Here is a 72,089-nt window from a genome sequence, read left to right as displayed (position 1 = left end):
AGGCTGAAATGGATAAGATTCCATATGCGTCTGCAGTGGGTAGTTTGATGTATGCAATGATTGCTACTCGCCCAGACATTGCATTTGCAGTGGGAGTAGTAAGTCGATACATGTCAAACCCAGGCAAGAAACATTGGGAGGCAATGAAAGGAATATTGAGATACCTGAAAGCTACAAAGAGTATGCGTATATGCTATGGGAGTCAGGAGCTAAGTGTAAAGGGTTTTACAGACTCAGATTATGCAGGTGACTTAGACAACCGAAGGTCTACGTCAGGGTATGTCTTTACATTGGCTGGTGGAGCAGTATCATGGCGTTCTAGATTACAAGATTGTGTTACTCAGTCTACTACAGAGGCTGAATATGTTGCAGCATCAGAGGCATGCAAAGAATCAATTTGGCTTAAACTCGACTAGTAACAGATTTGGGAATCAAAGAAGAGATGCCTGTGTTATATTGTGATAGTCAAAGTGCTATACAATTGGCTCACAATCCAGTTTATCACTCAAAGACAAAGCATGTGGATGTGAAGTATCATTTCATCAGGGAAATGATCGAGGATAAGCAACTTCAGCTTGTCAAAGTTCACACCACAGAAAATCCTGTTGATCTACTTACAAAAGGACTTCCCTCAGAGAGCTTTGCGTATTTTCGCAAGCAGTTAGGTGTAGGGTAGTACATCACTTCTCTACATCTCTTGTATATTAGCTTGTATAGTAGCTTCTCTCACACTTAAAGTACCACATTGGACTTTAAGTGGGAGGTTGTTGGGGTATAAAGCCCAATGTGGTCGCCCAGGTAAGTGGGCAGGCCGCCAGGTATGTACACATATTCTTTTGTAAAAACCTAATAAGAACTCACTATGCTCTACACATTACAGTAGAGCGAGTTCACCATATCGTCGTGCTCTTCTTCTCGCACTCTCTCTCGCATCGCACTTCCGCTCGTACTCCTTCATCTACCCCTCTCTATCTTCCCCTATTTCTCTCCCTCTCTTTATGTATCCCTCTTTTTGTCTCTCTCTCTCTCTCTCTCCCTCTCTTTTTCTCTCCCTCTCCCTCTCCTCTCTTTCCCTCTTTCCCTACCTCTCTCCCTCTTTCTATCTCTCTCTTTCTCTATTTCCTTCCCTCCCTCTCCTCTCTTTTTCTCTCCCTCTCCCTCTCCTCTCTTTCCCTCTCTCTCTCTCTCTCTCTCTCTCTCTCTCTATTTTTCTACCCCTCTCTATCTCTCCCTATTTCTCTCTCTTACTCTTTCTCTTTCTATCCCTATCTCTCTCTTCTTCTACCCCTCTCTATCTCTCCCTATTTCTCTCTCTCCCTCTTTCTCTTTCTATCCCTCTTTCCCTATCTCTCTCTCTCTCTCTCTCTCTCTCTCTCTCTCTCTCTCTCTCTCTCTCTCTCTCTCTCTCAGAGCTATGAAAGGCGTTTCTGTAACAGCATTTCCAAAGTGAACAGGTTCAAAAAAATTGACTCTCATCTCTTATTTTACATACAATGTCTTCCGGCACTTGAAAGGGTTCTTCTTCTTCAACAAGGTCCACAACCATTGTGGAAAATGATCCAAGATCTCTTAAGTGTGGAGATAGCAACACAACCACCCAACCAACGACATCGGAAAGCATGATCATGGCATACTTGGTATCATTGCAAGAGACCGTAAACAAACAAGGCGAAGACTTACGAGCACTTGCAATGGAGAATGGTACACTAAGGGTACTTGTGGTTGAGAATGAGAATCTCAAGAGGACACTTGAGATGTAAACAACAGGTTTGATGCAACTTGAAGAGGAATTCAAGGAATATAGACTCTCTTTTGTGGACTTGAACGCTTTGAAGGAGTGGATAAGCAAAGTAGAGCATGACCATGTATTGAAAGAGGAAAAATTTGACACCATGAGCCGGGATGTATGCGACATGAAAAATGTTTGCACAAACAAGTCTTGGGTTGATGTATGTGGTAGCAATGTGGTTTCTAATTCCTCACTCATGCAAGATATGGCTCAAACAAAGAATGTTAAGAATGTGGATGGGAGGTGTTGAAGGAATGAGAGCGACGTTCCAAGAACATTGTTATTCATGGAATTCCCAAGAGAAGCTAGAGACACCTCCTTCTCTTGCCATTGTTATTGAAGATTTCATCAAAACCCACTTTGGCATGTCCGGAGTTATGGTCTATGGAGCACATAGAGTGGGAAAGCAAGGAGCTCCTCACTCCGGAGAACGGCCAATTGTATACACCATGCCGGATGAGTCCAAGAGAAAGATTATCCTTGATAATAGTTGGATCTATTTGAGGGATACAAAATGTTTTGTATGTGAAGATCGCACTATTAAGCAACAAAATATGCGTCAGAAGGCATATGAGGAAAAGAATTAAAAAAACAAGGATATCTCTCATGGAGAAAATGTGCCCAAGGAGGAGGCAAGTCTCTCGAGCAAATAGGGATGTGTGACCTATGAGACCGAGTTACAATTGAAAATATGATTTTGGAATTGTAATGGATATCCATGGAATGCGGGCATTGGCATTGATGAACTAACAAGCAAAGCCGATGTTGTACTTCTTGTTGAAACTTGGGAGCATGATACACAAAGGATTAACGGCTTGGAGAATTACAATGTATATTCATTGATGTGGTCAAAGAATCTTAAGCAACAAAGAGGACAAGGAGGGGTAGCATGTATGGTTAAGAAAGGATTGGAAGATTTTGTATTAATTGTGAAAGATGACAAGTACAAACGTTCTGTATGGCTGAAAATTATGACACCAAAAAGAGCACCCATTTTTGTAGCCGGTTGCTACATTCCTCATCATGATTCTCCCTTTTATGCTTGCATGGATAGAGATCAACCATTTATTGATTTAGAAGAGGACATTGCTTATTTCAAAGGTGAAGGTGATGTTATTGTATTTGGGGATATGAATGCTCGCACAAAAAAGTTGCAACGTGATACTCAACAATTTGATATGCCATACATTTCAAGGGAGTTGGAGGAAGTTCACTTGTATGATTGTTCATCAGTGGATGAGAAAGAGCCAGATCACTATGGAAAGTTACTTTTACACATGTGTAATAGCACGGGTATGCTCATCGCGAATGGTGTATCTTTGTGGAATGGAACCAATGGATTTACATGTATGAGACATAATGGGGATAGTTTGATTGACTATATACTACTCTCCAAAGCCATCATGTATCACATAAAGAGTTTTATGTTTGGACAATGGACCCCGGAATCCGACCATCGCACCTTATGTATTGACCTTTCCTGTGGAGAAGCAACTAAGCATGATAATCTCAGCCAAAGGAAAGAGAAATTATCACTATATATGAATTTCAAACAGGCACCAATGTACATTGAAATGGTTGAAAAAAAATTATGGATGAAGAAGCTCCAATATGATGCACCATTGAAAACCAAATGGGAAGCTTTTAAGAAAGTTATTTGTTCTTGTACCGAAGAATGATTTGCTATAAAACATCTCCATGGTAATCAACAAAGATAGATCACGCAAAAGGTGGTTTGATAAAGAATGTCAAGATGCTCGAAAGTCCTTGATAAAGCTTGATGCAACTATGGACAAAGACAACTATCGAAGTCATTTGCATACATACAAGGCATTGATTCAAAAGAAGACAAGAAGATGGGAAGTAAAGCAACAACTTTTTCAAGTCCAAGAAAAGGTACATGAATGTGAAAGATTTTGGAGAAACTTGAGGGGCAAGCGGGTTGAGAATTTTGGTAACTTGAGTCTTGTGGATATGTACACACATAGTAGGCAATTATATGAGCAAGCAAATACTGAAAAAATATCATTTTATGGTTCACTCTCATGTATGCCTTCTTTTTCTACTATTGAGGATGTATGTGGTGGGCTTGAAAAGTTGGCCACTCGCAAAGCAGGAGATCTTCAAGGTATCAAGCCGGAGATGATCAAATGGACGGGAGATTTTACCCATGAGTGGATGTGTGATATGTTCAACCTTTGCCCCTCAACATGGTATGCCTTATGATTGGAGTACTAATTGGGTTAAGCCTTTTCACAAAGGAGGGGATGTAAAGAATGTAAAAAACTACCGGACTATAATGATTGGGTCTCTTATGGCAAAGTTGTTTGGGTGCATAATGGAGATGAAATTGAGTGATTGGACTGAAGATAATGACAAGCGTGCAAAGGGGCAAGCGGGTTTTCATCGATGCCATAGCACCATTGATCATCTTGTCACTCTTCGTGTTCTCATGGAGGAAAGCTGGTTGAAAGGCAAGCAATTGTATTGTTGTTTTGTGGACTTTAAGAAAGCCTTTGATATGATTCTACGTAGCAATTTGTGGAGAAGAATGGAAGAACTCCAAGTGCCAAGTGAGTTTATGCTTGCGGTTTCTCATATCTATGAGAAGGTGATTTGTCAATTGCGCATGGGAAGAGAAATTTCAAAAAAATTTGTAAGCACTATTGGTGTTAAACAAGGATGTCCATTGTCACCAACTCTCTTTGGTCTATGCATCGATTAATTGGAACAAATGGTACTTTACTTTATGCAAGAAGAAGGCATTGAAGAGGTCACTATTTGCAATGCAGTAATCATGCTTTTGTATGCGAATGATGTAGTGCTTCTAGCACACACTTTAGAATATGCACAAAAGCTTATGGTTGTCCTTGAGAACGTTTGCTTGCACAGTGGGCTGATTGTGAACGAATCCAAGACAAAGGTTATTCTTGTGAAAACCAACCATAAGGAGAATCCATGCATTGTGTACAACAATGAGACACTTGAAGTTGTTGAGAGATTTAAGTACCTTGGCCTTGAGGTTCCTCCCAATCACAAGTGGCATGAATGTGCTATGCATTGTTTGGAAGCAGGAAAGAGAGCATTTTATGCATTTGAAAACATGTGTAATGCGGAAAACATCAAGTGTTGGGTTCTCAAGAAGTATCTTTTTGATGCATTGGTGACACCCGTTCTTCTTTATGGAGTTGAAGTGTGGGGTGGGAGCATCTCAAAGTCTACTTGGAAAGATTTTGAGAATGTCCAAAAGTGTTTTCTTACAAACTTTCTCCAAGTGAAGACACAAACACCATATATGCTCCTACTTCTTGAGTCGGGATATCGTCCAATTGAGGTTATGGGCATGAAAAGGGTTGTGGAGTACATGATAAAGATGCGTCAAAACCCCTCACATCGATTTCCTACAATTGCATGGGAAGCAAGCAAAAAAGTTCCAAAGACGCATAAAAGCAAGATCTTGAGCACGGGATGGATGCAAGACATAAAGAAGTGGTTTGGGAGATGGGATGCATTACACTTGCTACATGATGCTTCAATTGACTCCCAAGTGAATGAAGCTTTTCTACAACGCCAATGTATTACGGCTTGGGAGAAATCCAGTGGGTCACGCTTCATACATTACACCACCCATATTGCCCCCAACTACAAAACCATGCTCTTCACTAAAAGAGGAAACCGTACTCACACTTACATGCTTGATCCTATCCCCTTTTAGGCTGTTCTTGTACAGGTTTGGTTTCCATTGACAAAGAAACTTGCTGCACCATTGGATCCATAACTCCTTCTAAGAGGATGGGTTTCATCGGGGAGCCAGAAGTTTGTATCCACATTGCATCGTTTCCCCAATCATGAAGTGCTTTAGTGTGTCGCAGCCATGATCTTCCAAAGAGTAAGGGAAATCCGCCCTCGACCTGGGGAAGACGAACTACAACAAAATCCAACTTAAAAGTAAAGTCTTGTACCTGCAGAGGCACATTGTCCACTATGCCCACTGGGTAGACTATCCGTTGGTCGGCCAATGTAACTGTGAAGGGGGCAGGGCGAGTAGGCTGTAGACCTAGAGCTAACATAGTGAACTCGGGCATCAGGTTGATGCCAGATCCACCATCCACTATCACTCTTGAGAATTGTCGACCCAAAACGGACACTGTAAGGCAAGGGCTTCTGTAATCATTGAGTGGAGCAGTGGGATTGGATATCATATAGGACTCTGATGGTCGCACTGGGAGGTGCCCGCCACTAGGACCTATTCCAGGATAAAGTGATTGAATAACAGCAAGGGTGTCACTTCTAAACTTTGCATCTAGTCGCAGCATGTCATGGAGGGACACTTGTTGGAAAGTGTTCTTCAAGAGTGTCTCTGCTGTAAGCTTCTCTTTTTCTACCTGTTTTTCCTCTGGTACCTTGATCTTTTGTAGATCGGAAACTGCTTCCAAGAAAGCTTCATCAATATCGGAGAGCAAAGATTTGGATTCTTTGATGGCATTGGGGGATGGCTTGTTAACAGCTGCAGGCAGGGTATCCACTGGTGTGAGATTGTGTGGGGAAGTTGAACTTGATGGAATGCTAAGACCGAGAGCGGCTCTTTGGGCCTGGGTGAGGACGCCCGATGGCTCCTCTGCCAACTACGGCTGCTTATTTTCAGGGGTAACCATGTGGGTAAAAGGGGGCGGCTGAGAAACAGTGCTAACTGCTATCAAATTGAGCTTGGGAAAGGCAAACTCAGTCTGGCTTTGACTTGGGTTCAAATCCATGGATGCACGAATTTTAGGGCAATCCTTACTGTAGTGATCCTTCATACTAGGGCAATGACGGCAGGGAGGGGGACCCTTCTGGCAGGGGGCATTTGCTTTGGTAATGCCCATATTCCCCGCATCTGTAGCACAAAATGGGCCAATTCAAAGGGCGAGTCGAAGTGCAAGGTGGTCCTTGCTCCTGGTGCATTGAGTCGGAGGTGGAGGCATAGAAGCTTTGAGGAGATGAGGGAGCATGGGTATTATAAAAGCTCTGAGAGGGAAAAGTGCTTTGCATACCTTGCATAGGAGGGGCTATCAGCAAAGGTGGCATATGGTGTGGATGGCCACAGGGAGAAACCATGTTGGATGCAGGTGCTGGCCCTTGTTGAAGAGAAGGACCAAGACTTTGATGTATTTGTCGCAATCCCTTGAGGTAGTAGCAATCCTTGTCCTCATGTCCAGATTTTTCACAGAAGTGGCAGTAAACCCAAAGGGGGCATTCTTGTGGAGGGTGCCCTGGAGAGCGGCATGAGCTACACCAAACCGTAGCCTTAGTCTCTTGCTGACACTTAAGCTCTTCTAGCTCGCGCTTAATCTGTTCCAATGCCTCGTGATGTGGAGGCTTCTCTTGTCTAAGAGAGAAGGACCTCTCCTCTTGAAGAGCTCGCTGTAACTTTAGGGCTTCCGGTTCCCTGCGTAAAGAAGTTAAAGGATCAGAAGGACTTTCCAAAAACACAGAGGGGGTCTCTATGTGAGGGGGGTTGGTGAACAGCTTCCTAGCCCCCTCTATCCTCGTAGCAGCTGCGATAAACTCTTTGAGAGTGGCGTCGTGTCAGAGACTTTCTCGTAGTTTTTGCTGAGAAATTTTGGGAAGCGCCTTCTCTACCCACTTCTTAACCATAAATTCACATGGTTGTTGGGGAAGCTTGGCAACGAGAGACTTGGTTTTTGTCATAAGTTCTGCAAAAGTCTCCTCTGGCTGGAGCACCATGTTGGCCAACTCATCCAACACCTTCTCTTGGTAGTCACCTGGCCTGAAAGCTACACAGGACTGTTGTCTTAAGGCTGCCCAAGTTGCAAAATGGTTCTCTGCAAACTGGTTGTACCATTTGTCTACTAAGCCATCCAAGGTGGATGGAAAGAGTACCAAATAAGCATCTTCCCTGTTAAGACCACGACCCCTACAAAGAGATACAAACCTCCTTGCATGGTCGTCAGCATCTTCTGAAGAGAGACCTTTAAATGTAGGGAACTTGATGTTTACCTTAGCCAAAACGCTAGCCAATGGCTCCATGGCCCCTTGGTGAGCATGTTGCTCAGTAGCCTGTTGTAGCAAAATAGGAGAGAGCTTCATTGGATACAGCAAAATAGGAGAGAGCTTCACTTGAGAAGGTGATCTGGAAGATGCGGAACCGGAAGGAGGAATGGGTGATGCCGTATGTGGAGGTATGGGTGATGAGGTTGATGGACTTCTAACAAGTTCCAAGGGTCGTTTTCTGCTGTAGTACTTTAGAGGACTCAGGAGTGCGCTTTGATGCTCGACTCACCGCCTTGTATGGGTCATGCAGCGACCACCAAACCAACCAAGCTTTGGGCAAGAAAACCTTGAACTGGCTGAAGACTGGTCTAGACTCTACTAGACCAGGAAAGTGACTAGACCATGCTAGACCAGGGACGAGGAGGACTAGACCAGACAAGTGACTAGACCAGGCTGGACCAGGGACAAGGAGGACTAGACCAAGGTCGAGGAGGTCTAGACCAGAGACGAGGGCAGGTTGGACCAGGGCGAGAGATAACTAGGGCGAGAGAGGACTAGACCAGTTGGACCAGGCAAGAGGAGAACAGTGCAAGGCAAGGTCGGCGAAGCTGGATAGACCCAACTAGCTTCAAGATTTGCACCTCACAGAGTAGGATTTCGGTTGAGGTCCCACCGTGATCGCCAAAATGAGAGCACCTGTAGCGCGGATAATGTGTCGTGCTCTCTACAGTGGGTGGTCCTCAGTGCAATGTGCGTGACAATCTCACTCAAACAGACTGAACAGAAAGGAAACAATAGACATCAACAGAGCTCACAAAGACACAACAGCAGACCAGAACACATGACTCGACTATCTCAAAGACTGATATAGACTCTGGCGTGGCAGCACACTCAGCTCCAGCCCAGGACTCATAGGTACAATGGGGGTGTTGAGGTTCAGATGTGTTGGGATGGTGAAGACGTGCTTTGTGTATAGACTCACTGTCCTCAACGACGATGCTGGACTAAAGGTGAAGAAGATGATAACGATCACCAACCGTTACTACTCATATGTACCACCATAAAGAGCCACCAACGGCTCATAAATGTCAGCCATGTGGTGACCTGGTCACGAGGTCCACTAGACCACCGTCGGTACCCTGCCATGTGTCACTCCCTAGGCCAGAGGGTCCAGAGGGTCCGTCCAGTGTGAACCATCATAGACCAACTGTACTAACTGTGTCCTGTGAAAGTGACATTGTAGCCTGCTACAGTAACACCTCGGGGGAGAACCATTTTTTCCATTAATGAAGTGGAGACCATCTTTGACCCTCTTCCACCTCCGATTTTGGATGAGGTCGAAACAGACGAGAGGGAGGTTGATGAATCAAGTCCGGTGGCAGCAAGTCATAGTGAGGATGATTGTCATGATGATGAAGATGATGAGATGGAGGATGAAGAAATCGAAAATGATGAAGCCAATGCATCCACAAACAACAATTTTGTTTCTCTCTTTATTGATTTAGGAGCCATGGGCTTAGAATTGGATGATGCCTCATGTAAAGATCTTTTGGAAGATGATTCATAAACATTTTGCAGTTATGAAATTTTTTGGCCGTGTAATCCATTTATCTCTCTCTCCCTCCTCTTCCTCTCTCTAGATTTGGGAACATGCTTAATTATGGTAATCAATTGACAGTGATTATTTAGTTGTAACCAAGTGTAATCTTATTATCCCCCCCTCCTTCTCCCCCCCCCCCCCCCCCCCCCCCCCCCCCCCCCTCTCCTCTCTCTCTCTCTCTCTCTCTCTCTCTCTCTCTCTCTCTCTCTCTCTCTCTCTCTCTGCTAGGGTTTCGCCAAGGCTCTGCTGCCACAACTCCTTGTTGGGCGCAGGGCAGCGCCTTGTGGGGGGGTTACATTCTAGCTTTTGCCCCCCTCATGCCAGCACTAACAGGTCGGCCCCGCTCAAAGCTGTTGCTACGCTGTCGTCCTCAGCACTCTGCTCGAAGTTGTGGCTATCGTCCTCGACACACTACCCAGTTCATCGAGCAGTACACAGGCCTTCACCTTCAGTAGCACCACTCTGTCATCCTCGGCAGTCTGTTCAAAGATGCGGCCTTGGTCGTCCTCGACACTCTGCCCAGCCTGTCGAGCACTACACAAGCCCTCGAGCACTACTTAGCAACAGCAGTTACGAACATTAGCAGCACAATAGAGTCGCCCTCAGCAAACCCTGTCCGCCGCCTTGGACTTCAACCACTTAGTCTCTTCGTTTGTGGGTTAGGTCTTTTGACCTGCAGCACCAGTTCGCACGCAGTTTTGCGACAATGACTACTCCTAGCACTTCGGCTTCATGTGCTCGCAAAAGTTTTCTTGTTGTGGTAGCTGCCCCCAGGAAGGACTCCTTCGCCCGCCAAGAAGCCAGAATCTCAGCTCTTGAGACCCAAATCCAAGAGCTCATTAGGGAAAATGTAGCCCTCGAGAAACGCCTACACAAGCTTGAGGTCACAAAGGAAGAAGAAAGCCAGGCTCTCCTTACAAAAACACGAGAGGTTGAAGCCTCCATTGCGGAGTCTATCACAAAGGTCCAAAAGGAAGTCGGAGAAGTCAAAGAAGGCATCACACAAAAAATCGGCACCAAGTTAAAGGCCACCTTCCAAGAATGCTAGCTACGAGAATCCCTCGGTCTTAAAGTAAGGATCGAAGGGCTCCCATCACCATGGTGCACCACCAAGGACACTCTCGAAGAAGCGATCATCAAGCTAAATGACATCCTGCAGTCAATCACTATTGAGCCCAGCACGGTCTCTTGGCTCAACGACACAAACAGACGCTTGCCACCTAGGCAATGCACACTTACCTTGAAGGACAAAGAAGAGCGGTTAAGGCTTTTACGCCAATCCCGCCTCCTCAAGGGAATGAATTTTTGGATCGCCGAGGAGTTAACTACAAACCAACTCAAACTCAAAGCAAGTGAGCTCAAGAAAATGCATGAGGCTCGTAAACAAGGAAAGTGAGCAGTCTATCGAGATGGGCGAGCTCTCATTCAGGATTTTCGAACTCCCAAGAAGACCCCGTTGCTACCAGCAACGATAACCACTTAGGATTTTTCCCCCTTATTATTTTTCCTCCTTGTTTTGTCATTTTGTCCCCCTCCTTCCCATTTTAGGATACGCGGCTCATGTGCCCGTTTGTATGACTCCCTTAAAATCTAGTACTCCCACGTCGAGTCTTTACACCCACCAATTGCGTTGTAGCATTCATATGATGGAGCTACCTTTGTAATTTGTGTATTTGGTCTCATAGGTCATATTTGACCTCCGAGGACGATAATCAATCTATCTATCTCTCTCTCTCTCTCTCTCTCTCTCTCTCTCTCTCTCTCTCTCTCTCTCTCTCTCTCTCTCTCTCTCTCTCTCTCTCTCTCTCTCTCTCTCTCTCTCTCTCTCTCTCTCTCTCTTTTTTTAAATTTGAAAATTTTATACAATATTCTTTAATTTTTATTGAGAGCAGGGAAACACAAAAATTTGAAGGGGGGGAGGGGGGGGGGAGATGTTTAAGCCAGAATTTGAAATTTTAGGCGCTAAATTTTGTAGTCCATAATAGTTGGTAGTATATGCGGTAATAACGGAGGTAATAAACGTGGAAACTGTCGCGGTGATATTTTCAACACAAAACAAACCCACCCTCCTCTCTCTTCTGTCTCTACCTGAGTTTGCACCTTCTCTCCACAAAACACGATAAAATAGCACGGTAAACACTTGGACATTTTCATAGTGAACCGCATAATATGTTCTTGCGCCCTTGCAAGAAGTGAAGCCTGCATTGATTGAAACGGTAGCCGATAGATGATGGGATGCTTGGATCACCATGTATCCTAGCTACCAAGAGGCAGCTACAAGATGTGTACAACTTGTGAACTCGCAAGTTTTTTGGTGCAATGTAGAGAGAATTGTCACCTTGGCCAAACCATTTGTAGATCTTTTGCGAATAGTCAACAAAAACTCTTTTGTCTCTGGTCGAATCTATTGGTATATGTCAGAGGCATTACACAAAGTAAGAGAGCATGATAGCTTTGGTGCAAAGAACAAAGCTTCCATAATCACAGCTACCAACAAGTGATGGGTGCAATTGCATATGCCGTTGCATGGTGCTGCATTTGTATTGGATCTCGGATTTCAAATGCACCAACAATCGGCCAATAAAGAAGTGATGAGTGACTTCAAAATAGTGTGCTCTCAACTCTTAGGACAAGAGGATGGGAAGACTACTTTTCATGAGCGAGTTGATTATGCTAATAGAGCTAGCATGTTCCAGGATCCATGGCATATAGATGCCATTGCACACACAAGTGTGCCTCTATGGTGGAAGGAGTATGGTGGGGAGAAAGAGGAGTTGTAACACATTGATGTTAGAGTTCTATCTGTTGCTGCATCAAGTGGAAGCTATGAGAGAAACTGGTCGTCTTTTGACTTTATGCATACCAAGAAACAAAATCGGCTTCATCATAAACGTGCTGCTGATTTGGTTTATTTTTTTTGCAACATGAGACTTATTCATAAGCCAGTGAACATTGCTTCAAGAGTAGCACAAAATCACTATGGTGTTTTTCAAACCCATGAAGCTATAGCTGCGAAAGTAGAGGATGACGGTGATATGGAATGGGAGATAGCTTTAGAATTATTTGATATGGATGAAATAGATGATACGATTGGTGTGTTTGATGGAGATGAAGATGTATGACTAAAGGCCTATAAGTTTTGCTCTCTGTGAGTATGTGAAAATTATGACACATCGTCATTTTACACTACAAGATTTTCACCTCTCTCTCTCTCTCTCTCTCTCTCTCTCTCTCTCTCTCTCTCTCTCTCTCTCTCTCTCTCTCTCTCTCTCGTTACTTTTGAAATAAGAGTCAAAATTATAGTTAGATACAATACAATACAATTTTTTTGATCGAGAATACAAAAATGGACAACTGAGGAGATGAATGACAAGCTATGATTACAAAAACTGTAGCCCTTTGCCAAAATAGATAGGGGTAAAGTGAGCAAAGTGCTCAAGCCAAAGATTGAGTCGGCTCATTGAGTAGTTCATATATGTCAAACTCAGTACTTTTAGGCATAGGAGATGGCCTAGAGGTTCTTGTTGCAAAGGACCAGCCTGATTTGGCAATGTCCTTAGAGTATTGCATACTATTGCAGCTTGGTGTGGGCATTTGATAGCTCTATCTCAAGCTCAAGGATTCTACCGTGCAAAATATCAGGTGTCTCTCCTTGCCTTGCAAGATCTTGCCCTTGGCTTGCCAATGCAAGGAGAATCTCTGATTCTACGGGAAGCAGAACTATGGGATGTTTGCGTGCAAGCATTGGATTATTGGCGTGACTTGGTGCCACTTTCTTTGCAATCTGACCATGCCCAACGCCAGAATTCTTGCGGCGGTTTGACCAATCTACATGCCTCCCAAGCATGTCGTAAACATAGCATTGTTGTATAAAGTAGAGTTCCATTTGGTTATTTTTTGGCATAACTCTCTGTCGAAGTATAAATCTTCGTAGCAATACTCGTGCAAGTCCTTTGTGCTGCAACTCTGATAGCTTTACAGGAGCTCATTCCTTGGCATTGTCGCTAATTCAAAATAAATGTTGGCACACAAAGTGGCTTAACATAGCTTCATGCACTCCTTAAGGCTGAGAGGCTCGCCTTGCAACCCGGACTCGTCCTTTTTTATTTAAGCAATAGCTTTGAGATCTTTCTCTTGGCCACAATGCTCTCTCTCTTCTTTGTAGATGGCATGTTCTTGAGCGTGGTTAAGTTCTTCTTCCATATCTGTCAATCAAGCGAACATGTCATCACTAGAAAGACTTATTGTAAAGTTAACAGGTTATCATTTTCAAATCTTCAAAGAAATAGACAGGATAACTTAATCATGCTGCAACAAAGAGACATAATATTTATCACCATGTCGTTGGAAAGAGACAAGATAATCAATCATATAATTTACAAGCGCAACTAAAGAGGACAACTAATAATTCATTACTTTAATCATCAGTTGTTCATAGACCAGAAATCATTGCAATGTCATAGGCCATCTATGGGCACTATTTAGACAGAGAGAAAGATCAAAAGCACTTCAAGAGTCGTCTACAAGTATGCCACATGGAGTAGATATCCATGGCTATATTCCAGGGAGGGGGATTAGTAGATATGCTTTTGGGGTAGCCCATGGAAAATCTCTCTCACTCTACTTTCTAGGTTTTATTTGCAAGTTGCGTAGAGGAGAAAAGCACGTTGTTGTTTTGGTCTTTGTCCATGACCCCCAATCCACAATGCCTGCATAGACCCCATGGGTTCTATCCAAAATAAAGCATCATGTTGCAAGAGTGAAGGTCATTGTGGAGATAGTCGTGCACATGTAGATACTTTAGGGTTTGAAGAAGAGCGTTTAATAACTCTTTTGTTCCTTCAGTGGCTACATAATTGTGAATGGCAGGTTGACTGCCATTTGCAGTGCACTCTATTATCCACTGCTCTACATGGCCGCCATTCCAAAAACGTGAAATGAGCATTGGATGCTCTATGTGGCGGACCATGGCAAGTGGATAAATAATGCCGCGATGAGCAATATCCAAAACTGTGGCTTTGTCCATGACCTGCTGATCAACTGTGGGTCCATGCAAGTGGAATTTGAAGATCTTTGCCGCATACAATGTCTCTTTAAACACACGATGTGCGACATCTACACGCTTCACGTGTTCCCATCTCCCTTCTCCCAGTTGCAGAGCCTGTATGTGAAGATTATAGTTTCCTGCAAAAGATGTAATGCAAGGGGGAGCTGAGACTGATCAAGAGCAAGAGTGGCACTAGTAGCAGACTCTATTCTAACGGTAGTTTCTCCCTCTTCAGTAGCATGAGAAGAGCTGGCTTCCACTCTGGTATGCTTTGTTGCTCTTTCCAACTTTCCCTTGCTCTTAAACTCAATATACAACAGTTGCACAAGTTGTATGCGAGTAGTTATTCCTGACAAAGTAATGATTTTAGGATTTTTAGATCCTGAAAAAACTTCGCAATCTATCCTATAGACTGCTTGACCGTGTTCAATAATGAATCGGATGTCATTAGAGATATGTCAAAAGTAGTGGGCGTAAATGCGTGATGAAGCTGCTCAAATACAGACTTCGCTAAGGCCACTGTGAACTGGTAATAATGTTTCGGAGTAGAGGGGTTTAGGCAACGACAAAGCTCAGGCTCTAACATGTGATGAAACTGACGTACCATCACTTCGAAGGAGAATTGTTGTTGATGTTTTTCCAGCTTAATTTCTATCATATCTGCAATATATATTTTTAAAACATAAATGTTGTCAGAGGAGAGGGAAAACTATCAAAATTGTGTCATGATCTTAATCCATACACAATTGACATAATTCATAGCAAACAACGATATATTATGATTGCAATACATACATTGTACAATAGAGAGGAGAATACACAAAGAGAGAGATGGAGAGAGGTGAACAGGCCAAGAGTGTGAGGGACGCTCATCACAAGAACTGGACCCTGTTATGTGCGTTACATAATACACGTAAACAATCAGAGCGTGAAAGTGAACAACCAAGCTTGTGTGAGTTACACAGTACACTCAACACAAATCCTGGACATTGTTGTAATGTTGATTGATAGTTTAATCAATCTAATCCCCTGATGAAGTGTGTTGAATCCACAGCACAACCATCAGCGGACATTTTAAAAATCTCAGATTGTGGCCAAACATTGTACATATTTACATCCAAGACAACACCAAGTCATCTACTGAGATGAGTGGTGTATCTACGGATCAGAAAGTACAAGGGCAAGGCGTGTCATGCACTACAAGAGGCTATTCATATTAGCGACGCTCACACAGCGACGCTCAAAAAAAAAATTCTCGGCGTCGCTATGAGCATCGCAAATTTCTTTGTTAATTTGCGACGCTCATAGCGACGCCGGCTGGGCTAAAAAAATAACCGAGCGCGCCCAAAAACTCAGATCTCAGATCTGAGTTTTTCGGCGCCCTCAAGCAAGGAGCAGGTAACGCTCTCCCTCTCTCTCTCTCTCTCTCTCTCTCTCTCTCTCTCTCTTTTTCTTCTCCACACACACACACACACACACACGAGAAGAGGAAGGAGAGCCAGGTATGCTCCTTCCCTCTCCTCATTCTCATGTTCCCTTCCCCTCTTTCTCTCTCCCTCTCTCTCTCTCTCTCTCACACACACATACACACACACACATAGTGTTTTTGAAAGAGAGAGAGAGAGAGAGAGAGAGAGAGTACAAACATAAACAAAAACGCACACACACATACATAAACAAAGAATGCACACACACATTGAGAGAGGAAAAGAGAGAGAGAGCATGCATAAACAAAAAACGCACGCATTGAGAGAGGAAAAGAGAGAGAGAACATGCATAAACAAAAAACGCACACATTGAGAGAGGAAAAGAGGGAGAAAACATGCATACGATCCAAAAAAATGCACACACATTGAGAGAGAAAGAGAGAGAAACTAATTTAACGTCGTAGGAAACTAATTAAAATTAAAAGACCTAAAGATCTAGCCGACGAGGAGTTGAACTCAAGACCTATTATTCAAGAGGGAAATGGCATAATCAATCTATCATACTTGGCATGGGTGATAGAAAGGTTATACCATTTATCTCTTTTTATTGGCACACACATCCACACACGCGCACACACACAAGAAGAAGAGAGTTATAACGTCGTAGGAAACTATCTTAAAAGACGTTAAAGATTAGGTTATATGTAGACTTACATTAAATTAGATTTAGGTTTATTTTTAACTAGATTTACGTTTATTTACGCTAGATTTAGACTTACGTTATATTAGATTAGATTTAGGTCTCCATAGACTGCGATGCCTGCATGAAGCGGGTGAAGAAAGCCCTCAATGGAATATAGGGTATTGCTGCCTTCACTCATGGTGGGCTCCGTCGATCCAAAAGTACTGGTGAAATGTCTTCAGAAGATAGGGAAGAAGGTGGATCTTCAGGGCGGCAAGAGTCACTACATCCCCGACACAATGACCATCTAGACAACCTCTAGTCATTCAACAGCAACTTCAAAGTTAGTAACAAGAGCAAGAACGGTCTAAAGCTGGGCCAATTGCTGTCGTCAGATGTGGATGGAGATGAGGCAGCGTCATCGCCGGAAGTTAACTCTCACATCTTTAGTGATGAGAATGCCAACTCTTGCCGAGTTATGTGAAAAATTATGTGTTAAATCAGTTTTAAGGTTCTTATAATCCCTGTTAGTTTAGTTCTTTGTTTTTAATATAACATAATTTACGTTAGATTTAGATTTATGTTATATTAGATTAGACTTAGGTTTATTTAGGTTTACCCACACACACACACACACACACACACACACAAGAAGAAGAGAGTTTTAACGTCGTAGGAAACTATCCCAAAAGACGTTAAAGATTAGGTTAGATGTAGACTTACGTTAAATTAGATTTAGGTTTATTTTTAGTTAGATTTACGTTTATTTAGATTTACGCTTATTTACGTTAGATCGAGTCCACGCAAAAATTACTTACGGTTTAGGGTTTAGGGTTAGACGAACAGTGAAAAGATCTACTGTGAAAAGATGTTAAGATGCTGTGAAGTGCTACAGCTAGAGAAGAGGCAAAGAGGTTTTGTCCACTACATGCAGTATCATGTAGACGTGGGTGTGTAGATTTCTTGTACCCACAAATATAGGTATTGACCAATAAAGACGAGATTATAACCCGGTGGTTCTGATCTCCGTGCACCTCTAGACCGAGGTGTGCGGGGATTGGACATGACTAGAGAATGTGAGGTAAAGAGAGAGAGAGAGAGAGAGAGAGAGATAAGACGAAGAATGCCAATAGAATATTAAATTTTTTGTCCAGGTTATAAGTTTTTTATCCTCATTATGAGTAGTGACGAGGATGTGGGACCGTCCAACCGAAACACCTATCTCTCAACGAGGGTCTTATGTCCTTGTAATCAATGCAAGCATGCTGTGCGACGGACAAGACGTGTTTCTTTGCAGCACGTTCGCGAATTTGGCGAGTTCGATCCATCTATTATAGATCGATTTGTTGCCAATTATAACTCGTCGGACTCTGACGCTGGCCAACAAGCAGCAATCTTGCAACCCAATAGACGTGTTCGCAGGCGCTTTGGTCAAGCAGCATATGTGAGGCCACAAGATGTAGCCTCTGACAGCTCGGGGGATGATCATGCAGAGCACATTCCCAACGAGGCAATGTTTGAGCCCGAGATTGATGAAATGATCGAGACGATCATGGATTCAGAAAGGCTTATCTATGATGATATGAAAAGTGAAGCCGATACGCCATTGTATAATGGAGCACGTATGTCTAGATTGAAAGCACTCCTGGTTCTTCTCAACATGCAGGCAAAGTTTGGATGGAGTGACACTAGCGTCACAGCGCTTTTCAGGTGATCTATTACAATTAGTTTACTTTAATAAAACTCTAAATGTATAATGATCTGATAGATTTTTACACGACTGTATCATATTTTTATGTTGTGTAGATTGCTGAAAGAGCACATACTACCAGCTGACAATGTGATGCCAGATTCCCGAGATGAAGCAAGAAAGATTTTGCGAAACTTGGGGATGGATTACAATTCTATCCACGCTTGTCCTAATGACTGCATTCTTTTCAGAGGGGAATACATAGACATGGAGAAGTGTCCGAAATGTGATTCCGAAAGCTATCGAGTAGATCTCCACGGGACAAAAATTCCACAAAAGGTTTTGCGACATTTCCCTTTGCTTCCTCGCATCAAGCATTTCTTCGAATGTAAGTCCATGGCCGCCCTAGCATCATGGCATGAGGAGAATAAATCTTCGGATGGTGTGCTACGAATTCCTGCAGATTGCGTAGCGTGGAAACATATAGATGGAACATGGTCGGATTTTGCCAGGGAAGCTCGAAATTTGCGCTTAGGCTTGGCTATGGATGGCGTAAATCCATTTGGTCAAAGATCAACATCTTACAGTGTATGGCCCGTTGTCATCGTCAACTACAACATTCCCCCGTGGTTGACTACGAAGAAGGGGCACCTATGGCTAAGCTTGATTGTGCCAGGGCGATATAAAGTGGGGAATATGGATGTGTATCTTCGTCCACTATTGGAAGAGCTACAACAATTGTGGATTGGCATAGAGGTGGTGGATATGAGCCGACACACAGGACGACGGAATGCTTTGATCAGAGGCATTCTAATGTGGACCATGCATGACTATCCCGGGCTAACAGAATGCTCAGGTGATCTATTGACACTCCTCACTCAGACACTGTAAATCTTGTTTTTTCCCATAGTTGATCTATTATCATGTGTATACATGCAAGGCTTCAAACAAGCGGATACAGAGCATGTGTCACATGTGGACCTAGACTGAATGCACGTAGGGCACCCTCACTGAAGAAGCAAATCTACGAAGGTCATCAAGCGTATCTTCCAGAGAATCATGTGTTACGCGACGGCTTTTTGGGAAGAGAGCCACCAAGGATGTCTGCACAAGCATGGTTAGAGCAGAAGGAGATGTGCGATGACGGATTGCCTCCAGGGATGAAGAGACTATCTCTATGGTACGAGTTACCATACTGGCCCCGACTCATGATCAATCACTTGCTCGATCCAATGCACATATTCAAGAATGTGGGTAATCTACTATGGGACCATCTGACTGGCAAGAAAGATACTTTGGGAGCCAGAGTTGACCTTAGAAATGTGGATCGTATGGAGCAATATTGGCCGCAAACAACGTTTGATGGATCGATAAAACTCCCCAAAGCACCATGGATTTTCACAGGAGCGCAAGAACGCAAAGTAAAAGAGACCATTCGATCTTTGCGGACCCCCACTGGCGCAATGCACTCGCTCCGAACGTGTTTTACTAAAGAAGGAAAGCTTACCGGTTTGAAGTCACACGATTGGCATAAAATGTGTCAAGTACGTTCATAGTGGACTTTAATATCATTGCATAAAATGTGGACTTTAAAATCATTGCTGCACATACTTTACAGTTTATTTTACCGGTTGCCATTGAGGGATGTTTGTCTCTCGACATCCGTAACACAATCTACAAACTTGCAAAGCTGGTGCAATGGATCTCACAAAAGGAGATCAACGTAGACTCCATACCATTCGTCAAACTAAATGCTGCGGAGCTTGTGTGCATGTTTGAGAAACATTTTCCTACTACAATGCTAACCATTCAGGTGCATCTTCTTGTTCACATAGTTGATGAGGTGGAAATAGCTGGCACAGTTCATTCCAGATGGATGTTCTCCTTAGAACGTTTCATGAAAACGCTTAAGGGATATGTGCGTCAAAAGGCACGTCCGGAGGGTAGCATGGCAAAAGGTTGGTTGGTATCAGAGTCCCTAGTGTACATTGGAGAGTGGCTAGACGGATTTGATAAATCCCGGGACACGCTATGGCGAACCATAGATGATGAGCGCATAGCTGGGATTGTCATGTGCAATCTCGGTGTTGAGAAGAAGATGACGGAAGATCTAGAGGCTAAAATCAACCGATTTTGCATGCTTCACAATCCAGTGATGCAAAAGTGGATTTCACAATATGAGGATGCAAAGCAAGAGCGACAAAGGGCACGAATCGAGTGGAGACGGGGAAGACGACCACCGATGCACTATCCAGCGGTTCTGGAGAGCCTACCAACCTTCATGAGCTTAAGATGGTTGCACAACCAATTGAAAAGCCCACAACAATGCAGTGACGAAGTGACTGAGGAAGAGTGGGAGTACTCTCGGGGTTGCGCGACCAAGGTAAGTTTGCAATGTACGATTAGCTAGTGACTTTATTTCTACGTCATTGTCTACTCTATTCATTCAATATTAAGTTTAAATATTCGTGTGTTTAATGCAGGTATGGATGATGAGGAGTTTCTTTTTTCTTTGTCACCGCAGCAGAGACAGTGGTACATGGAGCGTCATCGCTCTGGCGCATCATCGCGCGTTCCTACTCCATCCGCATCTCCCTCTCTTTCGGAGCATTCGGCGCGCTCCGAAGCTTCGGCGTCGACGAGACGAGCTTCACACTCGTCTAGACACCGGCGCTCTAGTGGTGGCGGTGGCGGTTGTTGTGGGGATTCCGCCATCGATGCCTCCACACCGCCTCGTGTTCGACGAAGCTCTTTACCCTCCCCTTCTTTGCCCGCCCCCACACCAGCCACAGCATCGCCATCTACCCCAGGTTTTGCACGGCTGACTGTTCCTAGAAGCTACACACCTCTACCTACTCCGCTAGGAGCCACCCCTCTCGACACTCCTCGCTTCAGGGCCCAGACGCCGGTGGAGGCACCTGACGTCCGTACCCCCATCGACACGCCGCTAGAGACCCCTGCCGGGACACCCAGGTTCACGCGTCACCGGCCAGAGGGCTTGTCTTGCTCCATCGACTTCAGCGGCAGCATCATCATGGATGATGACGGCAAGAAGGTGATCTCGCGCATGCGTGGTCTTTGCTCTCAGCTGTTTAGACACTACATACTAAACAAATGGAGTGAAGTACCAAGTGATTTAAAAAACAGAGTCATCAGCATACTTCATGATGAGTTTCCCGTTCCAACACGGGATCAGCGCTTCAATGAAGACCTGATGAAGATTCGAATGCGCGAATACTGCAAACACAAGCGTTTCGAAGTGCAAAAAGCAATCAAGAATGGGTGGAACAGGCCAGATTGGCTGGCCAAAGAAGATTGGAAGAATGCGAAGAAAGCAGCGCGCGAGAATCCCGACAAGTGGAAGCAACAAAAGGATGCAGCCAGAGCGCGAGTAGAGGCAGGGAGCTCGCACCACTTGGGGAGCGGTGGATGGGCATCATTTGAGGCCGATTTTGTAAGTGTTTTCACATTGCTCTTTATGTTCGATAGTTTAGGGTTTATGAGTTTTTTAATTCTAACATAATGAAATCTTTGTATGTTTTGACAGTGGTCGATGACAGGACGTGATCCCACACCGTACGAGCGCGAGTACGCAGGCAGGAAGGGCTTAAACGCCCTGATGGACATTCTCAGTTCTCGCGGCGGCATGGTTAGTATTAGGGTTTACTCTTTTTTATTTTTTGTATTGTTTTATAAATGTCGTTATATGTTTATACTTACTGAAAGCTGTCTTATTGTCTTTTTTTGCAGAATCCGACAGATACGTCGCTTGGACGCGATGAGACGTCTGACTAAACGACGTCAGTTTAGCCGTAGCTAGATAGCATTAGTTTAGGGTTTCTCATAGCTTACGTCTTTTTGAACCATGTATATTATTACATTTGTCACCGCAATTCCTTTTGCCAATCAATTCTTTATGCCTATGATGTTGTACAATTGTCATTATTACATTTGCCAATCAATTCATTTTGCCTATGATGTGTACAATTGTCAATTTTGCAAACAATGCGTCTTGTGGGTGACTATTTTGGGTCTATTATCTACCCTTGCACTTTTTTTAAAAAGTGAATCAAGTACAATATGGTTGATGGGTGGCAGGGCATTCAATGCCCTGCCACCAAAAAAAAATTCTCTCGGGCGTCGCTATAACCGTCGCTATTTATGGCTCTGTAGCGTCGCTATGAGCGTCGCTATAGTCTTCAGTGTAAACGTCGCTATAATCGTCGCTATCAGCGTCTCTATATAGCGACGCATATAGCGACGTTTATAGCGACGCATATAGCGACGCTCTCGTAGCGACGGTTTTAGCGACGCCGGGGGTTATAAAAACCCAGTGTATTTTCGTCGCTAACAGCGTCACAAGAGCACACAACCTCTTGTAGTGATGCTAAGATGAAGAGGGCATAGGTATGTATCTCTCCACTCTTAGGTAGACAAACGTATCCCTCATATTTCTATGTAGTAAGAATGATGATGTGATTTAATCCCTGATGACGTGTGTGGAACTTACAACACAAACATCAGCGGGCAACTTAACAATCTCAAATGCAAGCCAAATATCGCATGTATCTACATCCAAGACAACACCAAGTCATCTAGTGATGATGAATAATGACGTCTCTTTGGAGTTCAAAGCACAAGAGTAAACAGTGTGTCACATAGAGATGAATTGGGCATAAACTATGCATCTCTCCACTCTCTGTTTGACGAGCAGAACTCTTGCATTTCTACGCGATACAAACAATGATTTGAGCTAATATAAAATTGAAAAACTTATAGGTCACTCTAAAGTGAGAGGTGTAGCATCATTCCTCGGGGGGTTCATTGTTCAGTACCCCCCTATATAATGTGCATTTGGGGGATATTATAAAAACCCCTCTTTTAACATGTCTCGAATGAATAAAATGACCCCTTATTTTAGAAAATTTTTTCAAAATTGAATATAAAAACCCCTTATTTTAATGTATCTCTGTTAAATTGCCTAAAACTTTTACATTTTAAAACCTCTCCTTTCGAACTCACGTTATACATTAACATGATTACATAGTGCACCCCCGAGCATCATGCCTACTGCACTCCACAAGTCGACCACTAAATTCTAACTCAGTCTTGTGGTGAGAGGTAGACTAATGCACCACACAAGTGACAATCTAAGTATGTCCTAAAACCCTTCTCTGCAGTGAGCCAAGTGGCTACACAGCACAAGAAAAGTAGCTAGTTTCTACTCACTTCTGGAGTGAGGCAGATGGCTACACACCACGAAGTGGCCTATAAGCTACAAGCATACTCTGTGGTGAGATAAAAACAGTTGCACCACACAAGTCTGGCACAGCACACAAAAACAAGTTAGAATAAATGGTAACAACTTTCAAAATTATACCTCAAGCTCTAGCTGTCTATTGTTCTTTCTCCTGATGTCACTGTTTTCGATCGAAACCGGCGACGGTTCTTATATAAATATTTTTTCTTTTTTCGATCGAAAGACCTTTCAATCAAAAAGAAATAAAATGGCTATTCAATGACTATTCAAAATTTTGGTGTATAATGACGATTCATACGTATATTTTTTTCGGTACGAGCTATAAATGCAACGTAGTTCGAGTGCAAGTGGTTTGCAAATGTGTTTAGACAACATGAGAATGGCCTCTACATGGTGGACTCTAGTGTGCATCACATAGGGAGGTATGACAATTTAGTTTTGCCACACAATTGTGAGCAGGTGAGTGACTACCTTTTTGGCCTGCCCAAAGGGCTAACGCCATAGTGATGGGTTCCCTTTTTTCTTAGTGAAAAATCTCATGTAATTTAAAAATTAAAATAAAGGATGAAAATGTTTGATTGGTTAGTGATGTAGTGGGCACACTCATGAAAAGGTTACTAGTGGCAGTGAGTGGGTGACAAAAGATATCGAGATAACATATTTTCCAAGATTATATAATTGAATGTGCTCGGAATTAGAGTCTGGCCCCTCTTTTCTTGTGTCGAGACTCAAGCGAATGATGGAGGGGGGTAGCAATTAGTCCCAAGGAGGGGGCACAGAGTGTTTCCCACTAGAGAGGAAAAACAATCTTTAATCTCGTGTTGAGGTGCACGGTGCTCTCTCTCGCGTTGAGTAGTTTGCACCATTGCATGAGGTGCTTCTTGTGCCTATTGTCGGCATGCAACCGGGGGACGGGTGCAAAGCACGAGCAGGAGAAGATTAGCAGCAAATGGAGCTGTGCATGCAGCTCTTCCACCACGCCAACGTGGAGGCTTCGCACGGGGCTGTATGACCCCTCACCACTGCAATGCACTCATGATTTGGGTGCTCATAGCCGGAGCTACGTCTACAGCTGCTATATTGTTGTTGTTTTTGTTTGCTCCACACTCGGATTGTCCTGTCGGCCAAGCCGCTGACAAGGAGCGCAGACGTGTCAATTCCTTTACCTGATTACAGGAAGGCTAAGCACAGCACTGCCCGGGTATGACCTTGCAATTTCTCTTGCAACCTGGAAAGCTGGGCAACAAGCGCCGCTTTGTGCGGCCAGCTTGGCGAGCTCCTCCTCCATACGAACACCTGCCGATTCGAACCAGCTGAGTACAGCAAGCTCCCGTCACCGCTCTCCACCATCGTGTTGATAGCAGCGCCTTGTTCCCGCTGTAGTGCCACCACCATGGAGTGCTTGTATTTTCGACGTTCTCCCTTGGTGGATGTGGGCCAGGGGCACCATACTTTGATGGATTTGTCAGCAGAGCCGGTGTAGAGCAAGCCATCCGAGGGTCCCACCAGCATGGCGTTGATGGAGTCCATGTGGGCTGTGAAGGATTTCTGGCATTGCATGGTGTACAGGCTCCAGACCTTGAAAGTGCGGTCCCAGGAGGCGGAGTAAAGGAGGGTGCGGTTGGCAGAGAAAGCGAGGGCGCTTATGGTACCGGTGTGCTGCATCCAGGCGCGCTTATCGTGACGCCGCGTTTGCACGTAGCTGTGTTGCAGGAGCACTAGGCAATGTGGTGGTAAATGGTTTGCGAGGAGGTCACAGAGCAGGAAAGATCCATAGCTGAAGGCGTATTATAATGACTGTTAAGTTTATTAGCAAGACAGAATCCGAATTACTTGCTATCGCAGACTCACGTCTATACTGTTGTGCAGGTGCTGACCTTGATCTTACACTCTGCGAGCATACGTTTGTGAACTTACCACCAACTCTCTCTCTCTCTCTCTCTCTCTCTCTCTCTCCCCGTGCTTCTCTCAAGCTACGTTTGTGAACCAAGTTAGGTTTTGGATCCCTTTGGATTTGCATGGAGTTTTGGAACCCCTCTCAAAGACCTGCACCCTGAAGAGGAGCAAGTGGCTTCTGCACAGTAGAGGGAGTCTTACTTGGGCTCTTAATGGGAGATCTGGTCCATTTTGTGAGGGCCTGCCAGGAGCCAAATGACTTAATACTTAGTATAGTGTTTTCTTAACAAGAGACAATGGTGTTTTGTTAACAAGAAACAATGTAGTTAAGTGCTGAATTGTTGCAGAGCTTTGACTCGCAATCAGCCTTTATGTAGGTGTGTAGGAATCTCAATTGAAAGTTATTGCAGGTATGTGAATGCAAAGGTGCTTTTTTATTCAGTAATTGTTGCGTGTTTTGTGCTAGTTGCTATGTGACCTATTTTGTTTAGGACATAGGTGTCTTGTTTTGTGGTTTGAGTAGTTGCCCACAGTAAGTTATTTTGGACTTTGTGGATCTAACTCAATCTATCTCAGGCAGAGTTTGGAAACCTAACTACTGCTGATGTCAAGGTTTTGTACAAATTGGGTACGTCGTCTCTTTCCAAGTTTTATGCCTTTTTAAATTTTCATTCTAGTAAGTGATGTTTGTGCGTTGCAAGTAGAATAGTGAAGTCTTGTCAAGCAAGTGGTGAGCGTGGTTGCGAAGATCTGCATTTGTTATAGAATAAGTGGGGTCACGAGACAACTTGTGTTTTTGTGTGTGCTATTTGATCTTTGCGTTGGATATGACAATGTTGACAAGATTGGCCAGTCTTGTCCACTGACTAAGCGCTGACTAGGTCTTGATGTGGCCATTGACAAGGTACCGGTGCAACGTTATTAGGATGATGTAGACAGCATTTCTTAAAGCGGACAATCCACCTCAAGTGCTGAAATAGATCTCAGCAAAGTTTTACTTTGCTCGCCCAACTTCACTCATCTCTTTGTAGCAATCCCCCACCTGAAGATGGTCACGCAAGAGGCCTTTCAAACCAGCACTACCAAGCTCCACTCACTCTTCATTGGGAACATGACCGATCACCCACAACATCTAGACTGGAAAGCTCCAGCAATAGCTCTTGCATCTCACCCTTCCCTCACCTCCTTTACTCTCTTCGGAATGGCACATCATTCATTCTTAAAAATCATCGCCGAACTTTTCTGCTCTGCTTTAATCCAGAATATATAGTCCTCAGTTAACCTCCTTGTCTTTTATCTCCACCAAGGATATGAATGAATTAGATGGACAGTTATATAGGGATGACCTGCACCTAATTGATGACTCCCGAAAGGGAGTGCTTAATCTCAGACAACATGGCACCCTTCACCAAGTAAGCTTTGATGGCACACTGCCTCTTGACGATGACTCTGTAATTGCTGCACAACTCAAGAAGAACACACAACATGCCGATCAAATTAAGTTGTTCAAGGCAGAGGATTTCAAGCTAGTGCCCAATCTTTTTGTCAACTTTGTAGTGGTGGATAAAAATGTATTCAATAAAAGGGGCTTATATTGCTTGAAGATTGGATTGTGGATCGTAAACAGATGAAGTATAGAAAGCATCAATGAGTATAACTACCAATTTTATCACTTTTCCCATTGGGTGTCTTTGTAGAATGATCTCTTGGTGTTTTCAAGTTTAATCACTATCCCAACATTGGGTGTCATGTGCACCTAATCACGAATGAATAAATTGCCTAATTTCAATGGGTTTTGAATGGACATCATAATGTTTTGGATTGGCATTGTTATGTATGAGGGATTCAACAATATGTGCGTTTGTGTGCATGCTAACATAGAGAGAGAGAGAGAGAGAGAGAGAGAGAGGGAGAGTCAAACCTAAATTTTAGGGAAAATAACCCAAATACCCCTCTAATTTGTGGAAATTTCCAAAATACAACTCAAATTTCAAAAGTTCCCAAACTATTCTTAGTATTTTGTCATAAATTATTGAAATGCCCTTCAAATTTTCCAACATGCCCATGGTTCTGAGTTTCTCCAAAAATAAAATTTTTGCATGTTTTCATAAGCAGATTGTCTATCATACAAGATGAAAAAACTAAAATTTGGGTTGGTAATGTAGGTTCTGGAGATGAATTGCTTCATTATTTTTAGACATAATTGCCTTTCTAATTTTGTGAGGTAATTTGTGACAACTTACATTGCACTCGAAACACTCATAAATGGATCTCAATAGTCAAAAAGGAACAAAGGTTCGAAAATCTTGAACAATCCAACCAAAATAGATACAAGGATATTTTGGCAATGTTTGAAATTTAAAGGGTATTTTGGGAATCTCCACAAATTAGAGGGGTATTTTGATAATTTTCCCTAAGTTTTACTATAGTCTCGACTTCTTGGTAGCAGGCCACGTGATTTATCACTTTTTTTTCTCTTGTTTATTCTTATTTGCTTATAACATTAATTATACCAATGTTACCCACTTTGAGTTTCTCTACTATAGGTCATCTATATCCCAGAAATCCATCAACCAAAACTTTGGTTCGTAATTCTCGTAACACCTTGGGGGAGAACAATTTTTTCCACTACTGAAGAGGAGACCATCTTTGACCCTCTCTCCCACCTCCTACTTTGGATGAGGGGGAGACAGAGGAGAGGGAGGTCGATGAATCAAGTCCGACGGTCGCAAGTCTTAGCAAGGATTATTGTCATGATGATGAAGATAATGAGATGGAGGATGACGAATTCAAAGATGATGAAGCGAACACATCCACAAATGATAATTCCATTTCTCTCTTTATTGATTTAGGATTCATGGCTTAGAATTGGATGATGCTTCTTGTAGGGATCTTTTGAAAGATGATTCATAAACATTTTGCATACTTTAAGTTATGAAATTTTTTGATCGTTGTAATCCATTCATCTCTCTCCCCCACTCTTCCTCTCTCTAATTTTGTGAAATATACTAAATTATGTTAATCAAGCGATAGTGATTAGTTTAGTAGTGACCAAGTGTAATCCTAGATAGCTAACTATTGTTTCATGTTTTCATATCTCTTTTTGTAAAATTTGAAAATTTCATATAATGCTCTTTAATTTTTATTAGGAGGAGGGAAAAACCAAAATTTGAGAGGGGGGGGGGGGGGGGGGGGGGGGGGGGATGATGTTTAAACTAGAGTTTGAATGTTTAGGCACTAAATCTTGCCACGGGAATAAACGCGATAATAGTAGCGGCAATAATAGAGGCAAATATCGTGGTGATAATTGCAAAAATACTCGCGGTAATATTTGAAATGAAAAAAAAACCGTCCTCATCTCTCTTCCCTCTCCAGCTAATTTTGGACCTTCTCTCTACAAAACGTTGTCGAAGAAGTGCGCAGTGCGACTAGGAAAGCGCTGATCCTCTGACTGTGAGGACTCGTAGCAAAATCAAGCAAGGCGTAGAGAATTTGAAGCCAAAAAATACACTAAAAAAGAAAAAAATCCAGCCATGAAAGCTCCACTTTGAAAAAGAACCAATACTAACTCAAAACTCTTGTGTGTGTGAAGATTAGGTGTAGCCTCGCTCCCAATTGCACAGTTGCAGTGCTCATTTATCTGTTAAAAACCCTAAAATGACGCTTCGATTCCTCATCGTGACCATTGCATGAAAGCTTTAGTACCTCATTGGAGAAGCCCAAGTAGTTATTTGAGGAGGGGAAACCCTAATTGGAGGCCTCACAGCCTCAACCATGTAGTGGAAGCAGCATGGGACTGCACTAGCACCCTGTAAAGGAATGGCTGTATCTCGTTACTCATGTGCCCAAATGAGCTCATTCTTTGCTCTAAAACTTCCCAAACAACATAGGAAATGATCGCACCATCGTTGATGTGGCATTTTGAGCTATTTTGAGCCATTTGTAGGCTATTTGTGACCATTTTAAGGCCAATTTTTAGTCATTTATTGCCCAAAAATACCCCTTTTTGTCTGTAAAAAGCCCAAACAGCTCGAGAAAAAACCCTAAATTTGTGAAAAAATCCCCAAATTTCATGTTGAAACTCATTTTTCCACTTGGTAAGCACTTTGGACACGTCTTTTACGCCCGTGCACGAAACCTACTATTTTTGGCAGAGATTGCCCGCATTGAACTTTCTAGGTGAAACGAGCATGCCCTTCGAAACACTTGACATTTGTACATTCATAAAGAAAAATAGGCATGCTTTGATGTGTTAAAACATGCAACGATGCCACGTCCCCGATCTCGCCTGCCCGCAAAGGTATGTACACGCCTGCAACCATGGCATCCATTTTCGTATATATCACACTATGTACATTGCAGCATTTGGTCCCACACATCATAAACATTAAGAGTGAGGTAGATATTCTTATTTTCACATTATGCACGTGCCATGGCACGAAATCCACCCCCTCTAAACCTGCACATCCTCCAACATGTGCCACACATATCTTTTTGCAGCAAGTTCGGTCTTCATTAAGTCCACATACATGTCGATTTTATCATCGCTTGCAACAAAATCTAGCGCATTATCCTCTTGTTCTTCATCCACATCCATAAAATTTTTATCTAAGCCTTCATTTTGACTTTCTTGTGAATCAAAGGGATCTGTATCACCTCTTATTTTGAATAATTTGATTCTTTTTCCTGCGATGGAAATCTTCATTTTTGTCCCATCTAATTCATGCAAGGTATTAGTTGCATTCACATGTACATGTTGAACCACATAAGGACCAAAACATCTCTTTGAAAGCTTTCTTATTTTTGAATGCTGGTTGTCAAGACTGCTGTCATACACCAGCACCCAATCACCTTCCTCAATAGATTTAGGTCTGAGCATATGCCTCTTATCAAATCTGTCCTTATTCTTTAACCTTGCATCTTTCAATCGTGCTACTGCATTCTCAATATCTTGGGGCCTTCTTTCTAATTGTTGTATGCACAAAGAAAGAAGGCCTTCCCTACTCATTCCATCCTCCCAAGGTAATACATTCCATGTGGGAATTACATCCTCAATTGGCATTATAGGTTTGTGACCATACATCAACTCAAAAGGCATATAACCAGTAACTGAGCTATGAGTTGTATGATCAACCCATAAAGCATAAGGCAAATAACCTAAGCCGCTCTCCCATTTTACCTTTGCAAGTCTTAGCCAAATCTTTAATGATAGGAGGATGCCCACGCTCTGATTACCATTTCCCTCAGAATTATATGCAGTAGTGAGAGAAAGTTTAATGCCCAAACTAGAGAAAAACTCCCTTGCTTTGTCAGCATCCAGCTCACCCATGTCCGCTGTTATTTTCCCAACACAGCCATAACAACTAATTACATCGTCCAAGAGGAACTTACATACCCCTTCTGTGTTTTTTGTTCTTAGAGAACGACCTTCAAGTTGGTTGGTTAAATCTTCCCGTGCAAGCACTATGTATCTCATTTGCCATAAGCCCAATGGCATTGTAACAAGATCTACTACCCACTTATAATGCATGGCCAATGGGTAAGCAGGATGCAACCCATCACAATGACGTACATTTGAATACTTGTGACAGGTTTCACAGGACTCCACAAAGTGAGATACATCTTTATACATACCTTTCCACCAATACCTCTCTTTCATTTTAGTAAAGGTGGCCCATACACCTCTATGTCCAGCATAAAGACTCTCATGAAACTTTTTCATAAGTTCATTTTGAGCGTCCTTATCATTCACGACTCTCATCGGCATTCCATTTCTTTGTTTTAGACGCTTCCACAAGTACCCATCTTTCAAAAAGTATCCATAGGCCTTCCTCCGTATTCTTTTGAACTCTTGGTCATCCACCCTTCTTGCCTTGTCAAAGTGCTTAGATAACGTCCAATGAGCAACCAATCACCTTGATATAGGTACTCTGTAAATAACTCAAGTGCATTTGACAGACAAACATGATCGCCCTTGGCATGAGAGATACTATACAACTGTGTGCCTACATCATCACCCTCGACAACCATGTCTTCTTCATTTTCATACCTTGCTCTTGAAATCATATCCTCAACTCAATTATCTTTCCCTACAATATGCTTAAATTCTGGATTCACTGGGACTTTATGTAGGCAATCCATCTCAACATAGCAATGTCGAGAGTTGAGCAGCTTGTGATCATTCCAAGAAGGGGTAGACAATCAGTCTCCACTATTACATTTGCTCCTATCAAATACTCTTTGTCACATTTCAAAGTTGTGACTACTCCCCATAACTCTTTGTTTACCTGTGGATAGTTGCATTGACGAGCACTTAGGATTTTTGCTCCAAATCTCACCACATATTGCTTGCCATCATCATCATCTTGCCCAATCGCCCATCCAATTTCTGTGGGGCTACTATCCACTGTCACAATTACATATATTCCACATTCCTAGTTTGCTTTCCTCAAAGTTGGAGACAGAAGCAGCAACTTCTTTAATTTCCTCATGGCATGGGTATGCATTTTTTCCCAGTGAAACTTCTGATTCTTTCTCAAAAGTGGATACAAAGGCTCCGCTACATGTACATAATGCGGAATCCACATAACATAGAACACGCATGCACCCAAGAACCTTCGAACCTCAGTGACATTTATACATTTCTCTTTCATTCTCTGAATTACATCAATCTTTGTAGGACAAGGCCTTCTACCATATGGCCCACACATATGTCCTACAATAAGCACTTCATTCACTCCAAACACTGACTTTTGGCCAGACAAGGTAAGGTTCACTTCTTCCAACTTAGACAAGATTTTATCACAATCAGTGATATGGTTTGCCACATACTTGCGGTACCCCCTTGAGTCTAGAGCCACATCTATATCACTTACATCATATCCTTTGATTGGCACATCGTCAAGGAAAGGCATTGTAGTTTGCGGTATGAAGTCACGTAGGACTTTATTCATACCATTCATCATATGTGCAACTGAATTAGTTGCCCCTTGAGATAAGGTGCACATCCTTAGTAAACCCAAGGGTGTCCTCATAGTAGTCAAGTCTCTGTTTTCCATTGCTAGTTGTGGAACGATCATACCCTGAGTACAAATCTCCCATAGAATATATTGCCCTTCTTGCAAATGCCTCTGCAAACTCATCGACAACTGGCGCTATACCCACATTTTTTATTGTCACCTTATTTACAGGTTGCATATCTTGAATAAAGGGTAAAGAACCATTTTTCTTCGGAATTGTGAACCACCTGTTCAAATACGGAGCACGAGAAGGCTCCAAGATACCCATCTTGATCTTTTCATTCAACAATTCAATGAGCTTTGGGAAATGGGCCTTTTGAACCGGAATAGGCCTCAAATTCCAAGGTACATGAGGGATAATGAAGATCACCATAGGAGCAACAATAGATGGATCAACACACCCTATCTCATAAGGCTCAAATGCAAAAGCTTTTCCGTGTTTGGCAAGCATGTATTCAAACCATATCTTTTCAGCTCTTGTCAAACTGTCCTCGCAACCAACCTTTACCTCCTTCAAAGAATCCTGTGTGAACTTGCGTCCAATCTTGCTTGGGTCACAAAGGCTAGGTTGCTAAGTAGCTTGCTCCATCTTAGTTGTGCAATCTTTTGGTACAGGTAATGCTACTGGTTTCACTTTCTTTGCCACAGCTTATACTTAGTCTCCACTCGTACATCAACACCTTGAGCATTTTTAAAATCCTCAATGACTTTGTACATTTCTATTGAGAAAACTTTCACAAACTCACTTTCCATACGCAAATTGCAATCCACTAAAGACTCCAAGTCTTGCATAGTATCCACAAATGAACACTCATCAAACACACCTGCAATGCATTCATCGTCTTCTGACAAACCATTCATCTTCAAACCTCTTTGTACACTATTTACATGTTGTCGTCCACCCCGCTTTAAGTCCTCACACTTTGTAAAAGAAATAGATTCATCTTCAAACCATTCATCTTCAAACCTCTTTGTACACTATTTACATGTTGTCGTCCACCCCGCTTTAAGTCCTCACACTTTGTAAAAGCAATAGATTCATAGTCTACTAGTCCTACAAAACCTGTAGAAAATGTCTCCTTTGCATATACATCATGGGAGAACTTTCCTCTTCTTGTACGACTGCAATCCCGCTCTTCAATGGTACATGGCCAAAACCCCTCATATCCCTATAGTCCTTGAACTCTTTGTTTGTCTTTGGCAAGGGTTTCTCTATAAGACTTTCACGGTTCCTTTCATGGTCCACACAAACAGTAAGGAACGGTACTGCACACTTTCCATCCCTGCTCCTTATTCTTGCATAAGCTGACCCATCATCCATCACCTTGGTTTCCATGCAAGTAGTAGTGATCTATGGCGCGTTGCCCAAGGATAAGAGGGTATGTAGACATCTCCTGAACAAAGAAATTTTGGTCATAGTCACCTGTACATTTGGAAAAGCTCCATATAGCTCCCCTAATGAGTTTTTTGCTACACGAATCATCCATCCATGATTTATATCAATTGGCCATTTTCCTTTTTGATAAAGACTCTTTGACATGAGGTTAATTTCTGACCCATGATCTATCAACACAATGTATGGTTCTTCTAAGTCTCCCACTTTTACCAGGTCTCAGTAGTTGCTCTTGCCCAGTGACTCTTCAAGTATTAGCTCTTGTGAGTGGTCTCCACTTCATCTTCATCATCCAGGAAGCGAACGTGTTTTACTCCTCCCCCAGACTTATAGCATCCAACAACCGTTTCTTCACCTTGCTCACCATAGACTGTACACCCTGTGCATTTAAAGTCTCTTCTTCACCATGTACATGGATAGATTCAATAAGAGACTACCGCTGCCTCTTTATGATATCAATTATTTCTCTTGGAATTCCCACTTTGTCATACCAAGGACCTCACCCAAGGTAAATTCCACCTTACTCTTTAGACTCCTCTCTTCCAAAATCTTTTTGAGATCCGTTGCTGCCTCTATATCGAATTGGAGTTTGTAGGCCGGACCCTTTGCTTTGGATTTTGTTGCATCCTTCTTCTTTTCTTTAGAGGCTTCTTGCATAGGCACTTTGGGGACAGACATCTGTTGCGGGGAAGGTGATCTAGGAGGCACTGTGTCATTTCTACCTCCACTCCTTGTGGCCCTCTTTGAAGGCCCTTTATCCCCATTCTCGCGCCTGCGTTTCTCATCGACAATGGACTCATTCGCTTGACATTTGGCAATGTATGCATGCATTGATAGAGAATCTACAGGGTCATTCCAACCTGTTTCTAGCCGAATGCAGTCTCCAGCTTCATGTAAAACCTCTGTAGTCATTTTACCCTTCATAGTAGCACATTCTATAGCACATGGCTATAGCTCTCCAATACCATTAGATACTTCTTCTCCAACCTTGACTCCTCTTTACTTTATAGGGTCCACCTTCAACCCATAGGCAACTACCTCAACCATTGAGATGGCATGGCTAGTAGCCATGTCCTCAACTAGCTTCTTCATCCTGCCTTTTCAAAAGTTCGTCCTTAAGAGCTCACCTGTTTCACTTAAGTGAATTTCTCCATCTTTAAAGAAAAAAAGATCCTTTTTCAAAGCATCTTTAAAACTTTCACAATCCCTCCTTCCATGGTCAGTATTATCACACCATATACATCTATCTACAAAGCCTTCTTTGTTTTGAGGTCTTAGCCCTGTAGATTGTCCTGATGGTTGCCCATTTTCTTCTAGCCTTGTAAGCTTTAACTTGAGCTCTTGCATTCCCTTGACAATATCATCTAGAATAGACTTGTAACTCTTTGGAACCACAATAACATGCTTTATGGGACTCTCAAGAACGCTTGGGGATTGAGTAGCGTTGACTATCATCTTGTCTCTTCATCGTTGTCGCTTAGCTAGCAGTGAAATGGAATCTTCGACCTCATTCCAATCGGTCTTCAAACCCTGTTCCGCATCCTTATCCTCAAGTAGTAGCTCTAACTTCTCTTGAATCTCTTTACATGTGGCCTACAAAAAGAGCTATGTCTTCTCTGATTTTAGCGTAGCCTTTTTAGTCCTTGACAATTGGTCATATCAGCGTTCAAATTACCTTAGCAGTTCCGTAGCCGAAAGACCCTCTTTTGGCCTAACTACCCACTCTAAAAATAGTCCTCTTTGTCACCCTTTCGGAGTCTTCCATCAAATACTCTTCTTTTAAGGCTAACTTGAATGCTTCCCAAGTTGCGCCATGCTCATTTCTAATTCCCCTTACATGCTCTCTAATCTCAGGAACCACAACAAGTTCAAAACTTTGCACCATCTATTCTTCGGGCACTCGATAAAGCTCCATCTCCTTTACATATCCACAAAGATACTTTGTTACATATTTACCTTTCAATTGTTCCAATTTCTTCACCACCGATTGAAACGCTTTGGTTGAGGAAAGCTCCCTCCTTTTTGCAGCTTGTTGCTGTTGCATAAACACTCCAAAAGCTTGAAACATTTGTATTGTGACTCGATCAAAACCAAGCCCCCTGTTGCTCTTGTTGCTCCATAGCTTTAAAAATTTGATTTGAGACTCTCAATGAAGATTTTGAACCCTCACCCTAGCCTACTTCGCATCGGGTTTACCAAAAATGTGTCAAGAAGTGCGTAGTGCAACTAGGAAAGCGTCAGGCCTCTGCCTGTGAGGCTTTGTAGCAAAATCAAGCAAGGCGTAGAGAATTTGAAGCCAAAAATACACTAAAAAGGAACAAAACTCCAGCCATGAAATCTCCAGTTTAAAAAAGAACCAATACTAACTCAAAACTCTTGTGTCTGTGTGAAGATTAGGTGTAGCCTCGTTCCCAATTGCACAGATGCAATGCTTAAAAACCCTAAAATGATGCTTCGATTCCTCGTTGTGGCCATTTCATGGAAGCTTCAGTACTTCATTGGAGAAGCCCAAGTAGTTATTTGAGGAGGGGAAACCCTAACTGGAGGCCTCACAGCCTCAACCATATAGTGGAAGCAGCATGGGACTACACTAGCACCCTGTAAAGGAATGGTTGTATCTCCTTGCTCATGTGTCCAAATGAGCTCATTCTTGGCTCTAAAATTTCCCACACAACTTAGGCAACGATGGCGCCATCGTTGATGTGGCATTTTGAGCTACTTTGTGCTATTTTAGGCTATTTTTGACCATTTTAAGGCCATTTTTTGTCCAAGAATATCCCTTATTGTCTGTTAAAAGCCCAAACGAGGTGGGAAAAATCCCTAAATTTGTGGAAAAATCCCATTGGGCTCAAATTTCATGTTGAACCTCATTTTTCCACTTGGTAAGCACTTTGGACGCGTCTTTTATGCTCGCACACAAAACCTACTGTTTTTGGCCGAGATTGCCTGCATTGAACTTTCTAGGCAAAACAAGCGTGCCATTTTGAAACACTTAATATTTGTACATTCCTAAAGCAAACTAGGCATGATTTAATTTGTTATAACATGCACTAGTGCCACGCCCCTGGCCTCGCCTGCCCGGCAAGGTATGCACACGCCTACAACCATGGCATCCATTTTCGTATATATCACACTATGTACATTGTAGCATTTGGTCCCACACATCATAAACATTAAGAGTGAGGTAGATATTCTTATTTTCACATTATGCACGTGCCATGGCACGACAATGCGATAAAAGACCGCGGTAAACAATTAGAGATTTTCATAGTGAGAGGTGTGCAGGCAATGATATGCTAGCAAGAAAGAGGATTTTGAAGGTGAATCCTAGTTGATTGGAATGTTCTGTTTACCTTGAGATGTAGAGAGGAAAAATGTTGTGTTTCGGGTACGTACCACCTTCCCCCTATCTAACCCCCCCCCCCCCCCCCCCCCCCCCCCCCCCCCCCCCCCCCCCCCGCCCCCAAAGAGCTGACCGTTGAGGACATTGAGGCCATATTGCAGAAAGTACCCATGGGAAAGCTCATGGGATGATCACCATTGTCTACGTCCCCCTTGTTGTGCACTTCATTAGCCCTCATGTGAATGTACACTCCCCATATGTTTTGAGTTGATGTATTACATTGTGATGAGGAAATTGATGATGATGAGGATACAGGTTACACTTGCATACTTGTCCACTCTAGGTACCCTCATTTATTTTTATGTTTATGTTCCCACTGACATTGTACTAGAGTCACACATGATTTGTAACCTTTTGGCCTCATGGGTCATTTTGGCCATTTGAAGACGTTAATATAACATTTCATTTCATCTGTGTGTGTGTGTGTGTGTGTGTGTGTGTGTGTGTGTGTGTGTGTGTGTGTGTGTGTGTGTGTGTGTGTGTGTGTGTGTGTGTGTGTGTGCGCGCGTGCGCGCGCGTGCTTGGCTGGTCACACTGAAGAGACATGGGGATGGAGAGACCTCGCACAGGATTAGGGAGGGGGAGACCTCGCGTGATCCGTGCGGGAAGAACATTTTGACAAACTGAGTGTAAAGCTTAGATTGCCGCGGGAGCAAAAATGGCTCTCACGACAAATTTGGGCTTTTTTTTGAAGTTTTTTGCGTCGCATAAGCGACGCTTTACAGGTTGTAAATGTCGCTATGAGCATCACAAGGTGCGATGCTAAAACTAATGCTCATAGCAACACTTTTATTAAATTTTGAAGAAAATTTTTATGTGTCGCTTAAGCGACACCCGTAAATTTTCCAGGTGTCCCTAGTTACAAAGCACCCTTGTAGTGATGGTAGATTTATTTTTGGAAATTGGGTGGTGTTAGGTCTGACCCACACCCGACGAGGTGGGTGAACTAGGGAACCAAGGGTGCCAATTTTGGCCCTAGTTCACTCTCTAGTTCACAAGGCGACCGGATGGCTGAGATCAAATCCGCTCCGTGCCCCCAGATTTGGGGCCAATATCCCCCTTGCTAACCCCATGTGGGATAGTGACAAGGATTGTGAAGGGCCACGAAAGGCAAACCTAGTGCCTCATGTGAATAGGGGTGTGGAGGACTTCAAAAGAGAGCTTGATTTTCGATGTTCCATCTAAACCCAACCTTATTACCTTTGTAGTGAAGGGCAAAAGCACAAAAATTATTGAAAGATAGGACCTTCGCATGGGTTGGAGAATTCAGAATGAGATTTCTACACAATGATTGCAAAAGAAGCATGTTGTGCCTTGTGATGCTTTGGTTGATATGTATATCCAATGTAGTGTGATTACCAAAGCATGGAAATTATTGATTAGCCTTACCTTGGAGGGTGTTGATTGCACGATATACCCCCAACATGACGGGTTGATTGCAGCCTTGAGGGGTTCATTATATAGAGATCTTATATAGAACTTGTGTCCAAGTGGTATTTATAAAACCCCCTATTATATATTTTTTGAGGTATATAGAGACCTCTCATGTACCACTTTTCTCATGTATCAAAATTTTCACTTTTTCAATTTAAAACACCTTTCTATATGCATATTTTCTTTAAGTTCATAAGAGAAATTAACCCCTTCTATTGAACTCACATGCTATTCTACATATTTTTTAGTGAGCCCCTCGAGCTTTTTCCTAATTGTTTTAACCAGGCAAAAGCTTTTGCTTGGTTGTTTTAACCAGTTTCAAAGTGAGTGGTACTACATGTGAAGAGAAAGTTTCTTGCTAGAGCAAGTCCCTGGAGTTCTCTTATGGGAGGATATGTGCAAAAAGACTGGGCAAGGAATCTTTGGCAAAGTGAAAGCTTGTATTCAGTTGAAATCACCTATGCTTGCACCTTGGAGGTCTATGCCATTGTGTAACTAGATGCAAAGTAAGGGCTTTTTGCCAAATGAAGTCTTTGTGGTGCTCTTATGGGAGGATATGTCAAGCATGGCTATGTAAAGGAAGCCCTTGCCTATTGTAACCAAATGCGAACTGAGGGTTTCTTGCCAGGCAAAGTCTTTGGGGTGTTCTTATGGGGAAACATGCCCAACTTTGTCATTTTCTTCTTCTAGACATGGCAGTGGCAAGATGAGCTTTTTCGGGTCAAATGCTTCTCTTATATGGACTGGGTGCATCGAGAGAGAAACCCCTCTATGACTATGTCCAATCCTAAGAACAATACTCTCATTCTTAGAAATCTTGTCTCGTGCACCAAGAGTTTCAATCAAGCTTGAATCTCTTGTTCATACATGCCAATGTTTGTAGAAAACTGGAGTAAAGTGTACTTTCAACCGCTGAAATAGTAAAATCTTGACTACATTTTGAGCTTTCCGTGAAGAAAGCTTGTAAAATTTTTACAAGTTTGAGAGAACATATTTGTGGATACTTCAAATTGTAGCCTAAAAACTTGAGAAAGTTTCAAGTGTGCCCTTATTTTCCCCAATTAGGAAAAATATTTTTAGCAAGCCCTGAAAATGTGCATCGGGACAAGAATGCTTTTGCTTGACCAAGGTTAATAACTCTATTGACAAACAAATTGGGGTTGACATTGAAAGACCCTCATTCATCTCACAAAACACAAGTAGCTCTCTTCACCTCTTCTGCATAGGCATTCACTATTTTCCATAGGCAGTATGGGCAGCACTTTGCTACTCCCGGGCTACTTTTATATGCCAGATTACTTCGCCACAAAATATCCACCATAAATCTTGATGGTGGGTGTGCGAACCACTCTTGATCCCACCCCCTCATGTCCAAAGTGGTTAATGGGGAGGTTTTTCCTGTAGCAATATGGTTCAAACAACCCAAAACATCAACTACAAGAAGAGAGTGTTTGAACAGAGTGAAGAGGGAAGTCCGGATTGGTATATCTGGTGACATCTCCATGGGGAGCCAATTGCTTGAATATTCTAACTTATTGTCTGAATATTCCAACTTAAAGGCTTCAATGAGCTTGTGATATGATCTTAGTCGGCAAGCTCGGTAACGGTAGTACCATTTCTTAGTTGTGTCCTTCAATGTTTGAGGAAAATACTCCCCCCTTCATCTTCATCAATATCTTTCACCTCAACATACTGCTCAAAAGCTTGTATGTGTACATCATGGTCATCTTTTTTTCCACCTCTAAATGTTGGAAAATAAATTTTCAAGTCATTGAAATTTTCCTTGCTTTCGCTCACTCTGGTCCTATGTGTTGGCTTCCTGTCTCATGGATTTTTCTTGCTATAGTGATCAGTATCAGCCTCACAGTTCTCAGTCTCAGTCTCTGAAAATGTCTCTTCTAATATCTTCTTGGGTGTTTTAGGTGATGAGCGATGAGTTCTTTGACTCTTGTCACTTTCATCATTTTGTTTTTTACTTTGAGATCCATGAGACCTATTCCTCCTTGCATCCCTTTCATCTCTTCGACGCCTGGAATTATTGGAATACTGTGAATCCCTTGATTCCTCAGCAGTGGCCCCTCCTGGAGGAACCTCAATTTCATTCCCAGGTACAGCTTTCAATTTTCCACACAAACTTGCGAAATCACCAACTGTGAGTTGTTGTTGGAGATTCGTTCATCTAGAAGCCAACAATGACTTCCAAATGGACGATCTTACTATTTCGACTTCCGCTCTTAAAAGAAACCATGTGATAATTCCACAGTTGGCTTTAGCATTCACCCTTCCTTTCTACCGAAAGGCAGTGCCAACAAATCAAGCGTAGGGACTTAGCTTGAGCTAGATGACCCTCATGAGACTAAATGGCACGGGGTCTTGAAATGAAGACCCCGTCATGGGATCAATGGCAGATAGCGGACGACGTAGATCTCGAGGAGATCCAATGGCAAACAAAAAATCGACGACGAGCCCCCCCGGTCCCCCCCCAAAACCCAGATTTGAATCCAGGTGAGTGTTGTGACAGCCCAATCCCCTAACCAGGCGCGTGCGTGCATTTCGTTGAAATGTGGGTGTGTTTACATTTACTTATGCTTGTCTAAGTTTACTCTCTGGATGTCCGAGTTTACAAAATTTGTCCGAGTTTACTTTTTAAAATCAGACGACGCCGCGCGTCTTTGCTTTTGTGCATGGAGTTCTCCTCTGTGGATCCCATGACGGGGTCTTCATTCAAGACCCCGTGTTCTTTAGTCCTGAGGCCAAGTGACAGATGAAAGCCTTGCTATAGCTACCACGAGAAAGCAACGTCTTCCGGCTTGGGGGTGGGGCACTAGGGGTGGTGGGAGAGTCTGGCAGGGAATGGTGGACCCTGCAATGGAGAGCACGGCTTCTAGCAGCTCTCCCAGCCTCGTCACTAAATGACACCTCCCCAGGGAGGTGGGATCAATGGCCCACAGTAGGCGTTGCAAGGCGAGTGCAATCTGGGCCGTTCAATCGACATTTGAACTAGGTGTGAAGTAAGAGTGAACTCGGAGATATGTGCACCACACCAAATTTGGTGTGAACTCGGTGTGAACTCTTGAACACGGTGTGAACTAGGTGTGAATTGGGGAGGGCTTGCAGACTACACCAAATTTGGTGTGAACTCAGTGCGAACTCAGTGTGAACTAGGTGTAAACTTGTCCGCGACACCGTGATCTATAAACTTATCCCACACACACCTTCCAATGAGTGCGTGTTAGCCTAGTGGTTAGAGTCGATCCCGCGGGGGAGAGGGTAGTGGGTTCAAGTCCCGGATCCGAGAAAGTGGGAATCTTTTGCATTCCGTAAGCAATCCAACGGTCACGATCAACCGGTGATCGTGAGCCATTGATCCCACCGAGGTGTCAATTAGTAACGAGGCTCTCCCTCCCAGGCCAGCGCTTCACCTCCTTTCCAGCTCACGGCCCTCCACCTCTTGGGGCACGACCCTCGTTACTATATGGCACGGCTCTGGGTCAGAGGGGATCTAGGGCCCAAATTTGGGGGCGCGAGACGGCGTTAATCTCCGCCGTCGGATCACAAAGTGAACTAGGAGTGAACTAGGGGTGAACTGAGGGTGAACTAGGGGCGGGTAAGCTAGGGGTGGGTGAACTGGGGGTGAACTAGGGACACCTAAACTAGGGTATGTGCCATGCCAACATGGACAACGACGCGCGCTAGCATGGTGGTAGGACATTTGTGTGGCAATCGAGACGTCCCAGGCTTGATCCACACCCCGCGAGACGGGTGAACTAGGGGTGAACTAGGAGTGAACTTGGGGCGTCATTTTTGCTCCGAGTTCACCCCCTAGTTCACCCCCAGTTCACTGCGTGATCCGACAACCGAGATTAAAGCCGCCTTGCGCCCCCAAATTTGGGCCCTAGATCCCCCGGCCATAGCCGTGCCATATAGTGACGAGGGGGCACAACCTCATGCTCCACCGAGGCCTTGTCTGAACCCGGACTCCGAATTAGTCAAAGCCCCTTCAAATTGGCTTTACATACAGGACCAAACAGGAGGCATTGCAGAAGCCGTTTTGCACAGTCAAGCACCGGCTTTGCTGAATATCTGCTGTAGCTACCGGTGTCTGGTATCGGCTAACCCATCCCAATTGCAGTTGCGGTGTGAGGGGAAGCTGTAGCTTGTATAAACTGTCTGCATCGATGGAGAGGGGCAAGGGATCACGAGCAGCAGCTGTCGGTGGCCGTAATTATGAGGCACCCCCTTTCATTTTCCTTAGCCACTCGGGCAAACAAAAGGACTTTGTGACAGACCTTTATCAAGCACTCCTTCGTGTCAGGCACCGCCCCTTCTTCGACAAGGACACCACCGGCCTCTCTCTGCCCCCAGGCCGCGACTATTCTGTCCGGATCTTTCAAGCTTGCCATGGTTGCAAGATGGCTGTGGTAGTCCTCTCCCACGACTACATCGAGAACCTCTGGCCAATGCTGGAATTGCAGGAGTTCTTCCTTCACGATCCTGAGCGTCTGATCTATCCTCTTTTTTATGAGCTCCGGCCTGCTGATCTCTCAAATGGGAAAAACATGAAGCGTTGGAAAGATCGTTGGTCAAAGAGCAGGCGCCGCTGGCATCAAAGAATGGTGGAGCTGCAGAATTTCCTGGGCCCTGAGGGCTTGAAAATCAATTTGGACATTGACAAGTGGGAAGAAAACCTGAAGAAACTGCAATACAGAAGCGGCGAGGTTCATGGCATCATCCATGTTAGCAATGAGCGATTCTTGTACCAGAGCAGGTACGATTATGTCCAGGCAATTGTGACCAATATTTGTGTTATGCTTCCACCGCCTCGGCCTCATTCAATGGTAAGGACATCAAAGGGATGGACATGATGCGTCAGGTAACTACAATAGGAGTCGTCATATACCAAGTACACACAGATTTTTCTCAGCTTCAATGTGCATTCTTAGTCACACAATGATGTATACTAATTTGTTGCAGGAGATAGTTAATCTGCTTGAGAGGCAGTCGCGAGGCTGCAACAACTCGATTGAGATTGCAGTAGCAAAAGTCGGGGTCCATGGTATTGGGGGATTTGGCAAGAGCACTCTTTGCAAGAGCTTGGCTGATTTTTTTGCGGACAAGTTTTGTGGGAAATCTTGGTGGCTCGAGTTTCCCAGCAGTGTCACGGACAGCTATATGAACCTTGTGGAACAAATTAAAGCCATTCTCCCTTCATTATCCTCACAGAGCGATGTGTCGAATCTTGAGCAGGTAGAACTCAGTACAATCAATCTCTTTCTGTTTGATTGGAAATATGGCTCCAATAAATCTCCTAAATTAAATATCCACGATTGTAATATATTGTACGTCTATGTGTCTGTGGGAACTATGATTTTGACAGGCTATGGCTGCCCTTGAGGCTGGTCTACAAAGGAACAAAGTATTTTTGGCCCTAGACAATGTTTGAGACATACATGTGTTTATGGTGTCTATGCCCGGAAGCAAAATTTTGGTGACCAGCCGAAGTAAGGAGATCTTGAAAAGGGTGCTTCTAAATAGTAATGATGTCATAGTGCATGTTCCCAGCATGAACGAGGAGGATGCAGTGGAGGCGCTCATCTCTTACAGTTGTTTGCCCATTAATATGCTACCTTCCCGACATCAACTTACTAGGCTTGCACGTTCCTGTTTTATTGGGGAACTTTGCTATCCTCTGTTTGTAAAGGAGAGGGGATTCGCGCTCCGAGAACAAGGAAGAGAGTGGTTGAATGATGCAGATTGGGAGAGTGTCATTCGGAAGTTGCAGGTTGGTTGGGATCCAGGGATTGGTGAAGAGAATCGTTTAGTGGCCGGGAAGGAGGATCTTGTCATGCAAGTTCTTCAGAAGAGTTTTGACAGATTGACTCCCAAGTTACAAGAATTTTTTAGTGATTTGGTGACGTGTTGTTGTTCGACGAAGACCTCAATGTATGGTAGAGGCCTTGAGGAAAATTGTGAGTGGTTGGCAATGCTCTATGGTGGCTGCACAACGGCAGATGATGTGAGGCATCAAGTAAGTAAACTTTCTTTGGCTTGTAATTTATGAAGGTCCTACAGCATCACAATAAAACTCTGTTCACTGGTGTAATGAAATGCAGATCCTGAAGCTCGAGTATCACGGGCTTCTGGAAATAGTAGAGCTTCCTAAGATTATAAGAGTACATGACTTGCACAAGAGGATGGTCGAAATAGGAGCTGATGCCTGCGGCCCAAATGCACTTTGCAAACAAGTATTTCAGGGAAGCTTGTCTTCTGAAACATCCTGCTCTCAACTGGCCAAGTTCAAGTTCATCCATGCATGGTACTTCGACCATAGAGACTATGACATGATGTGGAAGGATTTACTGGATAGCGATGGCTGGATTAATCTTGAAGTCTTGTGGCTCACTGGCCACGCCTATAAGCAGACACCTATAAGTGATTGTTCGAAAATTGGGAGACACCTTGTGGCTCTCCGAATTCTGAGGCTGGAGGGGATCATTAACCTGCAACAGTTATGGGGCTGGGAAGGAGTGCCAAACCTTGTGGGGCTTTGTTTGAAAGGGCTTGCTTCTTTACGGCAAGTCGGGAAGATGGGATGCTTAAAAAAGCTAGAGAGCCTGGAAGTGTCACGTTGTCAGGAACTCCAAGTGCAAGTGCTAGTAGTTCATGATGCAGGGGATGCCCATGGCAGCAGCCTCCTGCATGCACTTGAGCTGCGACCAGAAATGACAGCTTGGCTTCTAAAAGCTGATGATGGATTACCTAACCTGCGGATTCTGAAGTTTATGGACAATGGTTACGAACTGAAGGAGGTGGGACCATTGTTTGATGCCTGCCCTTCCTTGCAAACACTAGATCTGAGTTCTTGCAGAGGTCTGATGAGCTTTCCAGGAGGCCTGATCATCCATGGGGGAAGCAGCTTACGGACACTCCATCTCAGAGGCTGTAAGGCCCTCAATCTTATAGAAGAGAGCATTTACTCTCTGACAGCCTTGAAGGAGCTCGATCTGAGCTATTGTAAGAATTTGAAAAGGATTCCAGATCTGACGTCCATGCCGTCACTCAGGATACTAAGAGCTGAATCGTGTAGACCATTGGAATACGTGAGGTTAGATAAGGTAGGCTGCAGCTTGCAGGAATTGAACTTTTGGGAGTGCCAAGAGTCGTGGAGGGACGTGCACATCGACTCGTGGAGGGAAGTGCACTTGTCATATAGGCAAAAGGTCGCGCTCCTGGACCCAGAGCTGGTTATTAAGAGCCGCCGACCGTACATGGCTCCAGAAGAATTGAACTTTTGGGAGTGCCAAAAGTTGTGGAGGGAACTGCACCGGTCCCTCCCGTATAACTTGGCTCCAGAGGATGAGCAACTCCTCAGTTTGAGGGGATCAGCTGCGCTCCGGTTCTGTGTGTTTGGTGCCGTGCAGCCTTTCTTACAGCTACGAACTCTCAGCCTTGGCTTTCCTCTAGCCAACAGTTATACTGACCTCTTCTCACATCTGGATCTCAGCGCTCTGCCACTGGTAGAAGTCCTTCACCTTGCCAGATTCAGAACTGTGCAAGAGATGTGCCTCGCTCACGCCGTCAACCTCTGCGACCTACTTCTGATGGAGTTCCCCCAGTTGAAATTGCTCACTGGTCTGGGCACTCATCATCTGCATCTCTCAAAGATGAGCATCTCATGGTGTGGCAGCCTGGTAAGGACTGAAAGGTATTGTAGCCTTTGCTTTGACACATATAAATTAGCATTGGGGATCCAAACTAATTTTCTGAGTTCTGTTTGCAATTTATGTAACAGGAAACAATCTTGGGGCTAAGCCTCCTTCCTGCCTTGAGGCGTCTCTCTTTACACCACTGCGACATCCTGGTGTTTGCAGAGCCAGGCGTGCAGAGACTTCCTGACGGACACCTCGATTTGATCTGCGGTACTGGTGACGTTCTGGAGCTAGGAGAGGCCGAAGCTGGCGTGCAGAGTTGTGGTCTTGTATCTCAGGTCTTGTATTTGTGGCGCTCCTGTACCTGTGGTCACCAGCACGTCAGGCACGTTACCACAGGATACGAAGATGGTCTTGTAGACGAGACTAGCTCTCCTTTACTGCCACCCTCGTTGAGGTCGCTTAGTCTTGAGAAATGCGACGCCATTGCAGATTTGTCGTGCTTGGGTCAGGGTCAGCGTATGTTGTCCTTGGAATCCCTCAGCGTCAGCGACTGCAAATGTCTCCCAGACTCGGAGACGAACACATTTATTGGCACTGCCTGGGCGCAGGTGGATGAAAGGGGATGACGAGAGCATCTCAAAAGATCCACTGACAGGCAATACAAAAGAAGAAGCCTATGATTGTAGTCAGCATTCAAGTGAAAAATTTTAATCTAATTTTCCCTTCAGCAAAGGGGGAATGTTAAAAGTAATAATTCGTTATTGATTATAAGGCGCATGGCACAGAAACGGTGCTGCAAGCCATGTCTATAAATGTAAATACAAATCAATGAAATGCTGCAAGCCATGTCTATAAATGTAAACACAAATCAATGAAATGTCTACGATTGTGTATCAACCTAAAGCATCGTCTCTCTCTCTCTCTCTCTCTCTCTCTCTCTCTCTCTATATATATATATATATATATCTCTATATATATATATATATATATCTCTATATATATATATATATATATATATATATATATATATATATATATATGAGTGTTTAACACCCCTCATCACACTTCAACATGGTATCATCGACCTCTTTCCTGAAAGCTTGACGCGCCCACTTCCCTGTTCACAGCGATCCCTTTCCTTTTGCCTCGCTTTTTTGCACACGCGGATCTTGAACGCCACCTTCTCTTTGGAATGAATCAACATTATTATGATAAAATAATTCCAATAAAGCTCTTCCTTGGCGACGGTTCCTGCGTTGATGATTCTCGTGCGTCTCAACGATGTCCCTCTTCTTCTCAAACGATGACAACTTGATGCAACGGATCAACGATCAATTCACCGAAGCTAACCTCTAAGCTCCTCTTTTTATAATTCAAATACTTGCATAAATTTTTGCACTTGCACCACACCCATACTTGGAACTTTCCATTCAAAGGCTATCCAAGGACAAGCCTGCCTACTCTAAGTCTATGGCTGACAAATTACTAAGTATAGGCGATCAACAAGTAGAGTTAGTACACCGTCTGTCTACATCTAAGGAAATCTTGGATAGACTAAAATTACTCTATGAGCACTCTGACATTGCCTTAAGTGTCAGCCCATCGACGCTTAATAAATTCATCCCTACTGGATGGTTCTCATGTACCTAACTTCTTAGAAGAATGGCAAGCTCTTTTAGATGAGACCACCACTACGGGTCTCAATTTCACTGACCCTTAAGTAGTAACTATGCTCTTGAGTGCCTTACCTTCATCATATAATTCTTTTGTTACTACCCAAGGTAGCATTGCCACTCTTGTTATAGAATTGATATTTTATTATTTATTGCAGCTGACAGGTGGAAAAGACTAGACCCAGCTTGGCCTATGCGAATGGATATGTATATCATGTACATTTTATTATTCAAGTGCTCTTTTATGAGCTTTGGCCATTTATGACCGGCCGGCCAGTTTGTAACCAATTTGACCATTCAAGAAATCTATATAACAAATACGTGCAAGAGGGAAATGGTCACTCTTGCACGGGGGGAGATTGTACCCAGTGCTTGTGTCCTTCTTCTCTCCTCTACTCTCTTCTCTCTCGCCGTGCCGGTGTAGCACTCCGATCTAGGAGGTGCGCCTGCACGCTTTCTTTCTCTCTCTCCCGCTCTCTATCTCTCTCTTACGCGTACGGCTGGAAGTATGTGCATAGATGGTTGCCAGGTATACAGTTTTTCTTGTTGATGGCTTGCAATGTACTATTTTTGGGTATTTTGCAGGGCTCTCCGCTCTTCTATTTGTAGCAGTGGTATCAGAGCTGTGGCTACACTCTTGGCTATGCAACAATTATGAGTATAATAAACTTCATGAACAACCGTCAAAGATAAGTGTTGCCACTTTTTTTTTCTTTTCTAAATTTTATGATTATGCTTTGATTGCTATATACTTGATTGATTTAAGATCAACCCATAGCTAGATGTAGCTCTGTCCACCGCGTGATAGAGAAATTAATTACTTTGTAGTATATGCATGCAAGGCAAAACTCCTACTGATTGAATATTAGGATTAATTTGTTTATGCATACGCTTAGTTGCAATTTCAATACCTTGCACATGAATGACCATGGTAGAAAGCTCAATAATAGAAGAGCTTTTAACAAGTGCAAGAAGATAAGAAGAACAAGTAGAGAAGCTTTTGCATCGTAGGAAATATCCAAAGGGGCCTCCATAGTTTCTCCAATGAGATTTTAACTCAAACGTTGTTAGTTAAGCGAAAAAAGGGAATAACCACTTTTATACATGGTTGCGAAATGGTATAGAGGAAACTCTATACGACCATAGGAACGATCTCATGGAGACCTTATAAATGAAATAAATAAATAAAAACACCTCAGGAAGACTTAAAATATTTGTAGGATTTTTTTTATAAAAAAAACTAAAGGAAATGTCTGTTGAGCCGGGCTCGGTGTGAAGCAAAGCAGGTGGGTGAATGGCTTCTGAGACAGCTAGTTGCATCGTCGTAAACGATACCAAGCCTGGCAAGGCGTCAGAGGTCTTTCTTACTAGTGTGTCGCACCACATTGCGTCCCTGCATAGACCCAATCCGCGATGAAAGAGCAAAAACTCTTATCAAGCTCTCCCTTGAAGGTCTGAAGGAGAAACCATCAACAACGCAAAGGGTTTCCCAATTTCTACCTGACTATGCAGTAAATTGAAATCTAGCAAGCTATGCCAGGGCGCCGATGCAACCCTCCAAGGTTGACTTGAACCTACGTTGACATGCATGGTTTGTGGTTACTCTGCAGCCAGAGAAACTCTAGCTCCCCTTCACACTAGACGCCGCCATGCAGCTTTTCCCTCCCACCCATTTGTTCTACGCCTCAGTACATAGATCAGCTACCAACTTTCGGCGGCTTCCCACCCCTTGCTCAACCACCCTTAGCTAGCACATCTGTTCATGCAGCCCAGCGTGGCGTTCCCATTTTATCCAATCTGATCTCAACAACCACACGCATCGGCACGGTGATCAGACGAGCCACGAGGCATGCACTGAACCCCATTTCAAGCCCACGGACTGCAGTGTTGCGCATGCAAAAACAATTGTGGGCACTCCTTTCCCTCAACCACTCATGGTCTCTGGCACCTTACCCCTACCACACCTTTCGAATTTTGGTGGTTGCACGAATAAAACGGGTTGAACCTCTTTATCCCTATTTCTCTCTCTGTAGTTCTCAACCACCCACACCTGGTTGCATGCGTACCAAGGCCATCACCTTTAAAGGTTGCTTGAGGGAACTAACACTCCTCCTGAGGCTAGCATTGAACCCCGAGGGGAGGTGGCCGTCATAGACACCAGAGCCGCCACAATGAAAAGTGCGGCCCCCAACTGCACATCTAACATTTCATAGCTCCTCACCTTTGCTTTGACATGCAACTGATGTTGCTCACACCCATGCATAACTTGCGGCCGACCTTGTCCACACAGCCAACTCTAGTCCTCACCCTCCTTACATTCGCCTTTGCATGCACCTCGGCTGCTGATCACATATGGCTACAGCTCTCATATTCCATGAGCCGGCCGCCATGCACTCAACTCCCCTAGTTTCCATACCTGCCTTACACCCACGCTAATCACCTTCATTACGGCATCACAGAAATTCGCCTTGAATTTCAAGCCAAGTGGCAAGCTGCACAAGCTCTCCCACCACATGTTCCACCCCGTCTCAAGCCTCGACAGACCCTGCAATACTTGACCCTTCTCGTTCTCTCACCATCATTTGTATAAGGGTGGAAAAATCCCACAGCGTACTATTTCCTCCGCCTTCCCAAATAGCGCAGAACAGCCCATAAATGCCTGCGAAGATGTTGATCACAACAACTGCAAAATACATTCCTGAATCCTGCTCTCTCGCGGACAGTGTAGGCTAAGACTCGTTGGGAGAGGTGTTCCTATAGAAAGCCAACCCTCAAATCAAATAATAAACCTATTCTGATCCAATTCATTACATTTTTTCGTAGGCACATACTCGCGCAACCAGCTAGTTGCCACCAGTACCACCAGTATGAGGATTTTCTAGTAGGCGTCGACAACTAACGAGCTGGGAGGGCTGTGCCAACAATAGCAACGGTAGCATCAAACAATGGATAGCAAGGAGAAGTGATGGAGGACAGGGTGTTAGAGCGCTCGACGGTGGCGCTTGCAGGTTGTTGGCGGTGTCAACAACAGGAAGTGACGACAGAGCAACCGATGGCAGACGTTGCAGAAGCTCTTCCGTGGCCACTGCCATACTTTGACACACAATGGCTGCTACTACGGGTATCCACGGGACGACGACGATAATCATGAGTTTCAGTCTGACAATTTCAATCGTTTAGCTCTAGTCTTTTAATTTAATCTTTCGCTTTACTTCATTTCATTTTGTACCCAGACATTGTAGTAGATCCATACGGATTGTATCAATTTCGTCCCATAGGCCTTTGGAACACGAATAATGTAACAATTCCTTTAATTTCTCTCTGTATCTTCCCTCTCCTTATAGCAATGGACATAGACGAAGCTCTTCAGCGACCGATGCAATAGCTTTTCGGACAACATGTTCTGTCGGGCATTCAGGATGACGATGTTGCATTTTCTTGTGATGATTTCAAACTTTTTAGTTTTAGTTTTTCATTGTCATTCATTTTATTTTTGTACCCAGGTATTGGATTAGATCCACAAGGATTTTCTCACTTTATTTTCATAGGTAATTTTGGTATTTTACAGACAGTTACTATAACATTTCATTTCATTTCTCTCTCTTCACAACCCCCCGCCACCCCCTCTACTGTTATGATAATTGAAGTCCATCATGTTATATTGTCACAATTCGAGTCACTATTATGCAATGTATAATAATCCACTAATTGCATTAAATATATATATGTATATATATAAATTTATTAATTTAAAAAAAAAACATCAGAGAACACACATCTACCTGGTATTTGAACAATGCAACAAGCAGGGCTCATATATCATTTGGACGCTAGTGTCATACACTAACCACCCTCAGAATTGTAGCTTATCCCGAGCGTTCTAGTCGAACATGGTCACTGAGTTGAAAGTACTTTTTTGATTAAAACTTTCCAAAAAAATTAAGGGCTTCAGAACTCTTTGAGCACAAGTTGCCCTGCAATTACTCATACACTCGATAAGTTCTTGCTATTGCTATTAAAATGTTCATAATTGTGTTCTATATTTATTTAGCATTCTTTTCAAATAAGTCTACCTAAGTTTTAAATTACACACACTCTTTGTGCACTATATTTCCACTCTTCATGCCAATGGTAAGCAGATATATCACACATTCATGTCGACTTCTCACTGTTAACATGGCATGTCCCCTGTATGTCTATCACTATGAATGTTCCCATTTTGTACAAATTCTCTCCCGAATTATCAGTTTTACCATCAATCGACTCAAGATATTTCGGATTTTGGCCAAGTAAATTCAGTGTATGATTAGATTGTTGTTGAATTTAACACAAGGTTGTTTTTAGTGCTTTGTTTTTTGAGAAAAGTTTTGCAGATAAATCTACATACAATGTTCTCATATCAAGCCCCAGATATTCTCATACCCCTATAGATATCTACAGCACAGGCAAGATTTTTTTTTTCAAATGCTCCTTTACTTGTTTACATTATGTTGCAAAATCCATTGTTTCTAATGTCATGGCTTCTACTTTCTTTGATTGGACTCTTTACTGAGATGACTTGTCATACCACTACTTACATGAGCTCAGTTGGTGTGCGATGATTGCTAAGATTTGGAACATGCTTCCACATTCCAATCTATTTCCATTTCATATCAAACAGGTCATTTATTTTTTCACTTTTTTCTATGCCTAGCCTAGTCCATTGGTCACGGACACACAGATTCGTCGATTAAGGCAGTGTGTAGATACTCATCTTGGTGCAGATCCGCCGATTTAGGCAGCACATTGATAAATAACAAATTCATGATTTTTAAGCAATATCAAATGCAGATACGCCGATTTAGGCAGCATTAGTGCAGATTCGCCGATTTAGGCAGCACGTCTTATTGGTGTAGATTCGCCGGTTGAGGCAACACCGATCACAAAATCATGCTGTAGTGGTTGGCCACCACTGTAACTGGTATGATTTTGTTACCCAGGTACATAATGAAAGTGATTTGGATTTGGACTTATACTGTGGAATTGGAATTGGATTGGGAATTGATATCTGGTGATTATTATGGCAATGTTTATGTGATGAGATTTGACATTATGAGATTGATGACGAGTGTGACCAATGATATCCTGATTCATCAGGGTATGACATATACTGCTTATTCTAGTGGTATGGGACACTAGAATAGGTAGTATGTGGATGACGACAAGCATAAGCAATGTTGTCTAATTTTATAGATTTTCTTTACTATTTGATACAGATTTATAATCATTGTTTTTGACAAGTATTGTTTGCAGATTTTTATCTTCGCAACTGAGGACAGCTGCTTTCCAACAGAGAGGTATGTTATAGAATTGATATTTTATTATTTATTGCAGCTGACAGGTGGAAAAGACTAGACCCAGCTTGGCCTATGCGAATGGATATGTATATCATGTACATTTTATTATTCAAGTGCTCTTTTATGAGCTTTGGCCATTTATGACCGGCCGGCCAGTTTGTAACCAATTTGACCATTCAAGAAATCTATATAACAAATACGTGCAAGAGGGAAATGGTCACTCTTGCACAAGGGGAGATTGTACCCAGTGCTTGTGTCCTTCTTCTCTCCTCTTCTCTCTTCTCTCTCGCCGTGCCGGTGTAGCACTCCGATCTAGGAGGTGCGCCTGCACGCTTTCTTTCTCTCTCTCCCGCTCTCTGTCTCTCTCTTACGCGTACGGCTGGAAGTATGTGCATAGATGGTTGCCAGGTATACAGTTTTTCTTGTTGATGGCTTGCAATGTACTATTTTTGGGTATTTTGCAGGGCTCTCCGCTCTTCTATTTGTAGAAAATCTTACTCTTCCCATGCTTATTGGTCGTATCTTGCAACAAGATCAAATGCATAGAAACAGTGACCATTCAACTAAAACCACTAGCAATACTAGCCCACTCGTAATGTATGCTAAAAGTTCAAGAATATCTTCACCTTCCCCACAAAGAAGAAACATATCCTAGCAAGATCGTACTTCAACTTCACGATCTTCAAGAAGTCCATCGCCGTCACCCCAACCGAGGAATATTACATGCACGTAATGTTTTAAGATGGGACATTATAGGGAAGATTGCTGGAAACATGCTTATGAAAAGCAAAAATCTAGGGGCGGCAAATGCTTCAGCGGAATCACATTTTGCAGGGGGGGGGGGGGGAAGAGGATGTATCTGATAATAAAAATGATAACTGTGATCTTCATTGGTGAAATGCTAATGATTGTTTGTGCTTCTTGAAAGGTGTTCAGCATCTCAAAAGATCCACTGACAGGCAATACAAAAGAAGAATTTTGAGCTTATGTTACTACCAAGATTTGTGTCTTGAAGTAAATATATATCTCCCTCTCTCTCTCTCTCTCTCTCTCTCTCTCTCTCTCTATATATATATATATATATATATATATATATATATATATAGTATGTATATGTCTCTCTCTCTCTCTCTCTCTCCCCCCCCCCCCCCCCCCCCCGTCCCCCCCAACAAATGAACATTTCTCTAGGTGACCAAATTTTGGGGCCATCGACAAATCACAAGCTGGACACATTGTGTAGATTAGCTACAACACAAAGACATATCCTCCTTCTCTCTCCCTCTCTCCCTCTCTCTTCCTTTGGCATGATTTGTATATCCACTCAAGTGTATGAAATGCATTACATAGTTTTGAGAAGATTGGCTCTAGGCTAACTAACCAAAGCCCCAAGTTTTAACCATGCGACTAAATCTTGGGGCTTGCAATAGGTTAAGGAGACTCTAGAAGACTCGCAATTCATTTAAATTTTAGTTTTTCTAAGCAAGTATGAGTTGGAACCACAAGGAACCTCGGCCACAAAACTCATAAGGTGTTGTTTTTTTCAAAATTCACAATTCATGTATTCATCGTAGCATAAAAATTACAAAACAACCTCAAGCTCAAACGGAGCCTTGAGGTGCTCAAGATTACAATCTAGACGTCAACCGCCTCTCATCGAGGCTAATCATAATTGGCTTCACAAAGTAGGTGACTCATAAGGTGTTTCTAAACACCACCCATATATGAAAGATTTTATCATCGATTTGCATCAACCTCCTTACCATAGCATGATTAAAAAACTCCCACATAGAGTATATGTGCTTGTTAGCAAGGTTTATTTTGGTTCCTGTGGACAAATTCAAGGATGGGGAGAAAGAGAGAGAGCGGGGGGGGGGGGGGGGGGCAATTTAGGAAGAAATGGACAAGGAGGGGAGAATAGATGAAACACAAACAAAGACACACACACACACACAAAGAGAGAGAGAGAGAGAGAGAGAGAGAGAGAGAGAGAGAGAGAGGACCAAGTTCATTGACTTAGGGACTATGAGGAAAAACATCGTTACTAACCATTTGATCATGTGGAAAAAATTGAGGGGTTGAGGGGTTGAGAGAGAGAGAGAGAGAGAGAGAGAGAGAGAGAGAGAGGACCAAACTCATTGACTTAGAGAGAAAGGGGCAAGGGGAGGGGGGAACAAACTCACTTAAGGAGAGTGAGAAAAAATGTCTTCCCATAGTTTTCACCATGGGGACAAAACAGAGGGCTAGAGAGAGAGAGAGAGAGAGAGAGAGAGAGAGAGAGAGAGAGAGAGAGAGTTACAAAAAGAATGAGGGAGCCATTGACGGGGGGGGGGGGGGGGGGGGGGGCCAAGAACATCCACATTGAAGATTTCATAGAGTGGACAAAATAGAATGGTTGGAGAGAGAGAGAGAGAGAGAGAGAGAGAGAGAGAGAGAGAGAGAGAGAGAGAGAGAGAGAGGACCAAGCTCATTAACTTAGCGAGGGTGAGGAGAAGCATCCTCACTTAAATTTTGACCAGGTGGACAAAACAAAGGGTTCGAGGAGGATAAAGGAGAGAGGGGGGGGGGGGGGGGGGGGGGGGGGGGCCAAGGTCACTAACTTAGAGAGAGTGAAGAGAAGCATCCTCATTAATGTTTTGACCTTGTAGACAAAATATTGAGAGAGAGAGAGAGAGAGAGAGAGAGAGAGAGAGAGACATACACATACATATATATACACACCTATACGTATATATACACACATATATACTTTTGATATGGTAATATATATAGATAGATATCAAAAAACATATATTAATGTATTTACAAACGTGTGTATTATAATATACATACATACATAGATAGATATATATGTGTGTGTGTGTGTGTGTGTATGTATATATAGCTATATGTATATACAGACACCCTCACACTAGCCCATATATGCATATATAGCTATATATATTTATAAGCACCCTCACACTAGCTTATATACATATACACACACATATATACATACTTATATCCATTGACACGAGGGGAGAGAGTGCGTCAGTGAGAGAGGGAGGGGGAACCAAATGCACTTGCTTAGGGTTTGAGTGAAAATATCCACACTAAAGATTTGACCACGTGGACAAAACAAAGGGTTGGAGGAAGATAAAGGAGGGGGGAGAGAGAGAGAGGGGGGGGGAGGGGGGCAAGGTTACTACTACAATTCGGCTCTCTCTCTCTCTCTCTCTCTCTCTCTCTCTCTCTCTCTCTCTCTCTCTCTCTCTCTCTACAGTTCGGTCAAACTGCAATTCTGCCAGCTCTCCCCCTCCCCCTCCTTTTAGGTTTCGCCATAGCACCCTCTCTCTCTCTCTCTCTCTCTCTCTCTCTCTCTCTCTCTCTCTCTCTCTGTAGTTTGGCCAATAAGCCTCTCTTTCTCTCTCTATAGTTCCTCCATAGCTTGACTCAGAAGGCTTGCAGCACAGCTTCTCTCTCTCTCTCTCTCTCTCTCTCTCTCTCTCTCTCTCTCTCTCTCTCTCTCTCTCTCTCTCTCACACACACACACACACACACACACACACACACACAACCTGCAGATAACAAAGGGCATACCTCTCCAATGTTAGGACACTGAGCTTCTTTGCACACATTATTATGCTTGAGGGTAAGGGAATCTTTAAGCTCAACATATCTCTCTCCCTGTGGAGCTTTTTGATGTAGCCATGCGGGAATCTTCACACACTGCTATAAACAAGGCGCCATCTACCCTGCAGACCCTCGCCATCTGCCAATTGCAATGGACCGCAGGCATCACACATGCATCTCCTTCAACATCAGCAATATTGTATGTGGAGCTGCAATGTTGTCTGCTACAGGAGGTCATCTGCGGGAATCTTCACACACACACACACACACACACACACACACACACACGCATATCACGATCAAGGGAGGTTGCACTTGCATCTGCTTCGACATCAGCAATATTGTATGTGGCCTCATGGCAAGAAGCTAGGGGCTGCAATGTCATCTCCTACAGGAGGTCGTCTGCGGGAATCTTCACACACACACACACACACATGTGAGAACTTAGAGATTAAATTAAATGTGATTAATATCACTATTACTTAATATGCTAATGTCAAGACATAAGAGAGTGCATGATAGAAATAGAGCAATGACAATAAATTGCACTTGAATGGAGAGTGAAGACTTTGTTACAAATGAGGGCAGCTAATGGGATTTATATACAAGTTGAGAGAGTGAGGATTATCCATCACATGTGAATTATAGGTAGGTGGGAATAGACACATGTTAAGACTTGCATTGGTAAAAAGGGTCCATGTGGGAATTAGGTGTAAGGACATTTGGAAAAGAGGTAAGTGGAAAGGAAGTCCACACTTATTAAAATCATAAGTTACTTTTACATCCCCCTTTAAGGATGGATTTCTCGTTGTAGCGCATTGAGATTGATAAACAAAAAAACTTTGTGAAGTAGCCATGTCATAGATACATGCTATCCCCCCTCAATGAGAAGTTCATTCAGTAGGGATCAAACTCAAATTACGCGATGAGGTTGTTTGTTTAGTGGCGGGCACAGACTTGGTGAGAAAGTCTGTCCAATTTTTTGCAGATGGAACATACACTAGCTTGATGAAGCCATTTACGACTAATTCTTTCAATAGATGAAAGCTTATCTTAATGTGTTTGAGCTTGGATGAGAAGGAAGGTGATTCTGTAAGTGCGATGGTAGACTGATTATCACAAAAAAGAGTGATTAGATCAGTCGAGATATTGAAGGGTAGCTTCAATTCGTTGATCAATTCAGAGATCCAAAGAGCCTCGCGGGAGGCAAGAGGAGCAGCAACGTATTCCGCTTCAATAGAAGAACTTGCAATAGAACATTGTCGTTTGGTTTGCCAAGAAATAGAACCACCAGCCAAAGTGAATATATAGCCTCCTGTAGAAAAACATCGCGGGTCGTCGCCAGCCCAGTTGGCATCAACATATCCTGAAATAGAGATGGGGCTAGAGGGGTCGTAATAGTAAGTGAGGGCATAGTGTTGAGTGGTGCGTAAGTAGCGAAGGGTGCGCTTTGCGGCTTGCTTGTGCACTTTACAGGGCTTTGACATAGAGCGAGAGAGGATATGGCCTGTGTGGCAAAGATCAAAACGGGTGCAAGAGATAAGATAACGTAATTGTCCGCAGAATTTTGGGAAATGAAAGGATGGGCAGTAGAGTGCATCAGTGTGAGTGTAATCATAAAATTCAGGAGCAAGCTTGTGCTTAATAGGCAAAGGGGTAAACTCAGGGGTTGAAGAGGACATACCATAGAAGAGGAGGAGTTCTTCAATGTATTTGCATTGAGATAATTTTATAAATTTACCTGGTGGATCTCTTATGACTTCAATGCCGAGAAAATAAGTCATAGGTCCTTTGTCGGTTACTGGGAATTCATGAGAGATGCAATCAATTGCTTGTAGCAACATGTACTCTGATGTGCCAAGAAGAGGAATGTCATCCACAAAGAGGCCTAAGATAGCCATGCCTTTAGAGGTCTGCCATATGTAGATATTGTAGTCTGCCATAAGACGTTCCCAGCCACATTTGAGCAAGTAGTGGTGCATGCGGATGTACCACTCTCATACAGATTGTTTTAAGCCATAAATGGGCTTATGCAATTTACATACATAATCAGGGTGGTGAGGGTCTTCAAAATGAGGAGGTTGTAGCATATAGATGAGCTCTTGGAGCAAGCCATGTAAGAAGGTAGTTTTTATATCAAGATGATGTAAAAGAAGATTAAACTTAGCAGCAAGTGCAATAAGAAGCCGAAATGCAGTCATACCCAGTACTGGCGAATAGGTGTCGAAGTAATCCACACCTTGTTGTTGAGTGAATCCACGAGCGACAAGGTGTGCCTTGTAGCGATCAATTGAGCCGTTGGGGTGTTATTTCTTCTTTAATAGCCATTTGCAAGAGACAATGTTATGATTCTTAGGAGGTGGCACTAGCTCCCAAGTGTTAGCTTCTTTGAGGGCTTGGAGTTCATCCAATATGGCAGCATGCCACTCCTTGCTCTCACTAAAAGCGAGGGCATCGAGAACAGAGAGAGGAAGGGCATCTTCAAGAGGCTCTGGTGCATGTTCAAGAATCATTTCATCACTGAGGACAGCAGAGAAATTGGTGGCTTCATAGATCTTGTGAAGAGAGCGGGTGCGACCATGCGAGCTAGAGGCGGCTTGGTCCAAGTGTATAGCCGAAGTGTGTTTCGATGGCGAGGTGGCAGAAGTAGAGCTATGAGGCTCGACTTCGTCGACATCTGCTGGGATGGGAGTAACTGGCAAGGTTTCGTGGGAGTTGCGAAAAAAAAGATGGCAATTGTGAAGGTGAGACCGGTAGTGAAGGTGATAGGAGCTCACGAGGTGGAGCACCGAGTGTCTGCGGTGTGATGGAAGTAGCGGCAGTCGGGATGGACGGTGTTGGTGATGGTGTCAACTGTGAGGAGATGGGTGCAAGAGGTGGTGCAGGAGTGTTGCCGATTGGCTGTGAATGAGGATGCGAGACACAAGGAGGTGGATGGGCGATGAGGAAAGGCCTTTGGATGGTGAAGGGAGGCTCAAGATTGTGCCTAGAAGGGTGGGAAATTTGCATGGGTGTGTGTGTGGGTGAGGCCGTCAACAAAGATTGATGAGAAGAGTGGACTGGTGATGAGAATGTAGGGTGCAATGGTGGAGAAGATTTGCCTGAGATGATGAATTCTTCATCAAAGACGACGGTACAGGCAAAGATAAACTTGTGATGGTCTGGGATATAGAGGCGGTATGCCTTGATGCCAAAGCGATCACCATAGCCGACAAAAGTTGTGCGTTGAGCACGTGGTGATAGTTTTGATAAAGGTTGTGTCACAAGTGGGTATGCAATGCTTCCAAAGATGCGAAGGTGGCCAAGATGAGGTGGGTGACCGTGCCAGAGGGTGTAGGGTGTAGTAGTAGGATTGCGGGTGGATGGAATGCGGTTTTGAATGTAGCACGCAGTGGAAGTAGCTTCTTCCCAATAGTTGTCTGGAAGGCTAGCTTGGAGAAGCATGGCACGAGCAGCTTCAAATAGTGTGCGATTCTTGCGCTCTGCACGACCGTTTTGTTGTGGGTGGTCGGTGATGGAGAATTCATGTCGAATACCAGCAGAAAGACATAGATCTTTGAATGCATGAGAAGTGTATTCCCCACCATGATCTGTACGGAGAGTTTTAATGTGGCAGCCATGTTTAGTCTCAACGAATGCCTTGAATGTGCAAAAATGAGAGAAGGTTGAGGATTTCTCGGCCATGTAGTAAGTAGTTGTGTATTTTGAGAAATCATCTATAAAAGTAAGCATATACTTACTGCCAGTGAGGGAGTTGACGGGCAATGGGCCACAAACATCAGAGTGGATGAGGTCAAGAGGTGCAGTGGCTCATGATGATGAAGTGGGGAATGGGACATGATGTGCTTTAGCAAGAATGCAGCCCTCACAAAGTGTGATGTGAGTGAGGTGCTTGGGAAGATCTAGTGCAAGTTGGCGATGAGTGAGTTGGTGCAAAACATGTTGAGAAATATGTCCTAGTCTATAATGCCATTTGAGTGTGTTTTCTTGTGTTTTTATGGATGATGCAGATGTATGTGCAGGCGATGAGTCACCCAATCGATAAAGACGCCCAGTTTTGGGGACCAAAAGTGTGACATACTGACCATCTTTGTTTAGTGCCGAAATGTGGCAGCCTTCTCACACGAATTTGATGATGATGCCGTTGTCGGTTAGCTCGCTGACAGAGATGAGATTTTTCTTGAGACCAGGGACATAATATATGTGAGAAATAGTGGTGTGTAGGCCATTAGGTAGGTTAATGACAGCATCTCCATAGGCTTTGGCGAGCTGGATGCTGTTTTCACCGAGGCATACTTCTAGAGGGTGTTCTAGATAAGTGATGTTGGATAGCCAGTGTAGGTGATATGTCATATGATGGGTGGCGCCCGTATCAAGTAGCCAGATATTAGGATATGAAGTAGCTATAGTGGTGGCATATAGTTGCAAAGGATAAGATGGGCTATCATAAGTAGATATGTCAGCATAATGAGCTTGACCATAAATAAAAGGAGATGGCTGGCCATGGCGTGTCCCCCCTTGAGGGTAAGAAGGATATAGGTTAGGGTGAGAGATAGGATGATTACCTTGATTGCGTGGTTGTCGACAGTCCTTTGTGAGGTGTCCAAAGCGATGACAGTTGGCACATTGCTTTGAATTTTGGTGATTGTGGTGGCTTTGAAATTGCAACTTTCTTCCAGAATTATTGTGTTGTCGAGGAGGGCCCGAATGTTGAGGCTTTTTGCCGTTGTAAGGGTGTGAGTTTCTTGTCATAGTGACAAGTGCCTTGGACTTCTGCAAGCTGCTAGTGTGGTTGCGAAGCGTTTCCTCCTGATGGATCTTGGCTACAAGATTTTGTAGCTGCAAGTTAGCCGTGGTGGCTTGTGTAGTGATAAAGGCTCTCCATGATGCAGGTAGAGAAGCCAATAAGAGAATACTTTGAAGCTCTTCAGGGATGGCAAGCCCTGAGATAAGTACTTCATCTAGAATTATTTGCCACGTCTCCAAAAACTTGGAGGATGACTGACCCTCTGGCATGGTAGTGTTTACCAATTTCTTGATCAAGGAAACTTGGTAGACGAGGTCAGTGTGCTAGTAGTTCTTCTCGAAGAACTTCCAAATGGTGCTAGTTGTAGTTAGCTTTTTCACCATTTGGACTTGCCGATCTTGGCAATGGAGAATGAGCTCCATCTTGGCACTATTGTTTCTACTATGCCAAGTATTATAGGTGTCAATGAAGTATGTTGAATCTTTGTCTTCGGGGTCTTCGGGGTCTTCGGGGTGGTCAGGTTGCTCTTCGACTCTTGACGTGACGTCCCAAAGTTGCAGCTGCGTGAGGTAGAGTTCCATCCGAATCTTCCACACTTGGTAGTTAGTGCGATTAAGCTTGTCGATAATGTAGCGGGGCTTGTAGGTGGATGCGGAAGATGAAGAAGCTAACTCGGACATCTTTCGAGGTTCCGGATTCCTTGAAAAGAATGGAGAGTGAGGCTTCGAGTGTGGGCTAAAGAGATGGAAGACTCTTAGGGCTAATTAGAGAAACTGATCTTAAATTCTAATGCTCTGATACCATGTGAGAACTTAGAGATTAACTTAAATGTGATTAATATCACTATTACTTAATATGCTAATGTCAAGACATAAGAGAGTGCAAGATAGAAATAGAGCAATGACAATAGATTGCACTTGAATGGAGAGTGAAGACCTTGTTACAAATGAGGGCAGCTAATGGGATTTATATACAAGTTGAGGGAGTGAGGATTATCCATCACATGTGAATTATAGGTAGGTGGGAATAGACACATGTTGAGACTTGCATAGGTAAAAAGGGTCCATGTGGGAATTAGGTGTAAGGACATTTGGAAAAGAGGTAGGTGGAAAGGAAGTCCACACTTATTAAAATCATAAGTTACTTTTACAACACACACACACATATCACCATCAAGGGAGGCTACGCTTGCATCTGCTTCGACATCAGCAATATTGTATGTGGCCTCATGGCAAGAAGGGGTAACAATGTCATCTGCTACAGGGGGTTGTGCTTGGTTGCGAGAAATGCCCAGTTGGAAGATGATGCGAGAGCACAACTAAAACACTGCATTGAAGCATCACCAGACTGGGGTGGCATCAGCACGGCAGCCAGCACAGGTGTGAAATTAGGCAGGTATTGTGCGTCATCTACCAAAAAGAGAGCATTCCCAAGAGGTGGACGGCCCTGCAAGGCATCAAGCATTGCTACCTTGGCTGCAAAGAGGGACGGTGCTGCTGAAGTGTTGCTCGCTCAATTGGACGTAGCACCTACAAGAGACTAGTGGATGGAATATACGACAAGGTCACTGTCCTCGTCAGGAGAAAAGTTTGAAATGAGTGCATGTGCCAGGCATATCGGCATGGCACCACCACCATCATCAGGGCCTCGAAAACCTAATTCCTATAGATCCTTCTATGGTTCAACCAACCTACCATCAGTATTGGTATGTATGTTAGCCCCAACAAGCTTGTCGGAAGGTGGTGTGGCAGCAACTCCATCCGCAGCAAGATTGACGGTTGTCTTGGCCCAGGAGGTATGCATGCATGGTGAGTAGCATGAACCTCGGCACCACGTGCAACAAGAGACGGTGTGCTCGCATGCAAAGGGTTTCCATCAAGAGGACAAATGGGGAATCTTGAAGGCCCTATAAGAAGGTGACCTGCATTGCCTTTTACTCCATCGATGTTCGTTGCCTCTCACTAGAGGTTGATTTGTGATGTGCCTCTCCGTTGTTGGAGTCCAAGATGCACTTCCTCTTGAGTTCAACTCTCCTCATCGGATAGATCTTTAAGGTCTCTTGGGATAGTTGACATGTCGGAAAGAGTTTACAAAATTGTGTGTATTTTAAGTGAGAAGAGTCTTGTGGCCTTCTTGGGCCCCATCTCTCTCTCTCTCTCTCTCTCTCTCTCTCTCTATATATATATATATATATATATATGTATATATATATTTATATATATATATATTATAGTAGACCATTTTATCAAGATGCTTGTAACCTAGGTTTGATTTTTTTGGTTCTTTTCAACATGGACAACACCTAGGTTTTAATTAGTCGGGTTTTCTCCACGTGGACAAATCTTGAGGCCTTGTAAGAAGTAAATTGCACCTATACAAAAGGTAGAAGACTATTGTGTGTGTGTGTGTGTGTCTATGTGTGTGTGTGTGTGTGTGTGTGTGTGTGTGTGTGTGTGTGTCTAATACATCGTATTTGGTAAGTAGTGAATGTTCAAATCTTAATCTTTGTCTTGTCCTTCGCAAGACAAGTACATTACTCGATACAAAATCTACAGATCTTGTTTGTGAAATTTAGTTTGCAAGAAATCAATGCTCTAATTTTGGATTTTATCCACTTCGACAAATCTAAAGGCATTGCTCAAAAAACATATTATCATACAAGGTTTGAGTTTCTCTCTCTCTCTCTCTCTCTCTCTCTCTCTCTCTCTCTCCGTGGATTGTGGTTTGGCCAGAGGTCAATGATCTAGGTTTGAATTTGTTGGGTTTTGTCCACATGGACGAATCTTAAGTTCTTGGAGGACATGAATTGCACCCATGTGAAACCTATATAGATTTCTTGCCTTGATCTCTCTTTCTCTTTCTCTCTATCTTTGTCTTGTCCTTTGCAAGACAAGCACAATACTTGATACAAAATCTAGAGGCCTTGTTTGTGAAATTTAATTTGCAAGAAATCAATGCTCTACTTTTGGATTTTATCAAAATGGACAAAACTAGAGGCATTTCTCAACAAACATTATTACCATACAAGGTTTGAGACTCTCTCTCTCTCTCTCTCTCTCTCTCTCTCTCTCTCTCTCTCTCTTCGTGGACTGTGGTTTGGCAAGAGGTCAATGATCTAGGTTTGATTTTGTTGGGTTTTGTCCACATGGACGAATCTTAAGTTCTTGGAGGACATGAATTGCACCCATGTGAAACCTATATAGATTTCTTGCCTTGATCTATCTTTCTCTTTCTGTCTATCTTTGTCTTGTCCTTTGCAAGACAAGCACAACACTCGATACAAAATCTATAGGCCTTGTTTGTGAAATTTAGTTTGCAAGAAATCAATGGTCTACTTTTGGATTTTATCCACATGGACAAAACTAGAGGCATTGCTCAACAAACATTATTACCATACAAGGTTTGAGACTCTCTCTCTCTCTCTCTCTCTCTCTCTCTCTCTCTCTCTCTCTCTCTCTCTCTCTCTCTCTCTCTCTCTCTCTCTCTCTCTTCCTCTTCGTGGACTGTGGTTTGGCAAGAGGTCAATGATCTAGGTTTGATTTTGCTGGGTTTTGTCCACATGGACGAATCTTAAGTTCTTGGAGAACATGAATTGCACCCATGTGAAACCTATATAGATTTCTTGCCTTGATCTCTCTTTCTCTTTCTCTCTATCTTTGTCTTGTCCTTTGCAAGACAAGCACAACACTCGATACAAAATCTAGAGGCCTTGTTTGTGAAATTTAGTTTGCAAGAAATCAAAGCTCTACTTTTGGATTTTATCCACATGGACAAAACTAGAGGCATTGCTCAACAAACATTATTACGATACAAGGTTTGAGACTCTCTCTCTCTCTCTCTCTCTCTCTCTCTCTCTCTCTCTCTCTCTCTCTCTCTCTCTCTCTCTCTCTCCGTCCATGGACTGTGGTTTGGCAAGAGGTCAATGATCTAGGTTAGAATTTGTTGGGTTTTGTCCACATGGACGAACCTTAAGTTCCTGGAGGACATGAATTGCATGAAGGAGTACGAGCGGAAGTGTGACGCGAGAGAGAGTGCGAGAAGAAGAGCACGACGATATGGTGAACTCGCTCTACTGTAATGTGTAGAGCATAGTGAGTTCTTATTAGGTTTTTACAAAAGAATATGTGTACATACCTGGCGGCCCGCCCACTTACCTGGGCGACCACATTGGGCTTTATACCCCAACAACCTCCCACTTAAAGTCCAATGTGGTACTTTAAGTGTGAGAGAAGCTACTATACAAGCTAATATACAAGAGATGTAGAGAAGTGATGTACTACCCTACACCTAACTGCCTCCCAATGTTTCTTGCCTGGGTTTGACATGTATCGACTTACTACTCCCACTGCAAATGCAATGTCTGGGCGAGTAGCAATCATTGCATACATTAAACTACCCACTACAAACCCATATGGAATCTTATCCATTTCAGCCTGTTCTTCCTCAGACACAGGACAATCTTGTTTGCTAAGTTTCACATATGGTGGCAATGGAACACTCAATGCCTTTCCCTTCTCCATATTGAAACGTTCCAAAACCTTGTCAATATACTCTGTTTGAGATAACCAAATCAACTTCTTTGATCTGTCTCTCTCAATGCGCATACGAAGTATATGACTTGCCTCACCCATGTCTTTCATGTCAAACGATTTTTCCATCTTTGACTTCAAAGCTAAAATTTCTTCCAAGTGCTTGCCAACAATCAACATGTCATCCACATACAAAATAAGGATCAGCCAACTGCCATCCTTAGCCTTCTTTGTATATAGACAGTGATCGAACTCACTACGTTTGTAGCCTTGAGAAAGCATAAACTTGTGGAATTTATGGTACCATGTCCTCGGTGATTGTTTCAGAAAGACTCTTTAACAACCGGCATACCCAATCTTCCTTGCCTTTCTCAACAAACCCTTCTCGCTGCTGCATGTAAATTTCCACATCTAAATCACCATGCAAGAACGCTGTCTTGACATCCATTTGGTGCAACACCAAATCTAATATGGCAACCAATGCAAGAAAGCATCTCAATGTAGTCATCTTGACCACCGTAGAGAAGACTTCATCAAAGTCAATGCCTTGTTCTTTCTTAAATCCCTTGGCAACAAGCCTTGCTTTGTACTTTGCCTGACTATCATGAGTGGTGATCTTATACCTGTAAACCCATTTACAAGGTAGAGCCTTTTTGCTCTGTGGTAATTTAACTAGCTTCCATGTCTGGTTTTTATGCAGAGTTATCATCTCTGACTGCATGGCCAATTGCCAATTCCCGGAGTCCTTCATTTGCACTGCTTCCTTGTAACATGAAGGCTCATTGCAATCAGTCAACATGGCATAGTTCATAGATGGAACAAACCTATCAGGAGGTCGCGTGACACGTCCAGATCTACGCACAATAGGTAGCTCAGGCTCAGCCACAACCTGTGGTTCCAATCTATCCTGTCCTTGCTCCTCTTGAGCCCTGACATTTTGTCTTGCACGTGCAGGTCCATCTTCTTGGAAGACAACTCTTCTAATCTCCTCAACCCTCTCTGGTTTAAAATGATATTTGGATTTATTAAAGTGAACATCATTGCTGCGGATAACCTTTCTGGATTCGGGATCCCAAAGTCTGTACCCCATCTCACCAGAATTACCATAGCCTAGAAAGATGCACTTTCTACTCTTTGGCTGAAGTTTGTTCCTAAATTCCTTTGGCACGTGAGTATATGCCTCACAGCCAAAGACTCTGAGATGCTTATATGAGGGCATTTTGCCTGACCATACCATCTCTGGCACTGAATCCTTCTGCAAAACCTTGCTAGGAGATCTATTTACAAGATGAACAGATGTTGATACAGCTTCAGCCCAAAACCCATTTGGCAGTTGTGAATTAGACAACATACTTCTGACCTTCTCTTGTATGGTCCTATTCATTCTCTCAGAAACACCATTTTGAGAAGGATTGTAAGGAGCAGTAAGTTCATTTTTTATACCTTTTGACTCACAAAAGTCCTGAAAGGCCTTTGAAACATACTCTCCACAATTGTCAGTGCGTAAGCATTTAAGCTTCTTGCCACTCTGATTCTCCACAAGTGTCACAAACGTTTTGAAAACACTAAACGCTTCATCCTTGTGCTTGAGAAAGTAAACCCATACTTTCCTCGAGTAATCATCTACAAATGTCATAAAGTAAGAAGCTCCCCCTAGAGATAGGTTAGGCATAGGTCCACACAAATCACTATGAACAAGTGCCAACTGTGTATCTCTTCTATTGCTTTTATCCTTATGTGGCTGCTGTGTTTGCTTACCATACAGACAATGTTCACAAAATTCAAAATCATTAAATGAAAATCCAAGCAAATAACCAGAACGAGACAAGATTTCAATTCCCTTCTTGGACATATGTCCTAACTGGCTATGCCACAAAGAACGTTCGGTTGCTCGGTTACATTGATTACATTTTTAGAGACATTTGATACATAAATCATATAAAGTCCTCTAGACTTTACTCCATGTGCTATTGTCATAGAACCCTTGGATATCTTCCACATGTTCTATCCAAAAGTGGTGACGTAGCCAGCATCATCAAGTAAACCTGTGATGATCAAGCTCTTTGTAATTGCGGGAACATGTCTCACATTCTTCAGCGTGAAAGAAGAGCCATTCTGAAACTTCAATTGAACATCTCCAACACCTAAGATCTCACATGTCTTCCCATTGCCTAGCCGAACATGATCTTTAGTGGTCACATAAGAGGTAAACGACTCCTTGTTTGCAGACACATGATCTTTAGTGGTCACGTGATCTTTAGTGGTCACATAAGAGGTAAACCACTCCTTGTTTGGAGACACATGAAGTGATGCCCTTGAGTCTATAATTTAGTCACTCAGTGCATTTCCATCAGATGATGTAAGAAGAGCTGAGTCCATTGTATTCTTCAAGAAGTAGATGTCTCCTAACACTAGACTGTCATCCTCTGCAACAGTGTTTGTCACATTTATTTCTTGAATCTTCACTGAGGACTTGTTCTTCTCACCATGGTCTTCAGCTTTCTCTTTGCCTTTTTCTGCTTTCCATTCTCTGCAGTCTCTTTTCATGTGACCCTTCTTGCCACAATGGTAGCATTCTATGTCACTCTTGCCTTTAGCACTGCGGGACTTGCTACGAGACTGATTCCTCTTTCCACCTTTGTACTTTTCTTTGGTCCTTCCCCTGACAACAAGGCTGTTCCTTTGCCTTTGCCCATTGTCTTTCTATTGGTTTCTTCAGTAAGCAGACTTCCTTCTACACCTGCTATGTTCAAACCATCTAGAGGTGCAGAATTACTCAAAGCTGTGCGAAAAGTGTCCCAACTTTCCGGCAATGTGATCAACAGGAACATAGCTCTAACAGGTTCATCAAACTTGACACCTTGAGCTGACAACTGACTGTAGATGGTGTTGAATTCATTTAGATGGTTGGACATAGGGGTCCCTTCTGTCATCTTCAAGTCAACAAGCTTCTTAAGCCAGTATACCTGTGAAGCTGCACTCTGCTTCTCATAAAGATCACTCAGCTTTGTCCATGCTTGATAAGCCGACATCTCGTCTGCTACATTGAAGTAAATGCTTTCTGCCAAATTCAGCATAATGGTAGAAAGTGCCAATTCATCCATTTTGCTCCATTCATCTTCGTCCATATCTTCTGGTTTTATCCCCTTGAGCTTTATAGGTTTTATCTGCTTCTTTTGTACCAACACGTGCCAAATCTGCTTCTTCCACAATGGGAAATTGGTTCCTTCTAGTTTCTTGATATTGTAAAGAGCAGTGTCCTGTGATCCAGCCATAGCTACTCTTCACAGTAGTTTACTTTCCTGGGAAAAATTCGACAGAGTTTCCCCTGTAAACGGACCTCTGAACCAATATCAACCTGTCAAATGAACCAGGGAAGCTTCAAATTCTGCATAAATTTTGGCAGAGTCTCCTTTGTAAAATGGCTCTGGTGTACTCAAAAAACAGACCAAAAAATAGCTCAAAAAACCATTGTCTCTCTAACATTGTAAGCTGTGGGTAAACCTGTCCTGCACCTGTACTGTCTGTCACTGTCCTGTAAGCATAGACTGTGACAATGCCTCAACGGCAGTAAAGCAAAGATGCAATCCCAACTGTCTAACTCACAGTCAATACATCCTAGCTGCCTATGTAAGGGTGCTCGAGGGATCGCTCCAAGACCTGTATCACCGAAAGGATCTCAAATTCGAGAATCCCCCAGCTCAATAAAACCTCACTCGACCCTCAACAAAGGCTACAGTAAATCTGACAGTACATAGACTTCCCACAAAATCATACATCCACAAATTTCCCACTATATGTTGTAACCGCTGCGGCCGTTGTTTGCTACGTGACTCACAGCCAGCAAACCCTCAACAGACATACATCATCTCTGAAATTACATCCCATGTGGAAGTACCTGCAATGTCAGGATGAAATCTAGAATATCAAGCAGCAAACACAAGCTACCTGATGAACTAGTGGATGTCGCCTACAGTCTGTGTGTAGATGCGCCCGTGTCGTATGTGACACGCCTCCAAGAACTGTGAGCCGTCCTTCGATGTGTAGACAATTGTGTAGACAGCCACAAATCAGCACTCCGGGAGTGCCGATATCCTCAGCACCTGCAGTCGTAGGCTGAAACCCCAAATTTGAAGAGTCGGATCTGCACCCGTCGAGATCACGTAGTCAAAAATGGCATGCGCAGAACTTTGTCGAAGCTGAACGGTGGCCGAGATGACCACAGAATGAAATTCTGAGAACACCGAGAACACCGATTTGGGGCCGTGTCTTTGCCTGTCAAATTTCACTGCAATCTGAGTTGGTGACTCTAGCCTCCTACATTGCTACCCCGAGCCTCGATCTGAGCTCTGATACCTGTTGAAGGAGTATGAGCGGAAGTGTGACGCGAGAGAGAGTGCGAGAAGAAGAGCATGATGATATGGTGAACTCGCTCTACTGTAATGTGTACAGCATAGTGAGTTCTTATTAGGTCTTTACAAAAGAATATGTGTACATACCTGGCGGCCCGCCCACTTACCTGGGCGACCACATTGGGCTTTATACCCCAACATTGCACCCATGTGAAACCTATATAGATTTCTTTCCTTGATCTCTCTTTTCTTTCTCTCTATCTTCCTCCCTTCCCCCCCCCCCCCCCCCGGTCTCTCTCTTGAAGATTGGTTGGCAAAAGGTGGATGATTTCGGTTTGAATTTTTTTGGTGTGGTCTACATGCACAAAACCTAAGTCGATGAACTAGGTCTGAATTTGTTTGGTGTGTTAACATGTACAACACCTAGGTTTGAATTGGTTAAGATTAGTCCACGAGGACAAATCTTGTATTGGGGCCAAGCAAGACAAGAATTACACCCATACAAAATCTACATGGCACTGTTTTGTTTCTCTCTCTTCTCTCTTCCTCTCATTTTCTCTCTAGTACTTAGTCAATGACCAAGTACTATTGTTTGCCTTTGTCTATAGAAGATATTGAGACTTCAACATACACATATCACTCCAAATAGGTTCTAGAGGCTTCAATTGCATCCCACTCTCTCCCTCTCTTGGCCTTGCTTGCATCTCTCACCTCTCTCTCTCTCTCTCTCTCTCTCTCTCTCTCTCTCTCTCTCTCTCTCTCTCTCCCCCCCTTTCCCTCCATCCTTCATTTTTGTTTACATTGACAAAAATTTAGTGAGAGTGGTTCCTACTCACTCTCCTTAGATGAGTGAGTTTAGCCCTCTTCCTTTTTCTTTCCGTGTCTCCCTATGATGTCATTCTTGTACTTGGCTTGCTTGTTCCCCCAACACAATCTCTCCCCCATCCCCCCACACCCCCTCTCCCTCTATACTAGATAGAGGGACATGAACATGCGTCATACCTCATGTGTAGCTATTGGCCAGCTCAAGGTAGCATCACATAGGCTATGGATCGAGAAAGGACGCGTTGATCATACTCCCAACAAAAAAGAGAGTTTGTAAGCTATGCAAAGAGGAGGTTGAGTACAAGGAGCACTTTTCTGCATATGAGGACATGCGAGGTAGATAGCAGACCTTGTATAGAGGGTAGTCTACTCTCCAAGAGATCATGGATTCTGAACATCACATAAGTTGGGTCACTTCTCACTTGAGATACAGAGTCACAGAGACATCTTATTATTGCTTTGGAGGTGGCAAAACCAAGATGATGATAGTCACAACTCATAGACTTGTTTTAGAGGACAATGTTCCCTCTCTTTCTTGCTATGGAGGTGGCATGGCTAGGATGAGGATAGTTACAACTCAAAGATTGCTTTCAAAGGACCATTCACCTCTCTATCTTGCTTTCTTTTGTTCACTCCCCTAATGACTGAGCTTGGTCCTCTCTCTCTCTCTCTCTCTCTCTCTCTCTCTCTCTCTCTCTCTCTCTCTCTCTCTCTCTCTCTCTCTCTCTCTCT

At 43.3% G+C, this 72,089-nt stretch overlaps 3 protein-coding genes across 5 annotated transcripts; 2 read left to right on the top strand and 1 right to left on the bottom strand.

The window, feature by feature from the left end:
• Positions 1 to 24,659: 24,659 nt before the first annotated feature.
• Positions 24,660 to 25,459, bottom strand: LOC147430610 (uncharacterized). Its single transcript, XM_086494472.1, has one exon. The coding sequence runs from the start codon at positions 25,152 to 25,154 to the stop codon at positions 24,660 to 24,662; it is 495 nt and encodes a 164-aa protein (XP_086350598.1). The 5' UTR covers positions 25,155 to 25,459.
• A 17,192-nt stretch (positions 25,460 to 42,651) lies between these two features.
• On the top strand, positions 42,652 to 43,744 carry LOC147430609 (putative 2' cyclic ADP-D-ribose synthase BdTIR). Of its 2 annotated transcripts, none has more exons than XM_086493204.1 (2): positions 42,652 to 43,402; positions 43,609 to 43,743. In XM_086493204.1, exons 1-2 carry the CDS (start codon positions 42,813 to 42,815, stop codon positions 43,613 to 43,615), a joined length of 597 nt encoding a protein of 198 aa, XP_086349330.1. In that variant the 5' UTR covers positions 42,652 to 42,812; the 3' UTR covers positions 43,616 to 43,743. The 2 variants fall into 2 exon arrangements, with proteins under 2 accessions (XP_086349330.1, XP_086349329.1); XM_086493203.1 differs by having other exon boundaries at positions 42,654 to 43,507; positions 43,609 to 43,744.
• On the top strand, positions 43,744 to 47,128 carry LOC147430608 (disease resistance protein RML1A-like). Of its 2 annotated transcripts, none has more exons than XM_086493201.1 (4): positions 43,744 to 43,881; positions 44,012 to 44,662; positions 44,748 to 46,325; positions 46,427 to 47,128. In XM_086493201.1, exons 2-4 carry the CDS (start codon positions 44,093 to 44,095, stop codon positions 46,910 to 46,912), a joined length of 2,634 nt encoding a protein of 877 aa, XP_086349327.1. In that variant the 5' UTR covers positions 43,744 to 43,881; positions 44,012 to 44,092; the 3' UTR covers positions 46,913 to 47,128. The 2 variants fall into 2 exon arrangements, with proteins under 2 accessions (XP_086349327.1, XP_086349328.1); XM_086493202.1 differs by having other exon boundaries at positions 44,748 to 46,339; positions 46,427 to 46,580.
• Positions 47,129 to 72,089: the final 24,961 nt, after the last annotated feature.

Source organism: Adiantum capillus-veneris, chromosome 21 (genome assembly GCF_014529385.1).
Source record: "Adiantum capillus-veneris isolate H3 chromosome 21, ASM1452938v2, whole genome shotgun sequence".
NCBI classification, from domain to species: domain Eukaryota; kingdom Viridiplantae; phylum Streptophyta; class Polypodiopsida; order Polypodiales; family Pteridaceae; genus Adiantum; species Adiantum capillus-veneris.
Note: the sequence above shows the minus strand (reverse complement) of the source record. Positions and strands in the feature narration are given on the sequence as shown.

Coding starts and splice junctions, on each gene's coding strand:
- LOC147430609 (XM_086493203.1), top strand. CDS start 42,813: ATGGAGAGGGGCAAGGGATCACGAGCAGCAGCTGTCGGTGGCCGTAAT.
- LOC147430608 (XM_086493201.1), top strand. CDS start 44,093: ATGGTGTCTATGCCCGGAAGCAAAATTTTGGTGACCAGCCGAAGTAAG. Junction 44,663..44,747: donor CAGATGATGTGAGGCATCAA/GTAAGTAAACTT, acceptor AATGAAATGCAG/ATCCTGAAGCTCGAGTATCA. Junction 46,326..46,426: donor TCTCATGGTGTGGCAGCCTG/GTAAGGACTGAA, acceptor TTTATGTAACAG/GAAACAATCTTGGGGCTAAG.
- LOC147430610 (XM_086494472.1), bottom strand. CDS start 25,154: ATGCAGCACACCGGTACCATAAGCGCCCTCGCTTTCTCTGCCAACCGC.